Source organism: Pogonomyrmex barbatus, unplaced genomic scaffold (assembly GCF_055798465.1).
Source record: "Pogonomyrmex barbatus isolate J1 unplaced genomic scaffold, ASM5579846v1 scaffold20, whole genome shotgun sequence".
NCBI lineage: Eukaryota > Metazoa > Arthropoda > Insecta > Hymenoptera > Formicidae > Pogonomyrmex > Pogonomyrmex barbatus.
Window position 1 is genome coordinate 2510983 of NW_028297117.1, and position 72089 is coordinate 2583071.

Sequence of the window (72089 nt, forward strand, 5' to 3'; positions counted from 1 at the left end):
TAACATTTTATTTGGCCCGTATATACAAGTTCAATGGATGTATTAAATTTGATCAGCGATGAAATTGGCATCAGTCAAATTTTGTACAAAAGATCTTTTCTTGTGTGACTTATATTAAATATGATGAATACTAATATGAAAAAATGTGATATCACTATAAATTATAAAAAATAAAATATTATCTAGAATAACTTTGTAACAATAAAAATAATAAAAATAATAAAAAAAAGCATAAATACAGAATTTATTTACCTTATATATTATTATGTTAGGTTATTTTTTTAGAAACAGCACTAATTTTATCCAGAATTTAATAGCGAAATAAATGATTTTTTTAAAAATAGCAGAAAAATTTATGATAGATGTATCATGTTATCGATAATCGATTAATACTAAGTAATAGATATTATTTGGATATATCATTTACATAACTTATATAACTATAGTTAATCAATTGAGCCCTAGAACATACATTGGTTGAACACAAGAATCATTTACGAAGTAAATTATTTTTGCAAAAGATAATAATAAGCATATAAGAAATACCGTACTAATTTAATAATAATTTAGTAATTTATACTATTCCATTATTTATTTTATCTTTAGCAAAAATAAATTAAAAATATACAGATTATATAAGACAATACTGTAGACTATAACTTTTCTCAAGATCAATCGTCTTATGTCACAAAAAGACAATCACGAAATGAGAAAAAAAGATAATAGGTGTGATTTTATCAACACATATCAGTAATTAAAATTACAAATCTTAGACAGCATTATCATAAGCGTCATAAGTTACTAATTTGAAGTCACTAGCGATGAGAAAGAGAAAAAAAGAGAGAGAAATTAAGTATTGTACAAATAGATTTGAATCTATTTGCATAATTTTTTAAAATTTTTTATTACTTCGAAAAATAAAAATAGTACTTTCAAATAGATTTGAACCTGAAAAAAAACTTACGACATTGTCACATACTATTTTGAAATGTATCACAATTAGCAATGAGATTAAGTATTTTACCTTAACTTAACGTATCTTAACTGGGTTTGAATTTATTTGCATAATTTTGAATTCTCTATGAATATTTCGAAAAACGAGAGTGTACACTTCCAAGTAGACTCAAAAAAGTATATTTGAATCAAATTTCAAAGTATATTTGTATTCAAATTTTTTATGAATACTTTAATAGAAACTTTTCCTTCGAATAAAAATGTTATGTTATAATTAAATGTTGTGTTATATATTTAATAACTACAAAAATAATTAGATTATCAAAACATACTTACAAATAATCGCGGAAAAAATTAAATATAACAGAAATTTAATATAAAAATACAGAATAAAAGCTTTATACAATCTTTAAATTAACAATTTTTTAAAGTTCTTAAAATTCCAGTGCTACTTGTAAAAGATCCGATTCTTTAAGATAGAAACTATTTCTATTAAAGTATATTTTGAATTTTACAGATACTCATTCTAAAATTCAAACATAACTACACAGGATCAATTATTTCGCAAGCGCAATATATGAAATGTTACTTCTTATGAATTCTGAAAGATGAAACTCGATGAAATTCGATTTTTTAAGTATATATTGAATTTGATCATCTTTAATCGTAACGTAATTAAATACTTAAACGTAATTAAATGCTTAACGATAAAATCATGAATGCTTATTAATTTGTGAACATTGCGATAATTATTTGTCATATTTTCTTTTAATTCAGCAAGAAATCAAGAATTAATTGATCGGATTTAATCAGCACTTCATTTATTAAAAATTTTTTTTATTTTTCTCGAATACTTTTCTTGACCTTTATAGAAATTTAATACTTTCACTGGAAGATAATGATTACCTATTTATTTTAAATATTAAAATTATTGTTGTTCAATATTAAAAATAAATAATTTCAATTGGCTAATATTAAACTGAATTTCTATAAAGGAAAAGAATGGTTTTCAAAAAATTATGATTATTTTTGTATTAATTATGAATATAAAAACATAACGTCATTAATATTTCAACAAAAGTATTTCGAAAAGTTTAAAACAGTTGTGACAGTCATATTCATTATTCTGTAACTTTAAACGATAATATCATTTCGTTGTCATTACAGATAAATGTAGGAAAACTACGTAACAACAATATAACGATAACGATACTATTGTTAAGCAATAGAAAATAGATTCTCAAAAGTATCTACAAAATTTTATGAATTCGGATAATAATAGAAGCAAAGCACTTAAAGAGTGAGTATTTAAATCATCAAAACATATAAAATTAATATTTAAATTTCATTTTAATGGATAAAATAATTTAAAAAATCTAAACAATTATTGTGCAAAATCTGTCGTATCAGATGCTATCTGCTATAACAGATAGTGTCAGCAAAAATACATCAAATATCAAACAAGTGTCATAACGTACTAAAAAAATATCGCAAAAATTGAATAAAAACTCATCGTTACAAAGAGAACAGAATTCGAGCATTTTGTATTGACACAATATGCCAACAGAAAATACTCCAAAATTAATCATGATATGCTGTCAAGATATGTTGAAAAAATCTAACATATTTCTCATATTGCGACAGCAGAAATGCGGCAAGAACGCAGCATGATCTATCACATCAAATAGCAATAAAAATCGGACACAATGCATGGTTTTTGCTGCGTTTTTTGTCTACCACTGTCTGATAAAGCTGCTCGTGATCTACATTTACCGCAATTTTGTCACTATATTGACGGTACATTGTGCTCGATTTTTGCTCTGTAGTATCTGATATGACAGATTTTGCACAATAATTGTTACATATTTGCTGCTACAATAAGATAGGAAGCGTTGCTCAATGTTTGTAGAATTTTCAATGTCATTCTCTTATCGTCATATTTTGACGAGCTATGCCGTAAGAAACAGTAACTTGAAATCTATTGCGAAGTCATGATCAAATCTGCTGGCATACTAATATTTAAATAATTTTACAAGATAAAAATGATTTTTATGTTTGAGACATTTGTGAATTATTATCTTCTTACTTATTTAATATATTATTTAATATATTACATATTATTAAATATGATAATTAAAATAAAAGGTAAAAAGTAAATTACGTAATATATATATATATATATAATATATATAAAAGGATTTTTATATAAGTTTCTTCTAGAATTCTAGAATTCAAATAAACACGTAAGAAGAAATATTTCCTATGAAAAAAATATTTTCAATTTATTTAGCCAAAAAATTCAGTGAAAAGATTTATATCAATATAAATAATTAAGTAAAAATATACATTTAATTTTTATTCATATCTAAGTTAAAATTTGGTACAATGCAAAATCTAAAAGATTTAATCAAGTAAAGAAATTCCGCATAAAGGTAAAACTTTAAATTTTCAAAAAAAGTTTTTATCCTTATGTCAATTGTTATTCTTTGTCATCATTTTTATTCTGGATCTTGTTTCAAATTACCAACATTTCTCACAAGCATAAATAGTTATAAAAAATGTTGTTATAGACGATTAACAAGAACAACGATTAACAAGAATCAATTTCTGCCCAATAATTGGATTAGCTTGTTCTAACTTGGAAGTTTAACAAGATTTGCAATTAACGGTATTTACATCAATTTGAAAACAGGCAATCTAATCAAAATTATAACAACCTTAAAGTCTGAAATGAGATAATAGTAATAATCATTCGAGATGTTATGATCACGTTGCAACATCCTATAAGATATAATTATTCATTCCAAAAAAGAACTTGATTTCGCACAAGCCTTATAATGATTGTTTTTTATGGAAAACAAGACTGAGAGAGAAAACATACAATTTTAAGGAAAGCGCGATTATCCGTTCAATACAAAGTTGAAGAAAGGAAGAGTTTAATTGAGAAGAAAAACATTTTATTTTAATTTTTTAATTTTTTTTTCTTACAAACAGATAAAGAGACATTTTATACATAGAAAATATTAAGATAATCGCATTTTTCGGATGTAGATTTTGTGAAACGCATAATGCGATAAAGAAGTGCTCTCTCATTCCATAAATAGTTTATAAAAAATAGGTTTCAATTTATACGAAATAAATTTATATATTATGTTTGATATATATATATATAAATCCCAGCAAGACTAAGGTAATGATACAAATTCTGAAAAGACAGATATTTATTAATAAAAGAAAATGGTACATTATTTATTTTTATATGAAAATTGTAAAAAAGAAGTTAAAAAGTTAAAAAATATAAAATATACATTGTCTTTTAATGTATATAAAACATTTTTGTTTTAATTTTACGATCATTTTTAGATTTCTCTATAATGGAAATATGTAATGCAAATATGTACGCAAATATTAATATTTTGATTGCGAGGCCATAGAGAAGGCACTATCTTAAGACTAACTTTCTTAAAAAATAATCTTCAGTAAAAATAAGTATAGTATATACATTAACAACGACGTGCGCATATACATGTACATGATCGCGAAATGTATTACAATTACATGAGGGATTGCATATAAACTAATTAAATTACTAAATTATAATAATTACAACCCCGACATTAGTAATAATTAATGCGGCGTTCATTCTTTTATATAATATCCCCTACAATCTATGTACAATTTCGCGTTCACTATTACGATGGATTAAAATCAGCAGATAGATTAAACAATACATACTTTCTACGCGGTATGTACACTGTAAAAATAACAATCGGCAGCATTCACGTACAATATAACTATTTGAATTTCACATAACTTATCATTATCATATGGTCGCGATAAATATATTATTTGTATTGTGATCCATAACTTTCACAAACAAATATTCTGTTCTTTTTGTACATACGTATTATTCAATACAATTGCAAGAAATATTAAAATACGCATGTAATTTTAAAAAAATATTCCCATATTTTATTAATGATTTATTAACACCTGAATGATAATAAAACAAATCAATAATATTACATAATATTAAATAATACTACAATATTTATAATATACACGCTCGTTTTCGAACATTTATAAACACGCTCATGTAATAATGTATAAATCTCACTGTTATTCTTTCCTTGTTTTTTCTATATATAAAGCAAAAACAAAGAATCTTTTCTTACATTAAAATTTGTATAGATTTGAAAGCTGCATTTGGAATGTGAATAAAAAATTATTATGCACCTACAAAAATATATCGTTGAATATATGTATATTATATAAATAACATTTCAACGAAACTTAGTTTTCAACTTATTTTCTTGACTGACTCAACTTTCTCATACTTTGCACTTTGTTCAATCTTCATTTCATTTAAAAATAGTGCGTCGCATATCACAGATTAAAGCGACTACTATGATATGTATATGTAAAAAATTGTACGCAACTTGACATTCAAAGTGCATCAGAAGATTAAGCCAAATGTTGATGTTTAAATAATGTTTAATCTGCAAAGGCATAAATTATTAACAAGAACGAAGTATTGGAGACATTAAATAACTTGGAATGGACAATTACTAAAGGTATTTTCCATTTAAATGTTGCAACACTCTTAGAATCATTCCATTTTTATTGTTCACTGTTAAATAAGAATAAATAATATTTATAAGCGTTGCGCGCACCAAGTGAAATATAATTTATTTTCCTTATTGAATTATCACATATCCTGTGCGATTAATTAATTTGATACTTCTGAACTTCACGAGTTTTTTACATTATGCATCAGATCAATAGACAGATACAAATCATCATTTGCGTATACAAGCATTCTTCTGAAATCTGTCATTTCTGCAAAAATTTCGCAAATAATGCATCCGTGAACTCATATGTGCATTTTATCTTTAGAGGAATGTAAAATATTCGACTACTTTATACTGAGCATTTTGTACATTATTATTAATACGAAAATAAATTTCGTGCAAATAAATTTGATTTTCGGTTCCGAGGGAAGCCTCTACCGATTCTCATATTATGCATCCTCGGATTGGAATTAATCGTCTTGGAAATGATGTTATTTTAAAATTCTTGTTTCATGTTTCTGAAAAACACATTAAATTCGATAGTACTGATATAATTGTATAGAGCTATCCTATTACCCGAGACAAAATTATTAAATATTACCATGTGTTATATAATTATATATAAATATATGCGGAAGCATATAAAATTTGATCATAAATGAATTTTGATTATAAATGAATTTTAGCAAAGTCAAATACGACATTTCGTGATTTTCAGATATTGATTATTTAAAATAAAATGAGACATCCATATATGTATTATATATAAAGTAATTGTGTATAAATATATACAAAGTATAAATCACATTTAATTATATAAGATCGAACTATTTTGAAATACGGTCATACATGAAAAATTAAATTTGATATATATTATATATATTACTATTTTCCTCGCATACTTTAATTTGTTTCCTTGATCAATAATCATTATGCAGCCATTTCTTACACACATGCATATCTTACATTGCAGAAAAATTTTAATTTATTATCTCCTAATTCTTGCTCTTTCTTTTCTCTCATTCTACAAATTAACTATTTGCAATATATATTTCCATTTTCGTTTCTCATTTCAGATATTATGTCATTTATTATCATATATATATATATGTTGTTTTTTAGTTTACATTTACATTAATCTTCATTATGTTCATTATTATTTACCTTATCTATATATCCAATCTTTCGTACAGAATTTATTTTTCTACGCGTGTATTTCTTCCATTAATATTTTTATCTTGTTTCAAATTTTATTTTCATGTGTGTGGACATTTTCAACTTTAAAATCTCATAAAGATTTAAATTTAGATTTGAAAATAGTATCTTTCGTATTACTGACTATTGATATACAATTTTATGTAACTATCTCTTTACATACAATATTACAACTATTGCATTGTAAGTTATTATCATTACTTAAAATCAGGTACAGTAAAAATATACTCTTCCGACATATCTGAAATAGAATCTTTTCCAAGACGAATAATTCATTGCAATTCTCTAAAATTTCCTATATTTCCATCTTCACTCCTAAAATTGTCCCTGTCATTCACGTCATTCATGGTCCTTTGTCCTTTGTCATTCGGGAATAAAATGATTATGCTTCTTCCATGGTATATTCTCTCCACGTTGTGACGTTCTTCATTTCTCGGTCTTCCGAATCGATGGCAGAGGATAACTGCTTATCGCTTTGTTGGTGCTGTATTTTATTGTAGCCACTGATAATCTGGCCATTTTCCAAAGGTTCATTAAGAGTGTGCTTCACCGTAACAGTAGCGTCGATGCGCTTGAAGTAGAAGTGCTGGCATGGTACCACCACGACAAACACGCCGAATAGAAGCCCGAGGACATCGCCGACGAGAACGTCCCACCAATGATGTCGGTTGTCGCTCACTCTAGTCGTTGAACAGATCACGGCCCATACGCTTATTAAACATTGTAGCCATGGTTTCAGAAACATTGTCCGATTTGGAAGACGGTTTTGCAGGTACCACTGTGTAAAACGTGACAAAAGGCAACATGTTTTTACAAAACGAGACAGAATTCCCGTATAAAATTTGTATGACAAGTCCTAAACATATCCATTCCATAAACATTTTTTTTTATTCAACGCCAAAAGATCATTCCGTATATTTTGATCAATGTTTTGCTTCCTTGTTTTTTCAATTTATATATTTTTCTCCAAGAACTTATTTCGTAACTCTCTCATATTCATTCATCTATAGCGTATCCAAGCGTTTCAAATTTTGCGGAAAATCTCAATTTTCAATTTTTTCTAAAAATGTCAAAAGAATCCTAGATAGGATGTTACGAATTATCGCATAACATAAAATAAATAATATAAAATAAATAAATATACCATTAGCACTAAATTCTGATAAGATATGAACAATTCAGATATTTCAATTGAAATTATCAGAATTCATTTTAAACTGTCAAGATTTCTGATTAACTTAAACAAAAATTTGATATCTTCAATCAAAATTTTTGAATCATTTTTATATTTTAGAATAGCTAATCAAACGATTTTTTCCATGTAATTTATTTAACTTATTTTAAAAGTTTATATATATATATATATATATATATATATATATATATAAAATAAATCAGTTTTTATAACTGATATACACTCGTTGTATTTAAAATAAAATAGATATATGTTCAAAGTTTGACAAAAAACAAAAAAGAAAATTTTTTTTAATAATAAAAATATAATAAATAACAGACCAATAATAAAAAACAGACTTAATATGTATAGTAATCAGAACAAATATATTAATATGACAAAATATTTTATAATGTACCTATGGAAAAATTACAACTTTTTAGTTGTATTCCGATTTTTGAATATTGATATCTCGAAGTTGATTGATTAAAAATTGATCATCTTAATCTCGCAAGTCCCGTAAAAATTAATATATCAATACATAGTATATTTTTTTCAAATTTTTCTGTTTAGAATTTTCTAATCACTTAAATATTACTGACTATCGATACAAGGAAATACTCGCTGATGCCGTAGTTCTTTATATTAATTACTTTAGAACTAAATTAACAAGATATTCCGATTATTTTTCGATTTTTTTGTTTAAGAATTTTGTTTAAGAATGTTATAAAGAAAAATTTTATAAATTCTTACCACCAAAAAGATGCTAGTGTAGACAGATAAGGCTGAATGACCAGAGGGAAAGGATTTGCTGGAATCGTTGATGAACCATTTGGAAAACTCTGTATTTGTGCACGTATAAAAACTGATATATCTACAAAGAAAATCGGGAAGAGTCTATATTATTATTTCTTCTATGATTTTTTAATAAATAAATTTCGGGAAACTTTTGGATATCATCTCATATAATCGGCTGCTTCCTAACGGACAAGTACATCTCCTTCAACATCTCCTTCGCGATTGATAATTACATCTCCTCTAATAGCTATAAGCTATCTTCTTTTAGAATAAACAAAAATTTATCTGATAACAAATGATAATGAAACAGATTGTATTTTAATTCCTTAAATCCTATGATAAAACGTAATTATTCATGTTTTATCTATTCTCTTCATTACAGAGAACTTATGTTGCAATTAATGTGTTTCACATGTAGATGCTCGATGCGTATTTTCTTGTTTCTTTACCAGAGCCTACATCGCATTCATAGGCCCACGAATACTACTGTACGCCTCCACGGAGCTGCCTATATACGCCAACGATGTAAAGATCGACCCAATTGCTTAGGTGCCAAGCTAGCTGGGACAAAGGAAGAGGCGGCTTAGAAAAAAATCGGTGCTTACTCATCGGTGCAGTTGGCCACCTCGCGCGGTTTGCACGTGTCGAGAAAGTGCGGCCGCGGCTCACCGATCAGGAGTTTCGTGAGTTCGCAGACAAATGTGAGCGTGGAGAGCCCTGCAAAATAGTGTCCGTACCAAAGCCAGATTCTACCCCGGGTACGACATGACGCTTTCTCGTAACTGTTAGCGTTATGGCAGACATATTCCGTGATATACATCTGAAATAAAAAAAAAATTTTACATACATACATTACTCTTGACTCTTGAGTTATTTGTTACAAGTTTAGTCGTAAAGGAAAAGATTATGCACTTTTTTTCTCCGTATTCAAGCAAAGCAAAAAATCATTACGACATAAAAATGACGACATTAAAATGACTAATCAACATCATTTTAGATCATAGCGGAAAATTCATTAAATTATAATTTTAAAATTTAAAAATATTTTAAATGTTAAGCAACTTTGAACTTAAATTATTCTTGATATCAAATCGTCTATTAGAATAAATTTGATAATATCCAGCGAGCAATGAACCATCAAATCGATGTCAACTTGATATCGATTTGATATTTATTTTTCGAGAAATATCGAATAACGATTGTTAGTTATATGAAAATATTTTCTCCAATAAAAGTGAAATTATATTAATTAAATGATAAAAATATGACTTAAAATTAATAAAATATCATTAATTAATACGTTGCTTATTGCTTATATGTTATATAAACTGGCATGAAAATTTCGCAAAGTGTCGCAGTGGATTAAGTCACTTAATTTTTACATTTGTCGATAGTATTTTGTTGTCAACAATCAGGATTGGATAAAGTAAACATTTTTTTTAAATTAAATTAAATTAAGGTTAATTAGCTAATAGTTTATAATATTAATTCAGTTACATTAAAAGTTGCGTAAACAAACACTAATTTATTGTTAAAAATTATAAGAATATTTTAAAAATTATTTTAAAAATTAAAAATTAATTTTTATATTATTTAATATTAACCTTGAGTTTTGCATGACTTTTTATTCTATAATCTTAAATATGTTAAGATTAAATTTTTTTACATATTCTGTTGTTTACGAATAATATATAGATTGCTATATGTACAGAGATGTACAGAAGATACGTATCCAATTTTTTTTTCAATTTTTTTTTCAATTTCCGAATTATGATCTTTCCAGATTTTTGCAATTAGTCGATTTTCAAACTAGTCGAAAGAAATATATGCAAGATATTTACATGATATTATATGGCTATTATATGCTTCATGTAAGATGCTCATTGCATAAAAAATATTTTAAACTGAAGTATTTTGATGCTCTTTATTCAGTGTTGTTATTTCACCACTTCTGTCAAAGATGAAACTTATGATTTTCATTTTCTTTATCATGTAAACCAAAGCGTCTATACACAATCGATAAAATCGACATGTTATAACTTTAGAAAAAGATAATACTTATATATATAATTTTATCAATTGTATGTAAATGTTTCCGATATGGTTTACATGATAAGGAATATGCATAAAATCATAACTTTAATTTCTGACAGTAGTGATAAAATAAAACATTGAATAAAGAATACATTTAGCTTAAAATACTTTTCATAATAGATGGTAATATAATAGATGTTTTATATAAAGCGAATAATGCCTTAATTTCCGGACAATTCCGGATTAGCGTAAGATGAAAAGTAATAAATGATAATACAAGAAACAAATGTACTTACCATTACAAGAGGTAGACTGATGGAAAAAACTATGAGTAGGACCACAGAAATCGTGTCACCCGTAAATTTGAAAGAAATCTTCGGATCATTGCAAAAAAAACCGAGCCGATGGAATGGTACAACATCAAATTCCAAGATCGCCAGGAGAACAGCCACTAAGATGAAATAAATAATAATCTTGATCAATATTCTACTCTATTAAAACTTCAAAGAAATGCAAAAAAGAACTCGATTTTTTTAAATCAGATGATGCAAATCCTTAATATTAAAATCATAAACATCTACGGATTTTATATTGTTGGATTTAATTTTCGCCTCAGATCAAAGAATTGGTATGAAAAGAATTTTAAACTATAAACTGCGTTATTTTAACCCGAAATGGGCAATTAGACCATACGAAGTTAGTTTTTCATTTATCTATTTATTATTTGCCTAGCCTTAACATAATCTCCCTGTCTTTGTTACAATACATTTTTATATTATTTTTGCGTTATTTATGTATACGCAATTTATTATCTAAAAATATCATTTCAGGTTGTTTATATACGCTTATCTGCTTTTTGATTATATCGCGATATATCGCCATACACACATACACACACACACATTAAAATGTGATTATGTTCTATTTTTTTTTAACTTTGTATGTTCTGAGAATTTTTTGCAATTCTTTATTATATTGATGTTGAGGAAGTAAAATTCAAAATGTTCATCTTAAAGTATTATATGATATGAATATTATATAATTTATTTATCATTATTTGTTTTCTTATTTGTTTAAATTGGCCGCTAGTTCCTACATTTTGCTAAGAAAAAAAAAATATGGAGAAAAAAATTTACGATATTTTTCCTGTTATGTTTTTTTTTTTTGCTTCTATTGTTGTCTCACTGGACATTCTGTTCTGGACACTTCTGAAACTCTCACTCTAGATAAAAGCATTCGGTATTATATATACAATGATTACATTGAATTTTTTTGATAAGTAATCACGCTCCTTCATAAATCAATTTTAGTTAGAGATGAGTAATCACAGAATAAATCGTTCGAAATCTGACAAAAACCAGCTCATATGACAAACAAGATTCTGGAGTGCATCGAAGCGTGCAGCAGTCAAGGAATGAAATTGAACTTTAATCACGCCGTCTATTAGATTTTCCGTCGAATTTCACACAAACGAGAACGATCGTTTTGCAACGTTACACTCGCAACGTTCATCTTTCCGAGTTACTGTGCGAGATTCAAGATCAAATAATCCCGCGTGCGCGGCGTAACAAACACTTATCTCCCACATACACATACAATTCTATATTATTCTATATTTTTTTCTAGTACGCACAGGCAGTAAAATGATTGCGAGTAGACCACACAGTTAGCAAACGCGACATCATCTTCGTTTCCCGTCGGCTCCGCTGCCCCTTCTCTTTTCTCTCGGTCACCATAGAAAAGATTTTCCTCGCAACGATGCAACGTCGAACAATGACGAACAATCGTACATCCCGCGGAAAAAAGAAGCGTCCGTCGTTTCGACGTTCAATCGCTCACCATCATGCGAGCGCTCTGACTCAGAACGTCTGAGCGCATTCGCACGTCACATTATCATCGCGCGATTTCGTGCGCGTGCGCAGCCGTGACATATGCGCAATTACATAACACGTGCCGCGAAAAATTCTTTGATCTCTCGAAGCCACAGATTTCTGCATGATATTAGGCTATTAATATCTGTACAAAATAGCTCGACAGTGATGCGAGGTGCAAAGGATGATGGAGATAGCAATTGTATTTCTTTTGTAGGCAAATTGTACCGGATACAATTTCTATTCTTGAACAACGTACACGTACTAAGATGACTCTTTATGCTGACGCTCGACATTCACTTTCAACGTGAAAATAGATCACATGATCAAAAGTGACCATTCAAATTTCACTATTCTGCATCAATTTTGATTATGTGGCTTATTTTGACGCTAAAAATGAACGTCAAATGTCAACGTGAAAAAGCATCTTTATTGATACCAAAAACAACATTAAAATATATTATATAAATATTGTAAAAAATATTTTATGTTTGCATCATGCTTATGACATGTTGACAGTATAATCCTCCTCGTGATGCAACATTTTGAACACTCTATGTGAAATGGCTACACGAAAAATAGCGGGCACGATTATGCATCATTTGTAGTTATACATATTAGTAATATATTATTATACAAAAATCTGCTCGGAGCAGAGGACAAAAAAAAGCACAACTTTTGTTCAATTTAATTATTAATTTAAAAGAAAGAGAAAAAGAAAACCGAAAAATTATTTAAATAATTTTATAGTAAATATAAAAATATGTCATCGCGCGCACGCACACACACACACACACACACACACACACACACACACACACACACACACACACACACACACACACACACACACACACACACACACACACACACACACACACACACACACACACACATATGTACATACATATTTGTAGTTTTCAAGTCATTATTATATATTATTATAAGATATTAATTTGTTGTTCACATTTGTCATAATTCTAGAATCTGTATATATAATAAGATGTAAAGTATATCGGAAGTCTTTTGTAGAAGTTTCAAAAAATAAATTTTAAATTAAAAATAATCAAATAATATAAAATATATAGTATTTGCAAATAGGAAATTTATTGGTAAATAAGAATTAACGCTAGATTACTCATTCATTTTAACGCAGATTTCCTCATCACATGTTCCAACAACAAAGGGATTCCCATTATGGTTACTTCGGAAAGAAACCTTCTCAACGATGATTAATCAAATGACAACTCAACGATGTTGTGACATCCATAGATAAGGTATTATAAGGAAACTACTATATACAGATTTTCTTTTTTTTCGTGAAAAGATTCATATTATGTAGTATAAGAACATTACAGCAGACCTGGCAAAATGGAGGATAATTAGAGGTGCAAAAGTGTTGCGAAACAGATATGCGAAGGTATTATTAAATTTGGGTAATAATCAAGACGCAAAAAACGCTATACTTTCATATTTTAAGGAATAGATTAGAGTTCTCCTAAAATTCTACAATTTCAAAATTAATAATAAATTATTTAAATTAAATTATTAAATTCATACATACTTATAGACGTTATGCAACCTCACAAATTATATCGATATGCATGAAGAGATACATAACGTTATAGAGATAAATTTAAAAAATTCATGATAGAATGAATATTATAAAAACAAGAATTTCACATTCCATATATAAATACATTTTTAATTAAATTTACTCTTTTATCACTATATTTATTTGTCATACATACGTGTAGAAGAAAACACAAAGTGAATTACATTTTTCGTAATAAAATTATTACTTTTTTATTTTTTATTTTTTCTTTAACAGAATTATGAGAAAGAAATTCTCATAGCAGTTCAGAAAGCAATGATTCCCTCTATAAGCTTGAAATGTTGTTCATGTGGAAAATTTCATAGGTTTTTTAGGTTGCATAACATCTATAAATATGTATGAATTTAATAAGTTTAAATAATTTATTATTAATTTTGAAACTGTAGAATTTTAGGAGAACTCTAATCTATTCCTTAAAATATGAAATTATAGCGTTTTTTGCGTCTTGATTATTATCCAAATCTAGTAATACCTTCGCATATCTGTTTCGCAACATTTTTGCACCTCTAATTATCCTTCATTTTGCCAGATCTGCTGTAATGTTTTTATACTACACAATATGAATCTTTTGGCTTCGTCAAGCACGAGCGCGCTCGCCACGTGTCGCCTAAAAAAGCGTAGCCTTTTTGTCATTAGATAAAACGCGCATGTCAACGCATAATTTAATTATGCAAGGAGCAAAAAGATGAATTGTTTCGCACGCTGAGTACTTTGTAATAATTGTGTAATAATTGTGATTTCCGCTTATATCGGAGTAAGTGATATGAATAGTTATAACGGTCCAGAGTGATTTATATAAAACATATTTCTCGCCTCGTATATTACCGATACAAACCACATTAAATGTGCAATTTCTAGTAATAAATACAACCATGATATTGCACGATATTGTCACATCATTTATTATCTTGAGAATAACCAACCACTATTTTATACAAGCAATATCGATTATTAATCCCATTTTTTAAAAAGTGTTTTGTTAAATCATTTTTCGTATTCGATTGACTCGTGAATATCACCGCAAAGATTATGTATTTTATGTATTAAGAGAATTAAAATATATGTATTGAGAAAAGTAATAACATAAGTAATTTTTTTTATTCAGGTTACAAAAAGTCTTTTAATAACTTAATTTTGGAGAATAATATATAATCGAATATAATAGAATAAAATATTTTATTATTACAATTAATAATATAATTTTTCAAATTTACTAATAAGAGAGATTCATAAAAAATGAAAAATAAACTGTGCACATAAACTCCATACAACATTGATGATAAATATTTAAAATTCTCAGTGTTAATTTAAATAGATATAAATAACAGACAAATCTTCTCCACAAACTTCATGTTTTCTTATTTATAGATTTGACGCATCTCACCAAATATTCAGCATCATTATGAATAATTAAAATTCTGAGAAAGATACTTCGAAGTTCAAATAAATTACATTAAATGCAAGTGTTTCTCATTACGTTAAATCGAAAAACGTAACTTATCAATTATTAAATTACAAAAGTTATGTTTAAATAATCTAAATAAATTCTCTTAAAAATATACATATAAACATATACATAAAATATATATGTATAACATATATATAATCAACAGCGAAAAACCGGCGGAATAGCCGGTTTCTCGCTGTTGTTTGTTAACATGTACTCAGCTTGTATCAATGTATTGTATATACATAACCATTTGTTTATTATTTTTTCACATGGAAATAAAATCTATTAAATTGCTAGTAACAAATAAAAAAAATTACCATTAAATAAAAAATAGAACTTGATTGATAACCAAATACTCCTGTTTTTTTTTTTTTTTCCCAATATGTCTATGGCTTCATGATAGCCTTGAGTTTTCGTCCACGACTATCGTTATCGTATATAACGAGATGAACGAGATGAGCAAATTACGGAGATTAAGTGCCCTTTGTCACACTTTTGTGGACATATGAAGAATGTCTCGTCTCATCGCGACGGAAAGAAAAACGAGTAGACAAGTAGAGAATTGCAATGTATATGATGTGATTCATTCCTAATGCATTTCAACTTGAAAGTCAGGAAATTATAAGATGACATAGTTGAAAATATTCTTTCAAAAAGTTCGTAATACTTTTATATTTAAAAATACAAAAATATTAAAATTTTCTATTAATTTTGTTATTTAATAATATATTATTACTTTTTGCTATTTTAATAATTGTCTTAATAGTTACGCCAGTTTACAAAAGAATTTTTCTTACCTTATCTTACAATTAGAATGAAATTGTTTTTTGAATGTTGAAATCGAATATAATCTCTAAATTCATATATTCTGTCAAAATTTCAAAAATAAGTTTATAAAAGAAAATAAAAAAACAATTGTATATAAAAAAAGCATATAACATTTATTTATAATATTTATCCTTTATTTTTATTGCTTTATTTTGTAATAATATTTTTTAATTATTTATTTAATCGATGAAATTATTTTTTTCGATTAATATTAAAAAAGAATAATCCTGGTAGGTTGAGTGCGTCGCGCATAAAATAATGTATATCATCATGGAAAAAACAATTTTTTTGCCGAATTCTATCTAAAAAAATATTTTATCAAATATATATCTGAAAACAATGCTTATCGCGTGATAAAAAAATGGACCAGACAATATTTTAACTTGCACGTGATACGGCATCGGTCGATTCAGCGATGTGTACATTTACGTTCCTAGGACGATCCCTAAACTCAAATTAGCCTTGGGTTCTTCTTAATCCAAGCTTGACTAACCGTCTGTGTGTCACACTCACTGCATACGTGCAAGTCAGAAAGAAACCAAGCGATGAGTGGCACACATCTGTACGCTATGAACGTTGCGGGGGAGAATATAACACCCACTAGTGACATACACGGCTGCACCATAATCATTTAAAAGATTAAAGCCTCGTTCAGTACTTCAGTAAGATACATATTTTTTTTCTTCTTTTATTTGTTTCCTGTAATGTAACTAAAATCTATGTAAAATTTATTCGCGCGATTATGTAAGACGGTACCAAAATGCAAGACTAAAAATATCATCACCACTTCGATCACCATTCTCGAAAATAATTTTAATTAGGAGTTAAATATTAATTTGTTTAACTTTTACTTGTTTATAAAATCGACTTAAATAAGAACATTGAATAAATTTTAAAATTATTTATTTCTATATTTAAAATTATTTATATCTACATGGAAAAAAACAATTTTTGCTGAATTTTATCTAAAAATTTTGTCAAATATATATCTGAAAACATAATAATTTTGATAAATTAAAATAATTACAAAACACTCAAAATGGTTATGATATGTGTATATATATATATATATATATATATATATATATATATATATATATATAATATTGTTACGTCCGCGGCGGTCACTGACGGCCTCACTTAACGCGCACTCACTCGCGTTCCGCTAGGAAGCCGCGCTCGGCAATAAACAACATCGTTTAATAAAATATGTACATAGGCTTTATTCAAACCAAACAACAACAACAATCTGGCGGACACGTCTGTACGCCACGAATCACCGCGCCGTCCTTCTTGTAAACAATCCAACCGTTGCCCCGGAGAGCGCTTCGCTTCTACTCCAAACGGCGGTCCGACTCCATTCGGCCGCAGAAGACTCGCGTGGACATAACACTGTATAAAATTTCTGCAGTACTATCATCATGCGTAAGCATCCTATATAATAATTTTGATAATCCAACAATATTATTTTAAAATCTATTTGATCAAATTTTTAGATAATTCAACAAAACTATTCCTTCCATATATGAGTATTCAGAGGTACAAGTAAAAACAAAGTTTGTTGAAATTCATTATTGATCATGGTGACATTTCTTTTAAGAGAATTTAATTATATATAATATAAGAGGTAAATTTATTAAAATTTTATCATTACATAAGAAGTAAAATATAAATATGTTTTACGTCTTATATAATGATAAAATAAATTTCAATAAACTTATACAAGAAATATCTAAGTTTGATTATGATTTATTTAGAAAGGATACTAATTTGATCGCATTATTTTGAATTTTTTCCACGTATACATATGTATAATAATGACTGCCATTAAAATAACATTTACACGCTTGTATCGTCGTATATATATATATATATATATATATATATATATATATATATATATATTGTCATTGCTTAAAATGAGATCGTGCAGCTTATTGCCATCATTACGCGACAGATGCACCGGAGTATTTAAAGCGACACGCTCGTAAAAAAAATTCTAATTAAACACCCGCCTGTAATATATTGCATTACACAAAGAGGCACACCCGTAAAAATTCTAGTCGAACAGTCATCCGTAATATCGCATTGCACAGTTCGTGGTTTCCCTGTCAGGCTTCATTACACGCATGGTTTCACCCTCGGCGAATGTGCTTCCATGCAAAAGACTGCACTCGTACCGTATAAGCGGCAGAAAAAAAAAGAAAAAAAAAAAAGATGCAAGTAACTCGGTCGAATCCGATTCTCTCGTTTCTATTCCGCGTCTGTGATTTGCTTGATACATCGACAAACGATTGATTAGACGTAACTGAGAATCGAAAGTTAATCTTGAAGCTCTATTTCCCTTTTTCTTTCTTGTCATAAAATTACACTTTAGTTAAATATCTTGTTATTCTAATAAAACAACTCGTGAAACATAATAAATAACGAAATAAATCTGAGGATTTACTTTTTACAGCATTATAGATATTAATGAATGTTATCTAAAAAATAAATTCTTGAATGTATAGAATAGGAAAATAAATCAAAGTAATAATATTATTTACGTTTTATTTAACTTTTCACTTATAAATATATGATCTTCCAATATTTTTGCTATAGAAGAGAATTATCTCATAATTTGGCAAATGAGAATTAATCAGCGAAAACACTAGCAATTAAATTAACTGTAATAGCGCACCAGTTTCCACGAAATTTCGCGCTTTTAACTGTTCAGGAAGAATGCGCGGTATATACTTCCGACTATTCACGGTTGCTTGCTAATGCAATAATGCTAGTCGCGTCAGTTAACAAACTAACACTTCCTCCCATCGAGCGTAAAGACATGCACATTCGCCAGCTACGAATATTTATGGGACTAATAAAACCACGCCGCGCTCAATTAGCGAAATGGGCTTTAAATATAAGATTCGGCAAATTGGCTATTATCATAGGCCGAAGTCGGCAGTGACTTGCATTGAGGAAACACTTATTGATGCATTAAGTAACCCTAAAATTCAATTTGAGATTTCACTCGTGTCGAAGAAAGATGTCTATGTCTCACAAAGAATGATACGAGATAATAAGTCTTTTTTAAAAAATAATCTATTGACTTAAAGCAAAACTAAGCAAAACTTCATAAAGTTTGACAGTTAACATAAAGGAAAGTTGACACAAGGAAAGTTATCAAATCATATCACTTGAAAATATTTGATATTATATTTCTTATACGAATTAATTGTATTAAAATTATTAAAAATAGTAATTTAAGTCCTACGTAATTATTTTGATGGTCCAACAAAATTATTTTCAGATCTGTATCTGGTCAAAATTTTATGTTTTAATAAAACTATTCTTTTCATGTAACACTAAAAAAAATTTCGTATTCTCTCTTTTCTGTTCATCTCTTCAAATTCTTATCTTTTACCTGAGTTACAAATTCTTTTTGAAACTCGTATTAAGAAGTCTCGAATGCTTTAAGGAAAAATCGGGAAATCGATCTAATATCGAAATAAAAATGTAATATTTGCTTGTATAATCTTTGCAAAGTTTTATATAGCATTCAGGCAATATAAATATAAAAATTTGGGACTTACTTAATAAGGCCAAGCCCAGATCCACCATATATATCCAGCGTATAGCTTTCCTACAGACGTCCATGATTTTTTCGGATATAGTACGGGACGCCGTTATGTCGTTAGTATTTACCGCAGTTTCTTCTGCCAAAGTTGTGGTGCTGCACTTCGTTAACTCCTCCGTGGATTTCTGAAAAGAAAAGAATTTGTCAAATAATTATTGTCAAATACATATCAGCTAGAGTACATAAAAACATACGACGTGAATCGCAGTCTAACATGCAGATTAAATAAACTAACATAAAGATTTAATAATTCTTCCGAAAGCAAATATCATATTTTTATATTATACAAAGTACTATCCAAAAAGTTTCTGAAGTTTCTTATTTATTTATTAATAATCATACTCTTATCAAATAAATTAATTTACTCCATCTCTTTCAAAGTAATCATTTGCGTTGATGCAGCGTCGATTCCAGCGTGATTTTAGTGTTCAGAAACACTGCTGAAAGTTATTTTCCGTCAGTTTTTTCACCACGTTCAGCAATACTTTTGGAATCTTCTGCACTGTGTTAAATCGTTACCTTTGAGTTTCCTTTTGAGGAAGAAAAAACTATGGATTTCTTTGGAAAAAGAGATTTAATGCGAAATGATTTCTATACAAAACTTCTGAAACTTTAAAAAATGCAAAAAATATTCAATTTTTTAAAACTGAACTATCAAGATAACTATCAAGATAAACCTTTAAAGTGTACGCAACATATCAGAAAGTACAGTACGTGTCGCGTGCCAAGATTTTAAAATAAGTCTTATGCTACTAATAAAAAAACTAATAACTAATAAATAACTAATAAATACTAATAAAAATAAAAGACGACACAACTGAAAAACAATGATAACAAATATTTGTTACTAGTTGATAAATAAAGCGATAGATATAAATTTAAGTTATATTTATTCATTCTAAATATACTTTCTTCATACATATCATTTCTTCATACATATCAAACAATTTCTACACATCATACAATTTCTTCATACATATCTTCATTCATACAATTTCTTCATACATATCAAAATATATTTATCACAGATTATATAATACAGATTATATAATACAGATTATATAATACTTCGAAATATACTTTTTCCGTAATATGTGATAATCTTGAATAAATTGATAAAATTGATTGATTAAAATTAAGCGTTTGGCTTAATTACTGATTTAATACGTTTTTCATCGAATAAATCGTCGACCGTGCTTATACAATTTCAGCCAAATGCAAAAGATAGGATGAAATTTCTAATAACGCGTGTCTAATAGATTAAGTAATGCGATACTTGAGTGTTGTTACATGCTGATACTCGTGATATACGGTCGCATAGGTTTTCCACCGCAAGCCGCAGTAGCGCGAGATGCAAACAAGAGATTTTTTAACGCAGCAGTGCGTTTTTCGTAAACTGATCTCCTGACGGATCGCCTGTCAACGCGAAAAACTTAATCGAATTACGCTTTGTCGAAAAACAAGATAGATTATTCCGCATTAATTGTAGTTATTTAATATTACCATTGGATAAAAGCGGCGCGATAATTTTTTTTTATCGCAAATCACATATTAAATAATCCGTTCATTCCACTTAGGACAAGAATATTGTTTTGGTTGCTAATAATAGCGGTAGCAGATGTGTAATCGAGAATTTTATCACGCTCAACACTGCTTGAACAGGAACCAACCTCTTAACGGTCTCTAACCGCCCTTGGCATACTTGCCGCCCCCAAACATTAAGCTTTGTTATGCCTAAATGTTCTAATGCAATATCGAAACGATAACTTTACCATAACGTAAAAAAAAAATCTCATGAAAATAGTTTTTTAAAGACATAAATTTAAAACTTCATATACAAAATGTTAGAAAAATATAAAACTCTTGAAAGGAGAACATTTGCTTTCAAAATGAGGGAAATGAGATTTGTATTGTTCACAATCGCCCATTTACATGAAATAACAAAATTGCTTCTAGCAATAAACAGATATACCGAATCTTTAAATGCCAGTTAAAATTATCTCGAAATATTTAATACGTTTAGGAGATTAAAATTATTATAGATATGTGTAGACTGAGCACTAACTTACACCTTCTAGATCCCGAGAAATAGAAAAATAATTGCGTAAATAAAATATTTTCTCATTTGTGCGTGAGAACAGAATTATTATACAAACACGTGAATCATTATTGTTCTCAAAGAACTGAAATATTATTCTTGAATTATTTCTGCTACTACATACCAAGAACTTACTTCGACTACTGTTTGGATCTACGAATTTTCTTTACAATTTATCCCGCTTATGCAATTCTAAATTACTTCAACTCAATATATTTGTTTTACGCAATTTTATTTTTTCTTACGCTATTAATTCTTGGCATTAAGTACAGTCAAGAGTCTTAAAATTTTATTTTAATTTATATTTTCTATAATTCTTAATTTGACCAGCCAATTCGCTTGCTAAAATTATATTACTTACTGTTTCTATCTGTCACTGTTTTAACGGCAAAACAGAGTCTAATCAAGTTGAAGTTTGCCTTTGTGGTTGTTTCTAATATAGGAAGTTTCTAATATAGGAAGAATAGGATTTATTTTAAAAAATTCTTTAATATATTAAAGAATTTTTTAAAATAAATATAACTTTGGGTAGCTATGATGCGTTCTTTTAGGATGGAAAAAGAAATATACACGGAAATATACATATGCTTTGCCTAGTTTTATTTAAAAATTGTACAAATTGTCTCACTTAAAATATAGAATATCTCTTGTAAAATTTGCACCAAATCTCCAAATCTCCATATTTCATGGTATCTTTCTTGAATCTTTCTAAACTTTAAACTTGAATTCTAAATTGTGTTACTTAAATAAAATTTTTGTATTAAACTAAGATCAATTTTGAAATTGATCCAAATATTTGAACTATTTTATTCCTCAAATCTTAATCTTATTAAGAAAAGTAGATCGTTTTCTCATTTATATGTTATTTCGATTCTATTCAATATTATCGAAACATATAATAGCAATGTATACGAAGTATCTAAAAATTTGATAAAATGTAGATCGGAAAATAATTTTATGAGGTTTTCAAAGTAATTATGTAAGACGCTTATGATATACGGTAAAAATTGTTAATATTCTAGCAATTGTAAAAATTGTAAAAATTGTTAATATTCTAGCAATCACAATTTCAATATCCTAATATTATAATATAATTATTTTGATGGTCCAATAAAATTATTTTACGGACGTGATCAAATTTTTAAATATTTTATCAAAACCATTTTTTCTAGGTATCGATACAAATTCTAAATTCACTATAAATACGAGACATAATTTTTTCGTTTATTTTAAATGGAAATAATAATAATAATAATAATAAAGCGTGTTCCCAACGGAAAATCCGGCAATTAATCGGACAGTGTCGTAAATTGCAGTACATCGATTAACGACACTTGCGCTCTAAAACACGGTAATATATCCGCGTTTCGCGGAAGGGGACGAGGTATGCGACCAACTCGGTCATCTATTATGAAATAATTAGGGGAAAAACGCGGGGCCCCGATTGGACAACATCCAGGGATTTCATATAACGCGAGGGAGTAAAGATGCGTACGCGTTCCCGCTTCTTTCTACGCATCATTTTTATCTTGCATTCAATTTGAGACGCATATCCTTATTCCTCATTTCTCGTTATAAAATTTAATCTTTTTATCATTTTATATTTGCATAACCTCAATTTCGCGTGCATTATTTATCTATTACTTATCCATGTATTGTCATGTGCGCGTTTACTTAAAGATAAGATATTATATCATTAAAAAAGGAAAAAAATAAGATGGTTTTGTAACTTTGCATATAATGACTTATTTTGAAATTTTTTCTTCTCTAACAACTTTGCTCTTGTACTTTCCATTTGCTCAAATTTTAATAAATATAATTAGAGAATTATAAAAAAATCTAAGAATGAATAGATTATAAAAAAATTAATGATTTTAGCAATCGTTAAAAACCTGTTTATTTCATAAAGATAATAAATTATCGTAAATATTAACATATTTTGAAACAGTAAAATAATAGAATTTAAATTTAGAAATTAACCATAAATTAATTTCATAGATTAAATTTAAATATTAAAATCTCATAAATGGACATTTTTGGTTTAATGTTTTACAAAAAAATTTAGAATTTAGAATTTACACACAAATTTAGAATTTTATTTGTGAATTTAAGATTTTATATTTATATGAATAATAAAATTTCATAAATTTCTTTGTATATATTGACGTCAGTAAATTTAAGATATAATTGAACTTGTCTTAGATGCGATATTACTTCACAATAGCGCAATTAATTTGATAGTTCAACGAATGACGGTTCCCACAATCTAATTCATTCGTATACAAATTGGCAAAATTTTAATTATTTTTTTTAATGTATCATATATAGAATAAGTCATAAGTGTATTCTAAAATTTCATAAACGTATTCTGGATCAAAAGAAAGAATAAATGTAAAACATTAAACCAAAAATATCCATTATTGAAATAATAAATAGAAATAGATTCAAACTAATGACTGAGATCAGATTAAATTCTTGACCTAAATTCACTTTTATCTATTGGATTTCCACTTCGTTTATGAAATATCAATTAAAGAACTTATAGAATCTCTGTGCAAAATGCTTGCAGAGAATAGTTTTGCTGATAAATTTAAAAAATAAAACTCAAGATAGAGACTTAAAAATAATTTTGTTGGACCATCAAAATTATTATGTAAAACTTAAACATAAAAATAATACTGCAAAAAATTTTAATTTTCTAGTAACTTGAAATTTGAACGTCGTGATACTCAAGAAGAACGAATGTGCCAATCATGTATATGTCAAATATGTGTGGAAAATGATAGAAAACACTTTGATATCTTGTAGACAAAAAAAATATCAACTTGGAATTTTCAAATAAAGTTATTTGATACTACTATTTTGCATATCAACTGAATTCATTATTTCGATAACGAAGCATTTTTAGCCTGTTCATAGAAATATTCGCTTTTCCTTTTCATAAAAATACATATTCATGTCATAATTTTTAAACATCTTACGACTCACTCTATACAAATAACTTGACAAATTATTATTAAAAAATGATATATTATCTGTAACAAGTTATATAACTATATAGAAAAATGTTTTATCGAAAAATATTGTAAAATAAGTTTTTAAAAAAGTTATCTAAGATACGATAGATACTTGTTTTCTGTCTACTGATAAACAGAATTATCTATTATTTAATGTGTAAGTACATGTTATCAATTCTATTCGATGCATCAAATAGTGCATGTTATGAAAATTCTCAAAAGAAATTTATATTCGGCAGTACTTACAAATTTTGTTACTGAATAAACTATTACGGCTACTTTTTTTCAAAGTATATTTTTAAAATACATGCAATATATTTTCTTGTTATTGAAAATATCCGTTTTGTTAGATAAAATATATTTACAGTCGATTTGTCAATTCAGTGTTCGATGACTGACAAAAAATTGTGAAACTGACAACAACATGAAATGAAGAAGAAAAATATATGACAATATGACAGAAAGATATATGACAATCGCGTGCATCAGACAGATAGGATTTTTAGGAATTATAACTGACAAACACAATTAAAAACCTCCAAATGTATTAATCAATTAGTTATGTATAAAGTTAAATTATGTACATAAATATAATACATGGATTCTGCGTGCACGCAATATACAATATTAAATTTATATATTTATAATTGTGTGAACGTAACATTTATTTCTTTATAATTTTTACCTATCGCATCGTCTTTTCTTTTAACTTTTTAACACAATAAACTATAAATAAGATTAAAGCAAAAGATAAATTAAAAATATATTATAAAAATATGTTATAAAAGAATAACAAACATGAAAAAAATTCATAATCTTTTTATATTTGATTTTTTTCAAAATATATCACTTTCGAGAAAAAATTTTGCGACAATCTGTCGATACAGAAATATTTGCCCTCAAATAGATCGCAAAGCCGCGAAAATTTTTGCAGGTAGACTGCAAGTAGAAAGAAAGAGAGAGACAGAATGTGTGTGTGTGTGTGTGTGTGTGTGTGTGTGTATCATATTGCTGTTGCATATGTCCTATGTGAAATCCATTGTCCAGTTTAGACTGAAATTTTACCTGTGAATCTGCTGAAAACTGTACTTAAAATCCCAAAATTTAAGAGCTATCGCAAAATAGCATCGTCGACTGGATTAACTAACTCGTTCACCAAAGAATTTTCTAATTGCTTCTCACGTGGCTACGTATAAGTATAGAGTTCGCGAATTTACGCACGAGAACGAGGCTGATCAGAACCGGTCAGGCTCATCACCGAAACTAGTTATCTTAGAAAGAAAAAAAATAAAAAGAGCATGAATTTTACCAAAAAAAAAAGCAGGCTTACACGCGTCAATGAAATCGATCGCGATCTCGATCCCGGAGGTCACGAATCCAACGAGGGAGTTTTCTGGAAGATCCAACGAGACCGACGGTCGAGTTGCAACTGCTCGTCCGCCAACGAGCCGTACCTCACATCTCCAATCAACTACTTCCTCGCAAGCTCAAATTAAATGTTCTCTCTACCCACCCTGTTTCCCCACTATCACCACCACCACCACCACCATCACCACCACCATCGTCAACACCACCAACGTCGTCATAGAACGGATTCCATTCTCTGTTCACAGTTTATAGTTACAGTGTATTGTGTAAGTAAAAATCCTCTCTATTGAGCCTTTCGCATCCTCCAACCCCCTCTTGGATCACCAGACCCTAGGGTGAACGAGGTCGATTCGGTTAACTCCGAAAATGCGCTAGGTCGCGTGCAGATGTGCTCTCTGCTCTCACACCACCTTTTCAGGGTCTTTCTTTATATTGCTGTCCAAGGGAAAAATTAATTCCTGATTTACAGATTTATCGAGTTTCCGATCCAAGTTAATCTTGACGCGTGTGAGTCAGCTTGTGTTAGTTCAGATTTAATAATAAAAAGAGATTTAATAATAAAAAAATAATATTTAATAATAAAAAGAATGCAAATTATATAAAATATTAAATCTAGTTTACGTAATTTGTCCAGATAGAAATGTGCGATTTTACAATATATCATTAGCACTATGATTCTTTTTCCTGAGTCACAATGTTGGCCTTTTAATCACAAAATGTCTACGATTAACAATCACAGATGCAACTTATATAGAAATAGTAAAACAAAAATTATCATTTTACCTCACATGATTTAAATTCTTCATATATATACATTTGATTCTAACATAGCTTATGTTAAATACTTACAATTAGTTTTAACACTGAGTAAAAACATTATCTTATCAAGATATAATTAATCTTATTTAATCTGTTTGAAAGTTTTTCTTCATTCGTAAAAGTTTAAAATTATAGAGTGGACTATATAATATTATAAGCAATTTTTTTTAAATCTATTATAAATAGATTAATGAAATTTATTCTGAGTCTTTTAGAATTTATTAAGATGTTCGGCATATGCACGTATTTATCTATAGTTTATATCACATATACTGTAACAAAATGTGCACATACATCTTTATAGAATCCAATTAAAATTTTATATTAAACTATTAGATAATATTTTTTAATATTATATTAAACTATTAGATAATATTTTTTTATTATCTGATATTTGTATTTATATAAATATTTTTAATACAGAAAATATACGCGTATCTATTTTTAACATAAAATGTAATATAAAAACAGATGGATATGTGTCAAAACACAGAAAACACAGTTTCGACATTTAAAGCAATCTCAGATATTAAAAGACATTAATTCTTTGTTTGTCCGAATTAACAATTGTAATATTACAAATCATTTAATTTATATTCAATATTCTCTTATAACATCGTTATATATTAATCTTTTATTTCGAAATAGGATATCAAAATAGATATATTATAATATAATCTATATATTAATCATATATTGCAATCATGCAATCATAGTCAATTTAATAATGGAGTTTGATGGCTCTTTACAAAGTAAGCTGTTTGAATTTATTCTGTCGTTAATTACACATTCAGATAATATTCTTTTAATTTCTCTAGTAACGAAACAAATTATGTCGATGCTATATGTCAAATAATATGAAAAAATTAGAATACAATTTAATTTCTTTTCACTTAATATTTTTTTACAACAGAGCAACAAAAATATAGATTTAACAAACCAACTTTTTTCGTAGACTTCTCTACTTTGTGCGTATGCATAAGCACCTTTTGCTCACATTTTATTCAACATTTATTGTATATAATCATATACAAAAAACAAGCCAAATTTTAAATATATGATCAAGATTTTTGTTCTTATCATTTTATAATATTATTTTACATTATTATTTTATACTGATTAATAGTGATGTAAAACATTAATATGTAAAAAATTCGGACAATAATTCTGGAGTATTCGTATCTCATTTATTAGAAATCTCTAATAATTTTATACTGTAAATTATTTGTCAACTCAGAATTAATCTTTATTTGAATGCAGATATTAAACGAGTTTGTTATTAGTTGCAGCTTTTCAATTTTTTAAATGTAACAGGTATATGAAAATATTTGAACGATAATATGTTCATAATTTGCACAATACACAATAATCTATGCGAATGACATGAATTATGTATTTATACATATGTATAAAATATGTAAACTTAATCAAAATCAAACAGTACACATATAAATAAATACATATATATATATACTTGTATATATATACTGTATATATATATATACTGTATATATATATATATATACTTGTATATATATATATATATATATATATATCTGTATATATATATATATATATATATATATCTGTATATACAGATTTGTATATATACAAGTATATATATACAAGTATATATATATGTATTTATTTATATGTGTATTGTTTGATTTTGATTAAGTTTATATATTTTATACATATGTATAAATACATAATTCATGTCATTCGCATAGATTATTGTGTATTGTGCAAATTATGAACATATTATCGTTCAAATATGTATTTATTGAAATGATAGATATATCGCAGATTATGAAAGCATACAACAGTAAAATTGTGCACTGAAATCAAAATGTAAATTTTGCTTGATAAGATGCCAGTCATTACATTTGATACGATCTAATTCATCTTTCTAATTAATGTCAAAATGAGTCATCAAAAATCAGCGAAGAGTAAAGAAAACAGATATATATATATATATATATATATATATATATATATATATATATCTGTATACACAGATTTGTATATATACAAGTATAAATCATACGCAATGTATTTATTGAAATGATAGATATATCGCAGATGAAAGCATACAACAGTAAAATTGTGCACTGAAATCAAAATGTAAATTTTGCTTGATAAGATGCCAGTCATTACATTTGATACGATCTAATTCATCTTTCTAATTAACGTCAAAATGAGTCATCAAAAATCAGCGAAGAGTAAAGAAAACAAAACATATAATAAAATAATAGGAATCATTTGTTGAAACAGCAAATGTTCACTAAAATTTGTTCAAAAAATTAAAGAAAAGAATTTTATTTTTAAAATTTTAGCAAAGACACTTCGTGTCAATAATGTGCAAAAAAAATAGCGAAATAGAGATCGATTGATTTTAAAAAAGAAGATTGAAAAATTCATTTGTTTATGAATTACGTTTATTCTTAATTGTAGATTACCAATAATTAACTTTCTCCAATTAACCGTTAGTCTAAGAAGTAATAAAATCGAAAATTGATAATTATAATATTCTGCGGTGAAAACAGATAAAATAAATAATCTTGAAATACTAATTCAAGTAATTTAAAAATACGTAATACATGAAAGAAGAATCTAAAATGCGTAATCGTTTGTTAAAAATAAATAATTTTTTCTACAAAAGATAAATTAAGATGAGTCAATAGCCATTAATTCCGAGAAATCTGTAATCTGAAATCGGTAATCTGAATTTAAAAATCGAAAATTTTTGATATTATTAAGTCTTATATTATCTCTACCGAAAATTAAAAGATATCAATTTCTTAAAGTTCTCTGCTGTCGTCTATTTATAGTATATTGTAAATTCAAGAAAAAAATATAAAAGGTTTTAAAACATATTTTACAATATCGAAAATATTTAATATTTATTTAGAATACTTTCTACTATAGAATCTTTGCGAATTTATTTACTTTTATTTAATTACGTATTTTTTAAGATTCTTTTTCAACGTTTTTCAATTTTTTTTCTTAGATTTTTCTTGAAATTTGTCCTTATTCTAGCAATTCCATGAATCTGATTTCTTCTCAGATTTAATATTTTAATCATAGTCATCACTTCTTTGGATTTTAAAAACTAATTTCTTTCGAATGAATCGCGGATGTTTCAGCAAGTAGAAACATTTTTGGCAAATCCTTCATTTTAATTTTTTTTTTTTCAAAACTGAATGACAGTAATGATGATTTTGATGTTTTCTGATTTAGAGAAAGAATTTTTAGCGATAGATTTTATTTTCATTATAGAATATGTTAACAAGATATTAAAATATGTGGATAAACAAAGCAAATTATAGTACACAACGTTCCCACTTGTTTTTCTTTTTGCGGGAAATTGATCTCTAAAACACTAATTTAACAATTAATTTTAAACAGTATATTTTCAATAGGAAACTTTGCGTAATCGTAACCACACGAAACAGGATACGAAAATTGGAACGGAAATTGCGGGAAATTCTAAAATCAACTCGCGTGTATGTTGCAGCGTCTATTGCATATTCATAAGGCATAGCCTGAACATGCAATCTCAATCGTGCATGTCCAAGAAAAATAAGGAAAGAAAAGGAAGAGAAAGGAAAATTTCTCGACGTGACTTTTGATCGTTTCACATGTATAGTTGTTTTCTTCGACAGCGCGCAAACATATGTTGCGAAATTCGTATAGAAAAATCAAATATTTCTGACCTGCATTTTCCTTGCAAATTTCTAGAGATCTCCCGATGTCCCGATTGCGATCAGCGAATATTTGATCCGACGATGTATCCGTCTCGCGAATGCCTATTTCGAATGGAGCGTTCCCGGCCGACGGCAGATCCTTTTTCACAAATTGATTCACCGAATTCCAGATGAAGCTGGATGCGTGGATATGCATAAGTCACGCGATAGCGCCGATCCAACATCCAACTACACCCATAATTCGCGACAGCTCGCTGACGCACACTGACAGACTCGAAGTGACCGCGTCACCGTTTACTGTTGTCGGCGCCGTCGTGATTCAACCATCGCTTGTGAAAGAGTGCCGGTGTGCAGAGGGGAGGCTCCCCACCCTCTCCCATTAAACAGTTGCGGCATTTCTTATTCGAAATCGGTATTGAAGATTTCTGTTTTCACCGGAAGAATGTTACACTTTAGAACGTTCAGAATGTCTCTTTAATTAATAAAGTTTTTTTTTTTATTAAAGATAACATTTTTATAACATTCAAAAATTAAAAATCGAGAATAAAAGGTATAAAAAATTATATCTAAAAAATTAGAAAAAGGGAAAAAATGGATATAGAGAAATCAAATTTTTAAAATCATTTCTAGTAGCTTCTAAATTGTATATTTCAACTGTAAAGCTTTATTTGTAAAAAGGTGTGATGTTAAGATTAAGATGTTAAAGATTTTAGAATAGTGCCATAAACAAAAAAATATCTTATTTGAAAAATTCATTAAAAAGAAGGGCCAATTTTTTTCTAAATTACGCTTAAAAATAGTTTCTCTATTTTTTTTTCTTCACAAGTATTAATATATCAATTATAATTTAAGTATGAAAAGTGGATAATCAGAATCATACAAATGAAGAATGTAACAGATTTGCTCTGAGATCCCGTAAAAAATTAACTATTTTTTTTATGTGCATATTGAATTATAATTGAATTGATTATTTTTTAATTGTAATGATAAAAGATTCTCTTTAAACTTCTTTAATGTTAAATTTATATAAAGCATCTTTCTTTTTACTTTGCACTAGGACCTCAAAAATCTTTTACACGGTCTTACAGATGATATTAGAATTGTGCATACGTCTTTTTTTATTTATTATTTTATATTTTTTGTGAAGTATAAACAAACTTATCTAATTTTATAAAAAAACATATATATATATATATATATATATATATATAGGAAAAAAAGAGAAAGAAATAGAAAGAAAAAAAATATATTACATTGAATCGGAAAAAATATAGTTAAAGATTTTTTTAAGTATTTTTCAGTGTATTTTCTGTTTTAAAATAAAATAAATGTATATACAAAAAACAAGGAAACTTAATGAATAAAAGAAAGTTAAAAAGTTATAAATTAAAAAAAATGAAATAAGTGTATGTCAATTAAAGAAAGAACAAACTCAGAAGTGCAACAAACGTCGTTAAAACGAACGAACTTACAATTCCTCGCCGTGTTGATCCACGCGGACGAGTGAGACAAACAATGGGATTTTAGCGGAACGCAAAGTGAAGTAGGGAATGGTCCACGATCTTGCTGTTGTGCCGGAAGCGTGCTCGCGAGCCGATGAACAGCTGCCGATACCGACAGTGATAATTGACGTGTCGTCGGTGTAATCGCCGTCAGGGGGGCCGATCCCTGCGGATTGACGAGCACAATACCGTCACCATTGCTTGACAGAACTGGAAGTGGACGAGACAGAACCGAGGAAGATGGCCGATATGACGGAGTCGCAGCCGCTGTTCGACACCAACGAGACGAAATTGGATGATCTGGAGGACGACGATGAGGATATCTTCGCGTCCGCGGTGCAGGTACAGTCTTGCTAGTGACCGAAAGTTCACGAGAAGACGAAAAAAAAAAGAAAAAAAAAATTGTGATCTCGACGAGCTCGCTCGAGAACAATGCCGCGGTGCTACAAGAGCGACCTGTTTGTTCGCAGTTCCACATTAATCATAAAAAACGCATTTCTTCGGCATCTGCACATCTCCGGGAATTAATCTCGTCGAAATTACGTCAGTTTCTACACTTACGATCGAAGCGTATTTTCTCTACCGTGAAAGATAAATTCTGCTGACGTGTGTCTCAATTCGATCGTTATCATAATGGCATGCTGAAAGATATAATAAGAATTGAAATTCCTGAGCTTGCGATAAATCGACAATATTTGTGTGTTCGTAGGAACAGAGCCAATTGGAGGATATTTCGCCTTACAATGGAATATCTAAAGTTCAGGCAGAACTGCCGAAACTATCCTTGCGTGATGCACCAGAGGAGAATTCATTCTCTTCTATGTCCAGTCCAGCTCCAGGTCCCTTAAGTCCTCCGCTAGGACCAATGAATACAGATATCGGAGATCTTCATGATGTTCCTATCAATGACAACGCAGACACTCTGTCTACAAATATCATTCACTCTCGATCTCTAGAAGAGGTATGTATCAGATCAGATTACAGCTTTAGTAAATATTTACAATTTTATTAAATATTATTATTAAATATTATATATTATTTATATATAGGTCCCAACAGATACATCTGAAGTTTTCTTGAAGATTACTGTCACTTCACCTCAAAAAATAGGTGATGGAATGGGAGCCTACGTTGCATACAAAGTTGAAACGAGAACGAATATGCTTATCTTTAAGAAAAGGAACTTTAGCGTAATTAGGCGGTTTAGTGATTTTCTAGGTCTTCACGATAAATTGACAGAGAAATATCTTAGAAATGGCAGGATAATTCCACCAGCTCCAGAAAAAAGTGTCATTGGTAAGAATATAAAATTTATTTTTTTTATACTCTATAATTACAGAGGAAAATAACTACGGAAATTATCAACAGGAACTACAAAGATAAAAATGTCCGGGGATAAGAGTCAAGAACAAAATTCGAGTTCCACTGAATTTATTGAACGACGCAGAGCAGCTCTTGAGAGGTATTTGAATAGAACTGCTGCACATCCAGTTTTGAGCATTGATCCTGATTTCAGAGAATTTTTAGAAGCTGGTAATTAATAGTTCTTTAATAAGTTAGCATGAAAGCTTTGGCAAAAAAAGTTCTTCTAGTAAATATATCTATTATCTCTCCTAGATATAGAATTGCCTAAGGCCACTAATACATCTGCATTGAGTGGTAAAGGAGTAATGCGGCTTTTCAACAAAGTTGGGGAAACTGTTAATAAGATAACATATAAAATGGACGAGAGTGATATGGTGAGATTTCTTCAATGTAAACACATATTTCTTGCATGTATTTCCTATGAAGTATCGTGAAACACAATTTTTTGTTGCTTGCAATAGGAAGGTAAGGTACGTTTATTTGAAATCATTGAAATGTCGACTCGTACGTTATCAAATAATTTAATATTGCTGATCATTGCGAATTATTACCATCATGTTATCACGAAATATATCACGCAGTATATCATGTTATCATAATATATCACAAAAAAATGCTTTTGTGTTAAATATGATTTGATATGATATGATTAAATGTATTTGAAAAGAAATAAGATGAATGAAAATCTATTCTTTACAGTGGTTCGAAGAAAAAACATCGCAAATAGATTCTCTTGATATTCAGTTACGCGCGTTGCATTCCGCGGTCGATTGTTTAACAAATCAAAGAAGGGAATTAGCAAATTACACTGGTGCTACGGCGAAATCGATTGCCGTTCTTGGCCATGGCGAACCTGGAGCATCTCTTGGAAGAGCATTAGCACAACTGGCCGAAACACTGGAAAAAGTGGAAGTAATCAGGAAAACACAAAGTAACAGTGATCTTTATCAATTTGGGGAAATGTTAAGGGATTACGTTGCGCTCATTGGTGCAATTAAAGTTTGTATTTGCAATTTATAGTTACAAATTATATTCTTTATTGCTTTTACATTATTTATGTATGTAACATTATTTTACAGGATGTTTTTCATGAAAGAGTGAAAGTTTTTCAAAACTGGCAGCATGCTCAATTGATGTTGAACAAGAAACGCGAGCAAAAAGCGCGACTCGAGCAATCGGGTCGCACGGACAAAACAAGTCAAGCAGCTACCGAGGTCATAGAATGGGAGGCGAAGGTAGACAGAGGTCAAGAAGAATTCGATAATATTTCGAAAATGATAAAGGAAGAGATCGAACGTTTCGAATTAGTTAGAGTACAAGATTTCAAGAAACAGTTAATTGAATATCTGGAATCAATGCTGCAACACCAAAATCAACTCATCAAGTATTGGGAGAGCTTTTTGCCAGAAGCACGAGCAGTGGCGTAAACATTCCATATGTTAAAGAAAACCGATAGTACGATAATAAGGCCGATATCTACCGTGTAACGTGAAAGAAATAACTTCTGTGACGTTCGTCAAAGTAAGTTTCAGTATCAATGATTCGTTCAGTAGCATTGTTCGTATTAAAAGAATTGTCAGCTTTGTTGTATATTCGAAGAAAAGTAAAAAAGAAATAAACATGCATTTGGGCATATTGCTAATTCATTAAAAATTTTTTATGTATGATGAAAGGAAAGAATATCCTAAGACGGACGTGACTAGAAGTGTCTCAGATTTTTATTACATTTCAATTATTGTCAATATATAGTATATTAATTCTTTATGATTACTTTATATTCATATTATATAAATATATATAAATATATATATATATATATATACAATTATGCGTAACTATACGTATAAAACTACAATTTGTTAAAGAATGTTATTAAATAATAAAGATCAATTGTGGTTATATAAATGTTCATATTCTACATTCTTAGCAGGATAAGGTAATAAAAGGAAAACTTAAATCTACTCTTCGTATTTGCTACAATACAGTAGGTGTATATTTTCGAGCTTTAAAAAAGGAAGGAGGGAAACAATAATTATGAACATTTCTTCTTATGCTACATCATATTTTTTGCTTAAAATGAAATAAGTATATAATTTGTATGTACTTATTTGTAACTGATTTCGCACTATTTAATTTCTATCTCTTATATCTATTTTGTATTGTAAATTAATTTTAATTTTGATATAACTAATTTTTTTCTAGTTCCTAGAACTAAAAAAAATAAAAAGTAAGTTAAATTAAAAAACTCATTTCTTTTAACGAACTTCTTGTATCGTTCATCTTACGCCTTTTCTCTCCAATGTAAAAAGAAAAAGAAATAAATGATGCAAGAAGTATAGCTAAAAACAGGTCTCATATCTGTTCTTCGTTGTACTGAACTGCATTAAAATTTATTTTTTTCGTTTCCACCAGTTTCAAACCAAAGAGAAGCCTGAGAGCAGACATATCCGCGATTTAGCTGTAACTTTATTTTGAAGCGCCTCTATGTTCATAAAAACATAAATATGAAACTAAACGTAACCAATGTCTAAGATCCTGTAGGTAATGTCCACGATTACGTGGTTCTCATTCGTGCTATGTCCATGATTTTATTCCGTGCTATATGCAGGAGTGACAGTTAATGAGAGACAAAGAGAGACGATCAATCTCTATCCTTGTCCTTGTCTCACAAAATCGTGGACATTTATGTAAAACGTAACGATTACAGCATTTAATGTTGAGTTATCAAAAGACGTTGCAGAGCCTGTGGCATTAGTTAGATATTATATTCGTAATATTGTTGAATATTTCGTTTGACACACGTTTGTAGATATCGCAGCCTTCAAAACTGTTTACGTGCCGTGGATGTATGACAGGCAGTGCGCGCGTGTTTACGAGCGCTCCACGTGTTATCATTCTTTATTCCGCATTTCCTTCATTGTTAAATGATACCAAACGTTGCCGTATCATATGAATATAATAGTATAAAATATAATAATAAATGCTCATCAACGATTAACTATTCATAAACGTATCGAAACAATATCTTTTTAATAAGTATATGCACATATGTCGCGCGACTTATTTCTTTGAAATTTATGACTTCTTGTAAATGATGATCCCTCCCGATGGGTACGGCCTTGACGTGGCGGAGGGGCTGAGTATTCCGAGGGTGAGTATTTCGTACCCCAAAGACGAAGAAGGCTAACGGTACCCATTGCACCATTATTAATAATTCAACAATATTACAAATAATATCTAACTTACACGAAATAGTTTTTAATGATCGAACATTAAATAATGTATAGATATTTCATTAGAGAGTATCATTAAATAACATTAAATAACGTGTGTATATATTTCATTAAAGAGTATCGTTTCGCAATGCGTTTCGCAGTATCGTTTCGTTATGCTTGTGAATCGACGACTATTGCGTGTGTTGTGAATATATTATTAATAACATTAATATTACCGTTGAATAATATTAATGTTATTAATACTATACGCAATTGTCGTCGTTTTTTAATCAACATTCCACCGCTGATTTAAATGAGTGAATGAACTGCCAGATTAATGATTAACAAGCATATCGAAACGATACTCTCTAATGAAATATATATATATATATATATACATGTTATTTAATGTTCGATTACTAAAAGATGTAATTTCATGTAAGTTAGATATTATTTGTAATATTGTAATATTGTAATATTGTAATATTGTAATATTGTAATATTGTAATATTGTAATATTTGTAATATTGAAATATTTCGTCATAATCACTGACTTGAGAAATGTTTACGCGGCGCGTAGCGCTCCATTGTGTACGTACGGCGAGTCGTGTTTATAAGTCATTGACCGTGTTATCATTCATTCACCGGCATTCGTACGGACAAATCGCGGTGCGCGTCGCTCCGCATTTCTTCGCTTTCTTTGCATTTCTTTAAACTAAACGTTATTATATCTTACAAAATAAAATATCTTGTGTAATAATAAATGCTTATTAACTGATATGATTCGTAAGCGTACCAAATTGAGAACTCTAAAACAAGATTATATATTATATATATATATATATATATATATATATATATATATATATATATTTCGCGACTTATTCTGTTGAAATTCATAACTTTTTGTAAATAATACCCCTCTAATGGGTACGGCCTTGACGTGGCAGAGGGGCTCAGTATTCCGAGGGGTTATTTAAGCAGTATTATTAATCGGCGAAATGATTTGCCGATTAACTTAACTTGTGCTGCTTGGATATGTACCCCAAAGACGAAGAAGCTAACTAATACCTGTTGCACTATTATTAGTAACATTAATATTAACGTTAAGTAATATCACTGTTATTAATAATATACTAACACAGCATAGCCACGAGTCGTGAAATGGCTCTTATGTGGCAAACTTAATTAATGCATTTGCGCATTAATCGTCGGTTTTTAACCGACATTCCGCCGCCGATTTAATTATGAATGAACGAACTGTAGCCAGTTCGTCGCGTCGCGCGTTTGCTTCGGGAGTGCCGTAACAGTGATCGGACTAAAAGACTTTTCCTCGCTCTGCGAGGGCTCGTTTGAGAAATATCATAGTTCGAGTCGGTCGAGTCGCACTGTCAAGGGGTGCAGGGAGCGCGGGATCTCATTGAGGCGTAGTCGGCTACGTCTTCACGCCACGTGCGCCGCGGCACTGGTGATGCCGGCTGTGAATGTTACACGCACTCGCTACCGCTTGATGTGTTGTGTTTCGCACAGTTGCAACCTGCATTAAACGGCTAATTGAGAACACGCTCTGTCTTCGACAAGTGGTTCGGTCCCAATCGAGTAAGACTTCAATCGGCTGATGACTTGTTTTCGTCGCTTATTCTCTTGATTTCTTATTTTCGATACAGCATTGCCACGAGTCGTGAAAGGGCTCCTATGTGGCGCGTGCGTTTCGCGCACTGATATACGCGATTATATAAGCGCGTATTAGTCTGGCGCGCGCGGACTATTTCTCATTTTCGACACAGCATTGCCACGAGTCGTGAAAGGGCTCCTATGTGGCGCGTGCGATTATTTAATCGCCAACGGCCTTTATTTTCCCTTCCTTAATACCTTACCCTTTCCCTTCCTAAATAAATCGCGTTTAATCTGACTCGATCAGAGCTTAGTTTCGGGCGGTTATCGCGTGTGCCGAGAGGCTGGATCCCAGTTGTCTGATTGTCTAGATTGTTAGGCATCGGCGGTGGGTATCTTCTCTCTCGTCACATCTACCAGCCTTCTCGATAGCCCGGGTGACTTTTGATGTCACGTGTATGGTATCCGCCCTGGTGATTCGACCTGAACCGTTGGCTATGCGATGGTTGAGTCAATTTTAAACGTAATTTCTAAGAAACAAGAGACGTCGGATTCAAGTCAGTCGATTCGTCTTCTTCCGCTTCGGTCCTAGCCTTTGCTTGAAGAGTTACCGTGTGTCCCGAAAAGCTCACCGACTCGGGTGCTAGCTGGACCGACGGAATTTGATATTTTCACGGGCAGCAAAAATTAGTCCGCGCGCGATTATAATAATTCGCGAGTGTTTTTCGCGAGTGTCCTGTGCTGCGAGGATATCCGACGACCCGACACCTTGAGAGGAGGAGGAGGCTTAGGAGAGGCATCGGGCACCGGCGGAGCAACCTTGCGGTAAGCATATATTTTTTGTCAAGATGAAATTATTTCTTTTCTCATTAATTTGGATCACTGAATTTCGATAATTTAAAATTTATAGTTTGGAAAAGAAAAATAATTTAAAGTTTAATATCAATTTACTTCTATAAAGATCTTTTTTGAAAATTATTTATTAATTATTAATTATTTAACAAATATCTAATTGAAAAACAAGTAGATTCGGTATATGTAAAAATTTTTAAAGCATCTATTGTTTCGAGCGCTGCTATAATTTAAATATTCTCTTTGTATGTTACAGAATCATCGTAGCTACATTGCAGATTAACTCCGCTGTTGCGCATCGAGTCGGTGAGTAATAAATTTTTTATACTGGGGTAACAAATCTGTGAAACTTATATTAAACTATTTTTATATATTTATTATTAAAGTATTGCAGTTGGATATATTTTCATAGATTTTTTGCCCTAAAATGAATAGATTAAACAGTTTAGGATTATATATTTAATCTTGGTATCTATCTTGGACACTATTTAATGATTTATTGTAATGCACTTGTAAAGCAAACACAGATAGAGTTCTTTATATCAATTTCATTACTTTATATTACTTTTCATATTTCATTTGCGAGATGTATTAATTGCTGAAAATTATCAAACGATTTCGCAAGTAAGTATAATTAAAATACGTAAAATAATTTTTTTAAAGAAATTAAATATTTATATAACATATAAAATAATATAAATATTTTAAAAATAATAGTTTAATTAAATATTTTTGGAAATATATTAATATATAAAATTTATTAAGTTTATTAAATTTTTCGAAATAAATAATTAACAATTGAAATGACACAAAATCGTGTAAAAGAAGTTCAATTATTCAAGTATTCTTTAAAAATATTAAATTTTTATTTTAAATATTTTTATAGTATATTTTTCTCAATATAAATGAAGAAAGATAAATGGAAATATAAAATATAAATATAACTATGACTCTCTAAGTTGGATTACTATGGCTTAAAGACCATAGTAATCTGCGAGGCCCGATCGCCACTGTCTGAATTGACTGGGCATTGGGTCCAGGACTATCCTAGACTGAGCATACTAGACCAACAGCCCAGTCGGGGCAGGGATTAATTGGAGGTCACGGTCCTCCGACCTATTCTGAGCCCACATTCTAGGCGTACGAGACCTTCGGGAAATCTCTATTGCGTCTATACTGCAAGTTGCCCAATGGAGGCTTAAAGTAGTCTGAGAGTAGGCATGTACTCTCGCCTTCCGGAGGAAACGTGCCCTTGCAGAGAAGGTTTGTCAGGTGGCCTGGCTTTACGAAGTCCAGTGCGCCGGGCTGACGTTGTTGTTTGGACCCGTGAGTCCTAGCGGCCTGGAAACCGCGTCGTGCTGGTGCCTATTGATATTTGGGCATGTGTCGTGAGGGTTGGAATGAAAAGAGAGTCATAGTTTATATTTATATGAAATAAGAATATCAATGAACATATTATTATGTGTATTTTTTAATTTATTACCCATCTTTCCTCTTCCCATATTTTAATACCAAGATTAAATATTTAAATCGATGCATAAAAGATATATATATATATGAAATATATGTATGAAATTCAGAATTTTTTTAGTAATATATATTATAAACATAAATGAATGTTTGCAAATATTAACAAATGATATAATAAACGTGCCGATTTGATCCTAATCATGTTTAATCTATCCATCTATATAATTAATAACTTGGCTTTACGTAAGTTAAAGCAAAATTTAATATGACGTGAGATTCAGTAAATGTTTTCTCGCGGAATATAAATTGATAATTATAAATCATTAATTTACTTTTGTTTAAAATACATTATTTTTTATTTGTATTGAAATCTTTAAAAGCTTATTTTTAATTTAAATTCTTAAAATTAATTCTTAAAATTAATTTAATACATGTATTGTTAATATATATATTTTTCATTTACATTATTTATTAAATTTATTATTACTAATATTACATTTGATAAATTATGTAGATACAATATCTAGTTTAGAATTGTTTATCAACAATTTACATAATATTGGCATGCTGATTATGCGAGAAATTTATTATCTCGCTTGAATCTCACGTCATTCATTTTTTATAATTTTTTTATGTTGTTCTCACCTGATTCATTGAGAAAATGATTTCTTTAGATTTAATAGTTCTATTTGTTTGACTTGAATTTGTTTAACTTAAACAACATAATTTCATATTAAAATTCAGTTTGTCGAATTAAGAGTTTTGTTGTTTCGTTAAAATATACTACGTTGTTTAATAGAAAAAAATATTATTTAGTTCAAAAATAAATTTTATTTCCATTATTTAAAGGAAATAAAATTTATTTTTGAACTAAATAATATTTTGTTTGGCTAAATTAAATATTGTTTTAAAAGAAGAGATTCTTTAATATTGTTAAAGCATAAACAAAGAGCGTTATTGTTTTTCAAACAATTTATTAAATAAATATTTTAAATAAATATTTTATTTTAAATAAAGCTATTTATTATTTGAAAAATCGAACAATCGAATTTGTTGAATTAATAATTGATTTGTTTGGACTATTTCAAAAAATAAATTTCTTTGAATCTAATCTAAAATTTATTAAATCAAAAGAAATCATTCTCTCTGTGTGGTGAGATTTAAATAAACGTTTCGATCGTACGCGAATAATACGAACGAATTATATGGGCCTTAGATTTTTCCTTTTTATTGAATATATTTTTCTTTGAATATATTAATTATATAGATCACAATCGTTTTTATATTTTTCTATTTTTATTATTGCAATATTTTTATTATTGAATTAAAAAAATTTTTTTTGTCATATGTAATCGAGTTTCTTTATTTTGAATCGATCATCGTACTATAAAAAAATGTGATATTATTATATTAGTTTCAAAAATTTCATATTTTATTAATGTTGAATGGCGATCCCCCCACACGATTGTATGACCGTCGAACGCGATCAAAGAATCTGCCGGCATAATTAGCCGATAATTGAAGGACCTCCTATATCCTTTTTTATTTCTGGCTATATGTGGCCAAATCGATGATGGAGCAACGTGGCCAGGAGCAACGAAAGGTAGGTCCAATCTGGCCTGAAGAACCGCAAAAGTTAATATATATATTATCTATATGTATTTTATTTATTTTGGTTATAATATATATATTATAACCAAAATAAATAAAAATGAGTAAGTAATTAATAAGATTTTTATACGTGCGATTGCACGTAATTAGGGGGGAATGATAAATGTTCTCTATGTCTGTACTATAGATAGTACTACAGTACTATTTATAGCTCTATGTATTTAAATTCGGGTGGGAAAGAATTAAAACAAATAAAGAAATATTACAGTTTAAAAATTAATAATTCTATGATGAATTTATTTAATTTTATTTAAATAAATTCATCATAGAATTATTTATTATTACATTTTTTTATATAATTATATTATATATTCGTTCGTATTAATGTTTAGATGTAATTATAAAAAATTAATAAACGTTAATTAAAAATTATACGGGTAGGAATATAAAATCTTCAATCGAGTGTAGGGATATTAAAAATTCGGGTAGGTAGGATAATAGTTTAAGAATTTATTTAATTTAGTAATTTAAAAATTTGTTAATGTTCAAACTATTAATTGTAAAAAGAATAAAATATAATAAATAACATTCGGTTGGTATTTTAAATGCTTAATAATTTTCTTTTCTGAATTTAACTTCGTGACATGTGTATATATATATATATATATATAAATCTATCTATTATATTCTGTTCTTTAAATATATTCTCGGTTTATTGTATTGATTTCTTTAATTGCAAATAATGCATTAAAAATGTATAACTTTGTAACTTTGTATTGTATTGTTTGATACTAAAATTGTTAATTGTATATAATTAATAAATATTAAAATAAATTAAAACATGCGTGTAAAAAAGGAGGACTGCCAATTAAAACTGGTGGGGGTGGTGGAGGGCCTTCACAAATTCAAATTTTATTCGATAAAATATTCCGACTAAACAATAACAATTTTTGTTACCGAACAATACAAATTGTATTATTGTATTATATTATGATATATTATGTTGTATTATATTATTGTATCGTGTATGATGTTTCTTTCGTATTAAACTTTTGTATTTTTATTATATTTTTATTGAATATTGTTGAATTATATTTTATATTGTAATAATTTTTTTTTATATTGTATAAAAAATAATAAATATAAGAAAATTTAAAATAGGCATATAAAGAAAAGAGGACTGCCAAGAAGTGAAATTGGCAGGAGTGGTGGAGGGCCTCTATAAATTGATCAGTTTTTAAAAACGCAAGAGAAATTATAGCATAGAAGTTTGCTATAACTAACGAGATTTGTTGAGAATTGTGATAAATGATCAATACGACACATTTCCGATTTTGTGAGACAAGAACGAATAGAGATTGATGTCCCTCTTTATCTAACCAACTGTCACCCCTGCATATAGCACGGAACAAAACCACAAAATCGTGGACATAGCACGAATGAGAACTACGCAATCGGACATTACCTACGAATCATGGACATTGGTTACGTAGTTCAATGTCCATAGAGGGAGCAGCAAGCGACACAATTGACAATGCAACACAGTGCCGCTATACGTGCTTTCCTGTTACGACACAACACAACACAACACATTTTGACACAGCTACGAAGCAGAGCTGTGTTCTGCATCATGGCTGCCAATTTTTAAACTTTTAGGTTTGTAGCACTGAATAGTAAAAAAGAATTCTGTCTTTTTCTGTTTTGAAATTAATCATTTATTTAAGGTTTGTTTAAGTGTCGGTCCACAATAGGTGATTTAAGCTTTAAGAAATTGACCAATTAGTGTCGGTCCACAATAAGTATTTAATCTTTAAGTCGTAAGAAATTGACCAATCATAGTCGATTATTCTTTTCATATTCGACTATGATTGGTCAATTTCTTACGACTTAAAGATTAAATACTTATTGTGGATCGACACTAAGCATTCTGTAGGCCCATTCTCTAACGACAATTCGGTGTCGTTATACTGTCATTGCGCAGATATTTTATATGATAAAAAATGTGCGCAACGACAATATAATGATACCGAATTGTCCTTAAGAATTACAGAATAGGCCAGCTGAACTGAGAAGAAGAAGAAAAGATTATTTCTTCGATTATTGCTGTAACGCTGCAAATATTTTAAAGATTATGCTCGAGAATAAAGCAATCAAAACCTTCAACAAACTTCAGCTAGCGTCAACTGATGACTATATCTAGAATTAAAAGACATTCCATCAAGCACCCAGTATTATTTAAAGCCAGCGGCACACGATGCTTTTTTTCTTGCTAGTTTGCTAGCTGGATTCGCGTACTTGTTGAACTCTTGTTTTCGATTGGTATATTTTTTTAGATCCAAAAGAATATACCAATCAGAGACAAAAACTCAACGAGCACGCAAATTTAGTTAGCAAATCAGCAGAAAAAAAAGCATCGTGTGACGCTGGCCTTTAGTGTGACTAGTGTCTATCTGTACCTTCTTGCTGGAAAGTTCCCAGAGACGCTTCAAAATAAAGTTACAGGTAAATCGTGGACATGTCCGCTTTCGGGTTTCGTTCTGTTCAAACATATATCTATCTCATTTTAAATATATCGAGTGTATGTATATACTAGTGCAGCTAAAGAACAGGATTGAGAGAGATAATGTTGATGATATATCTTTGTATCACGCAGATCGCACAAAAATTCTGATTTATCGATAAAGAAGCAAATGTAATATTTTACGCAATGCCATCCGACAACAATAAGGACGATCAACCCTTGGAATATGAAGATGATCCGCGAACTTCTTGCCAGTACGGTGCTAAATGCTATCAGAAAAATCCGCAGCACCATAGTAAATACAAACACCCGCCAAAAAGAGAAACGGTATAATCAACTAATGAGAACATGATAGATTACATGCTGAACTGACATACTAAATGTCATTTATTATATTAATATGCTAGATTAGCTTGTTAATTAACTTGCAAAATCTAATATCTGTGTTTTGTTAATCTTGATAGAATTGTAAATTTTCAATTCTTATACAGAATGTATACAGAAAAAAACGAATAAATTCAAAATTTTATCGATTAAATTAATTGCCAATTAAGTTAATTGAAATTGTTTAACACATGGCTGTTACTATTTATTCTTTTAATTTTGTAGATAGATGAAAAAACTGAGATGTTAACTACTGGAGTTAAGAGAAAAAATCCCATAAAAGATCATAAGAATGAGAGGTCGAAAAGTCCACAGAGTAAATTGCAGAAAACATTCGAACCTGAAAAGAAATTGCATAATCTTTCTCCGAGTCCAGAAAGAACTGGAATCGTTATAAATAAGAATGAAAATGATAATAAACATTCTAATGAGAAGATATTAAATAAAGAAATATTGACTGAACATGATTCAGTTAATTCAGCTGAATACAATGCAACTGAGAATATATCAGTATCCAACATGACTGCCCAAAATATTATTATGGATCTGTTTCTGGTCAAAATGCCAAAAGATTTTTTCCAGTTCTATGAGTTTTGTAAAAATATATCGAAAGATAATCCTCTTTTGGCTTGTAAATCTGTTCGCTTGAAACTTGTGGGTCCTTACGATGTATTGGATGGCAAAATAACTTCTATAGATGGAGATAAAGAAAAATACTTAACACATTGGAGATATTATTATGACGTTCCGGAATTTCAGGTATGATGAATTAATATCTACAAATAGTATTGTTGAATATATTCTTAAAAAGATATAAATTTAATATAAAAATTACATAGACTATTATGAAATGCGATGATAAAGAAGGATTACATTTTGGTTATTGGCGAGATGACACCATGGAAAAACCAGTGTTTATAGCAAAGAATCGAGCGAATGTGAATGGCATATTTGAACCTGTCGCAGAAAATATATTCGGTGCTGTTGAGTAAGTAAAAAATTTATGAAAATTTTAAATAGCGCTAATATTGGTCTGTCTCTACAGACCAATTTTTTTTTATATTATATTTTTTTATATTATTTATTTATTATTTGCATTAAATTACAGTGCTTATTTGCAAAATAAAACGAAGTCGGCTAATCCTTTCGAGAAAACCAGCATAATACGTTTACATTCGCAACTGAAAAACTTTGCCAAAAAATATAATATAACTTTGGAAAAAAATACCGTAAATATGCGAGCGAGAGAAAGACGAGTTGTAGCACGAACTTTTCACAAAGTAGGCATTGTAGTTCCTTATGATAAGAAAACTCAATTGGGTTACAGAGAATTGGCAGCAACAGACAGTAAGTACGATTAAATGGATCATATATTCAATATATTTAATTAAGTTTAAGTTTTTTTATTGTATTTAAATATATTTACTGTTTATATAATATATTGTAATTGATTATTTTTTTATATTTATAAAAAAAAAACAAAATTGCTGAATGTATTGTGAATATTTTCACGAAATAATTGTATTAAGTAATATATATATATATATATATATATATATATATATATATATATATATTATTTAATACATATATATATATATATATATACATATGTAAGTAATATGTGATACATATATTAAAAATATACATTTCAATTATTTTCTAATTTAATTTTAATTTTGAGTTTGTTAGAATTATATATATATATATATATATATATATGTGCTGCATTTTGATATTCATTGCTAAGATTGAAAATCTAATATATATATATATGATACAATCATATATACTGATAGTGAATATCAGAACATAATCGTGAACTCAAAACGCATATAATTAAATACAATTCATTGGTATATTAGATGATTTGCAAAAGATATTGAAGCAAATAGAGGAGGCAGGTACTCCAGAAGAGAGAAAAATGCCAATTACGAAACTTGATGAAATTATAAGGCTGGCAACGATAGCTGCGGACGAATGCGATTTTGGTACTTGCTTAGAGCTAGGACACGACCTGTTCTCGAATGGAAGCATCTATGTACAAACTAGAGCTCTGCAAATGCTATCTATCGCTTATACTCATTTAAAAAGACCACAGCTATTAAAAATATTTAAAGCACATTTGAAAAACAGAAGAAAAGACTGTGAATTAAATGTAATTTAAAAAAAAATTAATTTTTCTATATAAAATCAGAGTGAAATTTTAATCACTCATGTTGACCATGTTTTTTTTTTTGCAATTTATTTGATGCTTTGTGACAAAATGATTGATGTTTGTATCGTATGTGTAAATTATAATTACATTTAAAATTATTCAATATTTTGGAAGAAATTTTTTTAGAATAATATTTGTAAAATAAACAATAATAATCATAATAAAATGGATAATAAAATGAATGTAAATGTAATATTTTTCAATGATACAATAAAAGTGAAAAATTTGAAAAAAAAAATGATAAATACAAATTTAACAATTATTGTAGAATGATATTAAAGAGAAAACGTTGATTAATAAAAATATATTACGTGTATTGTTGTGTCCATGAAGTTTCTCCGTACGTTACCCTATCCCTATAAATCATTAACTTTAGATTAATTATCAATAGATTGACTTAATTGAATCAAAAGAAAAATCGTTTCCTACAAGCAGTCATCAAGAGTTTTAACAAGAGAATTGATTCGGAACTGTCGGTAAATTAGCATGATTAAAATGTCCGATCTTTGAAGCTTTGAACGTATTTATTTTTTTTTTATTTTTTAATAAAATTCTAATTCTTAATTTCTTAAGGCTTTCTTATTCCACATGTTTTGTGTGGGAGTGCGAACCTACCGCTAGAATGTCTTCTCTCTTCTCTTCTCTTCCAACAGTATGAAAGATCCATGCTTCTTGTGAAATTACTTTAAAATTTATAATGTTACATCCATCAATATTTAATTGATGATTTTTCCGTGCGTATGTTAAAATGCAATAATGCAAATTTATTTAGGATTTTTAAATTATTGCGTACAAATTAACATATGAACTTATGTCATATATATTTTTTTTTGCGGAATGAAGAGGTAACAATTTTTTTGAAAATGCAAAAATATCAATAATGATATCTAATAAAATTATATACAAAAATATCAATGATGATATTTAATAAAATTATGAAAATATAATCTTACCAGCCATGCTTATCACCTTTTACAAACGTATAATTCGTATCAACATGGCGAGCCACATGTGCCTGCAATGAGAGATGTGAAAAGCGTAACATGGTATTAATAATTACGAATACCATCAGAGTCGAGACTTCTGATATATACATCTACCGTCAAAATAGAAATTTCTGACACTATGAACAACGATGTACAATGGTGAATAATGATGAACAAAAATGAACATTACGAAATGAAAGTCAGTATCATTATTTACAACTAAATTTATATTTAGTTAAATTATAATAATTAAAATTACTTACAGAATCAGTTATATTAAAGAACTACTTAATTACATTCAAGAATTGTCAACTGAAAAATCTAATTTCTTCACTATTTTAATTAGAAATATTTATTATTAATTATATTATATTTATTATTAATATTTATAGTAATATTTCTTAATTATTCAATTATTCTATAAAAGTTTTATATTTTACATAAATAAATTATAATTTAAAAAAAATTATATCCGACTTATTTATTTATCATAAACTTTAAAACTTTTCTTTTTATTTTGTAAATCCTCAAAATAATTAACATATATTATCAAAAGTAATTTCTTGAAAGTTTTTATACCAATTAATTATGTATATCTAATATAAAATTATTTTATAACATTCTGTGTATTTTTATAGTTACAATTGCAAGAAAATTTATCTGTGCTTAGATGCCACAGTCATTCAGTAGTACATTGATTTCCGATACGAACATATCACCATGGAGAGAAGACCATGAGTATTATGTATTCAACTCCTGTAAGAGCTAGTCATTTTCAATGATCATCTCGCTGCTGTGCGGCTACAATTTGCATAATTAAATTATCTTATACAAATCTTATGCGATTTTAACGTATTCTGTAATGATTGAAAATGGCCAAGTCCTTGTAAGAGTTCGAAATATCATGTAATATCCACAATTTGCTCGCCTATATTTCATCTACGGCCGAAGTCAAAGCACTTCTGAAGATTCGATGAGATTGGGCCTTTGAATATGAATTAATCTTGCAATTATAATAGTAAAAATACATACAGATTTGTATAAAATAGTGTTATGTTAAATATGTTAATAAATGTTTAAATAACTGAAATGAGAAATTCTGTTTGGAAATTAATTTGGGAATATATTCTATAATTTTTCATAGAAATTTGCAAATCGTTTTTCTTTCTTTCATAAATTTTTCTAGGAATACAATTTATTATAAAAAAAAATATATATCCTTACAAGCCTCATAATAAAATTATTTTAAACAATACGATGTTACATGCCGAATAAATTTTAAATAACAAGAGAGGGCGAATGACAATTATTTGACGAACTCGATTAGAAATCTAATAATTTTCCTTTTTATTGAATATATAAATATTTTATATATAAATTCGGAATCAATTGCAATACAAACTACATGACATTACTTTTAACAGATTTACGATGCAGTAATTATAGCTAAATTTTTCTCTTTTCGAGAAATCGATGTAAATGTTACGTCCAGAGAACAGGACTAAATTTTATTTATTTCGAAATAAAGGAGTTAAGAAAGACGCAGCAAGCGTCCTTATAATATTTTTATCCGTAATGACAATTATGTTCAGGATGTCATTTGCATATCTTTTTCCCAGAGTTCATAGTGCTTCAGATTGTAAGACAATTGATGAGCAATCGATTATGCTGCCGAAGCTGCCTTCAGTTGTGAACGACCTTGTGTACCTGCACAAATAAGTAATCCATCATGTGCTGCCCATGTATGTTGCTGTGACACCCTGTATATATATGAAAGATATTGAAGTTGTTAAAATATATAATCTTTGTGCAGATAAAAAAACGAGGAAGTTAATGAACAACATGAAAAAGTGGGAACAATTAAATCTTTTATATGGCCTTTTGACGTGGATTCATGGTTTTATATTTGATGATTTGAAAATGTGTGAACATGAATATGGAAAAGAAACGGATAAAATAAATATAAAATATACTTTAATGAAATTTTCTTAAAAAAAGAAGTTTTCCACGTCTTAATAGAAGGATTTAATATAGTAATTATATAGTTTTTTTCAAATATTTTCATACATTTTATAGATATATTCTAGACATTATAATACTTCCATATTTCCATGTTTGATTATTAATTTATAGTGTATTGCCTCCTTCTTTATTATTTTTATGTGGAAAAGTAATAATTATGTTACAAACACACACACACACACACACACACACACACACACACACACACACACACACACGACATATTTATTTTAATATTTCATTATAAGAATGAGTTTGTTATAAAACTGAATATTTTCAAAAAATACTTTATTTTATTTATATTTTATATAAAAATCCATATAATAAAAATAATTGTATATCAGCATATAAAATTATATATTATAGCACTAATACAAAATTATGAAATTATTTTATGTTTATAAAATTATTAATTATTTTTTTTTATATTTCACATATGTGAAATTATTCAATATGTATAATAATTCAAAATTTTTTTATAACTAAAATTAATAAACTATTAAATTTTTTATTTTTTAATTTAAAAATATTTATGATTAAAAATTCTCTCGATTGAGAGAGGTGTTGAGTAGAAACACGTTTCCTTTCATAAAAAATGTTAAAAATCATTTCGTTTATATGTCATTTATATATATATATATATATAGTTATACGTCATTTCGTGTATATATTAACTTTCGTATAACTTATATCTATTCATCTCATATTTCAAAGAGTAAATATATAAATATATAAAAATATGTTCTTTCTAAAAGGCAATCTGAAATTTACTTGGGATAATTAATGACCATATCAATGTGTTCATATCAAAAGCTGAAGAATTGAATTATCAATGTTCTTTTTAAATTTCGATAACTTTTTCTTATTATAAAGCCTTATTATAAACACATAAATATATCCATCCTTAATATAGCACATCTTTGATATGAGGGATGTTCCTGATTTCGGCGCCGAGAAAGGCGGTTCGAAATTCCCGCCACGCGCCCTCGGTCAATGGCTCGTGCATGAATTGAATACTCGCGAGACGAACCCAAGCGTCCGTGGCGTCCGAAACGACCGACCGCCGCTCCTACGGCGCGCGGCTCAGGGCGCATGCCCCGGGGGGTTTATTATCTTCTTTCTGTTCAAGTGCCATTTCGTTGCATGCAGTGCAGTCTATAAAACAGAATGCGTTCTCCGCGGGTCTCGAGTTTCCTATCACTTATCGTCATTCGTAGCGTATAAACATAACAGCACGCGGTCATTAGCTCTCGATTCATATTGTTTACGTATTCGTCTGGCACATGGGAGGGCGGCCGGAGCGCGGCTGAAATCGCGTCGGCCCCTCGCTTCGCGGAAGACGACGGGCACGTATCGGCGTTTCGTGGCGTTCCCTCGAGGCGTCGTGATTAGAGATATCGGGACTGGGACTTGCCACGGACTTGCGACAGCGCAAAAATGTCATCGAGCTACGCGGACGGGTTATCGCCGTACGAAAACAAAGGAGTGCTGGGACTGGAGGAGGTAAAGAAAAAGAAAAAAAAAAAAAAAGAAGAAAAGAGGGAAAAGGAAGTGAAATACTTGGCGGGACGGGATCGCCTTTTTTTTCTCGCGTCTTCTCCTCTTGACATTACGACGCGGTAAACGTGATGGCGTTTTATCCCCGATCGCATTCCTCTCGGAGTCGACGACGCGGACGACGGTTGCGCTTTACTTTTTTTTCTTTTTTCTCCCCTTTGTTTTGTTTTTCTCTTTTTTTTTTCTTTTTTTCTTCATTACTTTTCTGCTTACAGAGATACGATAGCGTCGAGACTCTACGTCTGAAATGTGGCCTCCTGGCTGACTGGATACAAGGAGCGCGTCACGTCGTGGTCCACACTGGCGCCGGTATCAGTACTGCAGCGGGTATCCCCGATTTTCGGTGACTATCGCCTAGATGTTTTTCAAGATTATACGAACTTCTCTGTTCACAACCTGAGCTCACCCCTCCTTCTGTCACCCCTCCTTTCTTATCTGCTTTCGAAACTGAAGACTGCAATTTGACATATATCAAAAAAGAAGACACAGGAGAAATTTTGAAGCATGGATTAAGTATGAGACAGAAATATGTCGAGTAATAATTTTAAATTTTTTTGCATTTTTATAAAAGAAAGTTGTTTACTATGTCAGTATCTGAATGCATTTTTAATAAAATTTTAATAAACATGCTTTTATGTCTCAATTCTGATAATAACATATCATTTATATTATTCTGATAATTACATATCATTTATATCGAAAGATATTTAAAAAATTAAAAAAAAAATTAAATTTAAATATTCTAGCAAAATTTTTATATAGCCATTTGTAAACTGAACAAACAGAATTTTTATATTTTAAATATAGGAATACATTTTTGTATTAGTCATATTTTGTTTGAATAATATCCTTTGCATTAGGGGTACAAATGGTGTGTGGACATTGGAACAAAAAGGTTTGAAACCATCAATGAACATTTCTTTTGATGAAGCAATTCCTACAAAGACGCACATGGCATTGAAAAAATTAATAGAGACCAGTAAGTGTTAGCAGATAATAAAAAAAAATAGCAAAATTCTTTTACATATCTACTATTTTTTTTATTTTTTATATCTTTTTTTTTTTAGAAAAAGTGAAGTTCATTATCAGTCAGAATATAGATGGATTGCATTTACGATCAGGAATACAGAGGCAATACCTTGCTGAATTACATGGAAACATGTTTACAGAACAGTGTGATAAATGTGGCAGGTTTGTACACATACATAAAATAGAGATAAATATATAATGAGAAAAAAGAAATATATATAAAAATGAAAAAAGAATATATATCTATATTTTATATATATATATATATATATATAATATATAAAAATATGGAATTAAGTCTAAATAAATTGAAATATATATATATATTTTTGCACACACACACACAGACACACACACTACATATATTTATATAAAGTGTGTGTGTGTGTGGGGGGGGGGTAAAAAAATAAATATATATATATATATATATTTTTATTAAATATATATATATATATATATATTTATTTATTTCAATTTATTTAGACTTAATTCCATATTTATACTTAATTTCACTAAAATAATTTAATCAAATGGATAAAGATGAATATAAGAAAATGGATTAATTATAGTGACATAACCGTTTTATTACCATAAAAACATTGAAGATGTTGAAAATTGAAATTATTTTTCAGACAATTTATACGTAATTTTGCAACCAAAAGTGTGGGAAAAAAGTCCCTAGATACAGTATGCAGATCAGAACAAATCGGTGGTCGTCCATGCCGCGGTCGAATGCATGATACCATTCTTGATTGGGAGCATAATTTGCCAGACAGTGATTTGACGCTATCTGACCTTCATTCCAGGTAAGTCATAAGTTATTTTAATGTGATGTATCAACATTCATAGTAGTTTACATTACAACAAAATATTCAAAACTATTATGCATGTAAACTTAAACGAAAATTACGAATATAATAGCATACATGATTTTAGTATGGCTTGCGGAATGTCTCAGGTTCTATAATAGAGATCTTTGTGAATACTCATTTAAAATAGAATGTTGTATGTTGATATAATATTTATACCGATGTTTTTTTAGTGTCGCCGATTTAAGCATATGCTTGGGAACAACGTTACAAATTATTCCAAGCGGTAATCTACCTTTGTACACAAAGAAATACGGAGGTCGTCTTGTTATATGCAATCTGCAACCAACGAAACACGTAAGATTATTAAATGATATAAATTTGTAAAGATGTATAATATTTTTCGGTTTTATCATCGAAATAATATTGTACTTGTAGGATAAGAAAGCTGACTTAATTATTAACGGTAACGTCGACGAAATAATAATCGCGGTTATGAAAAAGTTGGGATTGGAAATTCCGGAATATGAAAGTGGCATGGACCCGACACGAAATTCCGACACAACAGCTAAAGAAATGGACTGGACAATTCCAACTAGCAGAATAAAGGAGATGAATATGCTCTATAAAAAGGTGTGCAAACCGATGCGAAGGAAACGGAAAACGTTTATGTACGAGAGGGAGAGAACAGATACCAAAAGAGAAACTAAAGCCAGAAAGCAAGCATTTACAGTTAAGCAAGAAATTAAAAAGGAAGATAATATAACCACCTCAGGTGAAATGTATAAAACCGAGAATGATCGTGTTGTTGACAACTCTGTTAAGACAGAAGAGAGCGCGGAAGATATTGAAACGTGTAGATACTCAATGGAAGATGCAACAGAGCACAATATTGATCTGAATCAAACTGTGTAGCAAGTTTCAATGAAGTAATAATTTTCCATTCTAATATTTCGATTATTCTCAGTGTATGCTACAATTACTTATGAGTGCATATTGAATGATTATTCATTGTCGATATGCGATAGATTTGCTGACAGCATTCAATAGGCATCGCTGCACATTTAGCGTTAAATGTAATTCTCTATGTGTGTGTGTACTCCCTTTCCTTCTCTTTCCCACTTTTTACTTTTTGTTTTTCTACTTTGTTTATAAAGAAATGTACAAGTATAATTTTAAAAGACAGAATATTAAGATTCGATATATTTATACATTTTAAATTATAACTTACATTCAGGAAGCAATAACAAATCTGCAATGAAAGGTAACTCGATTTGTGCAATCTTTGAGTGCATCCTAATTGGATGTAAAACATTTAACATTAAATGTGCAATAAAATACAGATTCGTAATTGGTTTCCAGGATATATCACTTATGACAAAATCAGTTGAAATATTCCGGTAGTTGTATATATTCTTATTAGTATCTACAAAATTTCGTTTATGTACTACATCTGCTTTTTACAGCTAGCCTATATATTTACACATGCATATTAGACATTGCGACGATTCGACATAGAGAGATTAAAATCTCTTGATGAGCAACGTGTTCCAGATTTTTCGTGCATAATGCGATACTTTTTCCACTATAGATTACTAATAAGATTTTTCGATAAAAGAGATCTTCCTAGAAGATATTTCGCCAGTAAGAACTTCCATAAGCTTTTTTTAATTGAGAATAGCTGAATTTGAAGTAGTTGCTTGATCCGTAATAATAAGAATACACAGGTATGAGAGCTGCCTAGTATATGAATAATTTATGCCCAATGGTTAAAAATAATGTCTTCGACAGATTTTTATATTATCTATTGAAGAACTAAGGATCTTCCTATATAATCATTTCCTCTTCCATTCCTTTCGTAAATATCTTTTATTCTGCAAATTTTCAGCAATTGATGCAGAAAATATATGTATCTTATGAAGAACATATATCTCCCTCAAGATCATTTTGAACGTCATAGATATGGCTAAAGTAAAATATAAACCATTAAAAAAGGAGCGAAATAAAAAGATGACCCTTTTAATATGGCGTTACGATTGGATCATAAAGAAATGATGAATCCAATATCGTTTCTACTGGCGACATTTCCTGTAACTTTCCTAAATATTGCTTTCATAAATAGATTAGTCCAAGTCCCGTTGATTATCCTCAATCTACGTTCGCCTTACAAAAATCAACAGCGCATACGGGACCTATTTGCGCATTATACTATATAATACAAAGCACATGTTTGTATAAGTAAGCTAATAGCACTATTTGCTACAAGCTGATGTTAGATTGTCCGATAAATTCAGATGTTGAATTTTTAACAGAGTGCGCCTTTTTCCATATAGTGTTGAAGGGAATGTTGAAAGTAAAAGTTTTAACAATGTCTCGCAGTTAGTACGCTAATAAACAATTTTCGCGCGTAGATTATATAAGCTGCCACTCATAGAGTGCATTCCGATAGAATGCGTTATAGCGAATCATGTAATATTTATATGTACATAGTGATGTTTGCTTCATCGTAATACATGACTTTATTTAAATAATCATTATTATTCGTCAGATATAATATTCGAAATAAAAAGTACATCTATTGAAAAGGATCACAATGCATATAATTTTTCCCAACTTCTCCAACCAATAAAAATTTAATGTATATTTTATGGAAAAAAATATATCCAATTATAAAATTTAGTATACAAGAAAGATCAAATAATCGAATCTCATATATTTACTTATATATATATAAAATTTATATATACACAACTTGCTTATATACATAAAATAAAAAACGGGGGATTCCCTTATACTTATAACATTTATATTACGCGGGGATTTTCATATTCATACATTTATATTACGGCAGAATGTTACCATTATATAAAAATTAATACTTCCCTAGAGAGTATTTAAATTGAAAATCTCTAGATTCGAATGACTTTTATAATTATAAAATTTGTTGTGGTAACATGACAGATATGATACAATCTCATAGGGATATCCAGTAAAGTGACGATGACAAATCAAAAAATATTTATATCTAATATTTATATCTATTTCTAATACTATCGATGTTACTTGCTTATCTTTCCAAGAAATATTGATCAGTATTATTGCAATAAAAGACCGATTTTTACTAAAAGAAACAATAAAATATAATATAAAAAAACATTCTTTTTTTCTTAAATAATAATTATAATTATTATTATTATATAATAATAATTATTATTATTATAATAATTATAATTATTATAATTACAATTATTTAAAAAATTAGATATTAATTAAATATTAATTTTATTACATTGTGCCATATATATGATACATAACTTTATAATTATTATCGATTAATAATTATTATATACTTTTTTAAAAGAGATTGATTCCCTGGTTATAAACTAATAGCATTTTTCAATTGTTAATTTCGATTGATTCAAGATTAATTAAACTGATGAATACATCATATATCATTAAATTCAAATTCGATTAAAATAACAAAGAAAAAAAGTCTAAAATGTTAAATTATTAATACATTCACATTGTGAAATAATTTTTATGTAATTATGTTTTCGACATAAACAGGGAAAAATATGAATATTTAGCAGGTAGGATTAACACTTAATTTCTTTTTCTTTATCTTTTGAATTTATATATATATAAAATGTATGTGTGTGTGTGTGTGTGTGTGTGTGTGTGTGTGTGTGTGTGTGTGTGTGTGTGTGTGTGTGTGTGTGTGGTGTGTGTGTGTGTGTGTGTGTGTGTGTGTGTGTGGTGTGTGTGTGTGTGTGTGTGTGTGTGGTGTGTGTGTGTGTGTGTGTGTGTGTGTAAATTCGAGATAAATTTAATAGATATTAACGCTTATGCCTTAATATTTATTAAATTATATATATATATATATATATATATATATATATGATTTCGAATTTGCCCCCCCCACACACACCACACACACGCACACACACGCGCGCGCGCGCGCGCGCGCGCACACACACACACACACACACACACACACATCTACAAATTCGAGATAAATGCTTATGCGCTAATATTAAATTTATATCAATTAATATACCGATTATTCCCCTATGAGAAATACGTCTTCAATTTATCTTTTCGAAATATTAAATCCGAAACATCAAAATTTAAATATGATTATAATCAATTTGATTATTGTCCTGTTTTTTGTAGCTAACTAGTATACATCCATTATAAAATGAAACAGATACATATTTGAAGTTTAACAAAAGTGAGATAGAAAGTTTTAGTGCATCCCAGTGCAGGAATAGAAAATAAATCTCATAATTGCAGTGACCAGATCGTATGATCGTATGATTCATTGTCATTAATCTCTCACTGCAATCTAAGATACAAACAAAAATTATAAGTCTATCGTAAGGGGAGAGTGACGAAGTATAAACAAAACTTCCAGGAAGTCGGCATTGAGATGGTGCATATAAGAGACTTTCACATTTTAAAACGACTTTTTACATTTTCGATCGTAAAAAACTCCTCTATATTTCGTCTCGTCGTGAATTTTCTGAAAGTGACCTGTGAAAAATACGGCAGAGATACGTTCTGAAAGTCATATGTCGTCTGGAAAAGCGCGTGCATTCCTTTAGCCTGCTCTATCAACAACTTTATGGTTCTCGTTCCTAAATATTTTTTTTTTCTCAAGGATACAGCGAGTGCAGTTCGAGTCGTTTTTATTCTCTCCTCCCACCTACATACGTTGCTGGGATCCTCGTGGGATGTAGTGTTCTACGGGGATTTCCCCTCAGTCTTCAGTAACCGTGAGGCGATGATCGTACGTACGACGAGTTACGCAGCTCAGTTGAACTTAGTCTGATTCCAACTGCCTATCGGTTTATACATTCGACGTTTGCACAATCCTTCCAGGGAGCGAAATCATGGGGGATACGAAACCCAAAATTGTACCAGCTCATACTGAATGCGCCACGACAGGTCAGTACATCTAATTGTTACAGCTCTAGCATAGATCTTTATTTGAAAAAAGTTTTTAGCAAAGTTGACAGAGCAGAGATGAAAAATGAAATCCTTTCGTACGTTCGTACGTGCGTATGTATAATTTTGTCGTGCCTTATCTGCTACAAGTGCAAAAATCCGCGGAAAAATCTGAGGATATTTCAGATAATCTTTGACTACTATGCCTAGCTGAATAAGTTTACGAATTTTAAAAGAGGGAGAATTTTTTTGTAAAGCATCAACATAAGCCTCTCTCACGATGTGCAGTTGCGTCATGTTTTAGACGACATTCATAGTCAATATATATGTATTCTATGACGTCATTGTAATTGTCCATACTCGTAGCTGAAATTCGAAAAGTTTCTTCATATTTATTAGCATCGTGCAATTCTTCATCGCAAAAGTATCGATTTAATTACCTCTTGATTTATTTGATTTAATATCAAATAATGTTTAAATAATGGAACAATTAAATAAAACAAATTGATCGCTCACGTTTTGATTTGAAAATTTATTAATATAATGCAGACATTTCCTTATGAGAGTGCAACACTCGGTTTTTTCAGTCGTCAAACTGTTAGCAATGCAGTATCAGCAATTGTTTATAAATGCATGATAAACGTTGAATCTTTCATTCATTGAATACGTTTCGTCGAAATGGGATAGGAGATAATTCTAAAAATAACATTCATATGCAATAAGGAAAGCGAGAATTATTGTTTAGATAGTCATGAATTGCGTCTCATTGTTTATTTCTATCAATGTAGATTAGCTTTAATCTCTGCTTTTATTTCCTTTTTATCCTTTTCTAATTCTCAGAACTAATTTTAGATTCTCAGAATCTAAAAAAAAAAAGATAAAAGATGTATTAAATCGAAATTAAAGTTAATCTGCATTGATACAAATGGACATCAGTATCGCAGAAGATCAACATTAATTTTAAGATAATATTTTTAATAATGATATCTAATTTCGCGTATTCGAATATTTTCATAATTGATAAATCTATAAGTAATAATATCACGATTGTTATAGTGCTGTGGTAATTTTACTGTGAATTCAGCGGCTGTCGAGTAACATCAATCGCTATTGAAATGACAACACTCTCAGTCGGTGACGTATCAAAAACGCACCGCTTTACGCGCCTTAATTTCCTTTATTTGCTTCCATACACAGCTAGCATAGATAGCACTGTTTTTGCAGTTAAACTAATCAATCAACACTGTTTTATTTCGTCCTTGTAAATAAACGGAATTTTTGCAACAAATTACAGGCATATACATATACTCATTTTTATAATTATTTCGAATTCTGCAGCAAATTATTAATAATTGTAATTTATACGTTTTAATTGTGTAACATTAAAATTAACATATTAATTTTAATAATGCTTTTAAGGCTTCCACGGTTACTATTTTCAAAAAAGTTAATATTTTTACGGGTATTATCCGTGTCATTATGCATTGTTGAATGCCAATGTTTCGTGAATATTGCAGTTCACTTTATTAAAGCAAGGAGCAGTCTGGTCAGTAATTAATTTTAATTTTTCTACATCTGCCATTATTTGTTTTTAATTTCGAAAATGAAAAATTTCCAGAATAGATTTTCATTTAGAAGCTGATCTATAAGGGAATAATATATGGCTTCTATACAATTGTATGATCTATATTTACGTCATGCTTTTTAATCAAAATTATATAGATAGATAGATATAGATAGATATAGATAGATTAATAATAAAGATTGGCTGAATTGTTTCAATTTCTCCTCTTTCATCTGTTTAATTTCTAATATAATCTAATAATAAATATATGATCAAATATTGGACAATTTTTGAATCTCTTGAATAAAATGAATTGTGATAATAAATACATATTCCATTTGTACAGCTTAACATCTCTATCTAATCGGTAAGAATCATATGTCGTTTTATGACCGGCTCGCATTTTTTCTTTGTGGTATCAGATTTACTCTTTTCATATAGTTCGTTACTCCTACAGATGGATATGTTTGTATTAATCATATATTCATTATACTCATCATATTTAAATCTACTAAACTGTTTACTAATATAATCTATCAATGTTTATTATTTAATTCTTAAATATTTAACAATAATTAAAAAATTTTATTTTTAAGTCAATTACGTCTTTTTATTTGATTATATTTTTGCTTCTTTTTTTCTGTAATCAAATATTGCAAAATTTTTATTTATTAAAAAATATATCTTGATAAAGAAAACTTTCAATTTTTTTACAATTTTATTAAAATAATACAATAAACAATTGTTATATAATATTTAGATTCAATTTATAAAGACTTCAATTACAAAAAGTTTGAGAAAGATGTGTTCTGATATCTATTTTTGAGAAATTGTAATAAAATCGCAGAAAATGTAATTTTTAGAGCAATACGTTTAAAGTCATGTAAGTTTTCAACATAACAAAATATATTTACTCAACTCAAAATTATTCTGAATCTTAGAAATCTGATGATGTCGAAAAATTTTTCATTAACAGACATTATTATATATTAAATATATCTATTATCGATATAGAAATCAAATTTTATCTAGATAAATTCTCGGACTGCTTTCTGCGAAGCGTATTTAATTTAATGTTTTACATATAGCGATGTTTCCTTCACCGGATTCGATATTTACATTGTTTAATACATTTAATTATATTATTCATCATCTTTCATTTTATTCTCTTTAAATACATAGTTGTCTACACGAATTGTATTTACAGTTTTCTTTGAGACTACTGTACTTGGTTCAGATATACTTATAAAAGTTGCGAAGAAAAATCAGGTTCAGGTATACTTATAAAAGTTGCGAAGAAAAATCACTCATAAAAAAAATTACTATTCAACAATCGCTAAAAATCTAAAATATCTGCAGTCAATGATCGCGTTTGCGATACACTGCCAATCCTGAAAATCTATAGTAACATACGTAACATGAACTATAGATTTTTAATACTGTGGTAGTGTGTATCGACTAATGTACTACGTATAGATGTAGTAAATTTTATCTTTACGGGAAGCACGAAGAAAAATACAAAAATTTTACCGTGCATCTCTTTCTTTTTTTTAACTATCTTATTAATTGCAATTTTTAATATTTTTTTAATCCAACAGCAAATTACCCTATTGGAAATCATTAAAATCTAAAAGTCAATCTTTTCGTTATTTAAAGATTACTTTTTCTTTAAATAATCTGTAAACTTATCTAAAATTTTGCTTTACGAAATTATCTTCAATTTTTCTGTAACACATTTGTAAAACAGATTTTATTTACTTTATTCACAAATCGTAGTTTCTTCATTATTTATAAACCATTGTTGTATAGATACTTATTGTTATTTTAATTTTATGTTGATAAAACTAATAGTACTAATTTTGCAGATAACCAGTATGCAGCTTCGTACTTAAAAACTGGTTCTATGCGCGGTGTCATGTACCAGATGAGAATGTTGACTTGGGCCTCGTGGAGACTGACGTGTCAGAAGGATGCAAATATCCGCAATTGGTGGTTGGCCGCAGAGGTGCGCGACGCGCGCGGATTTCATGATCTCGTCTTGAAATACTCCACTAACAGCGCACCAAAGGAAGACGGAAGCACCTCTGATGGAGAAAAATATATGTATCGTTTTATGCAAATCAAGCACAAAACGTCTTTGCAGAAAAACGCTACTATCACTGATTATCATTTGGTATCCAAGCATAAGCTACATCGACAGAGCAGTCTGTTCTATCTGTTCAGGGCTTACTTGAATTTGCTAGGCAATTATGAAAAAATCACACCCGAACAAATCGTGGATTTGATGATCTTCACGAACATGAATATTAAGCCGTTTAAGTTTCTAGTGCCAGTGGAGAATGACCCACTTTTTGGCTTCAAAGGAAAGGGCAAGCGTTATCGTCTCGACATAAACGCATTACGGAAGGAGCCGGGAATAATGATAGCTATGTACAACATTAATCAGGACGAAAAAATCATAGTTGGCTTCCTGAAGAAATTGGTATTTGTCGTATGCCAGCCTTCCGAACCAGAATTAGAAGAATTGATTGTCGAGGATATGGGCCAGACTTTCAACAATCCGGAAATTTTCTACGATAATCTATATAAGAATATAATCAATTGGTTCCTTGTTTACAAGGATGGCAGGGCTCCATATCTTACTGAAAACCACGTAATGGAATATTTGAAAAAGACGCAGGATACATTGTGGGAGGCAAAGAAATCGGAAATGCTTGTCGATCCAGTTTCAAAATTGTCGGAAAAATTAATATCTTTACATCTATCAAATGTCACTATTCTTTAAAACTTTTATCTTTATAAAGAAATATTTTAAAAAAATTTTATTTTTGTTTTTAAATTTAAAGTTAGTGAATTTTATTTTTTTGAGATAAGGTGCTTTTTACTTCTCTTTATTTTTACTTCTCTTAAGAAAGCGGATTAAATAAATTTTTTAAAGTCTTTTTGTGCATTGCACTTTGCATGATATATGAGTGTGATTCAAGTTTTAAGTTTTATACTAGGATTATTTAGTATAATGATACATAAAACTTATGTAATATTTATTTCTTTTTGTGTAATATCAGATCTAAAGTTTTAGAAAAAAAAGCAATACAAGAAATTTGATCGATTCATTAATTTATTCGAATTTTAAAGTAAATCTTTTATGAAGTACACGTATACATTACCAATATATGTACAGTAAAATAGTAAATCAGTAATAAATCTCCATTAAATGTTTATTGTTATCTGTTCAATTACATATTGATTTACTATTTCAGTTTATGGCCGAATAACTATCGTTTATCATATCGTATGAAAAATAAAAGAAAAAAAGTGTTCGAGTATTAAAATATTTTAAGAACTATAAAATATATTAGTACATAAGATCATAAATATGTTAATTTTTTTTTAAATATATTTTTTAGCAATTTAATATAAATCTTTTAAAATTTAAATGACTATATCAAATTATAAAAAATTTATTTCGAATATTTCTATGCCAAATTTAAAAAAGATTTTTTTTATAGATTAAGAAGTTTAATGAGAGAATTATTAAGTGTGAAATAATGAAGCAAAGGGAAATAAAAGATGAACATATATTGAATCCATTGCATATCATTTATTATTTCTGATTTAAATTAGAGAACTTATTCATGTACAGGTGCACTACAATGATTATTTGATATCTTAATCTTCGCGAAAGTCGGGAGAGAAAATGGTCACTGAAAAGATTCAAAACGGACTCGTTCGCTTCGATAAGTCTAACTCCTTCGTTCGCCTACACATACATATGCGCAAGTACATAAGCCTTAATTAATTAATGTGTCCATACGTGGTGCGTCTATCGCAGGATATTGTAGATTCAGCCCGTTTGCTAAAAAAAAAAAAAAAAAAAAAAAAACCAAGTCTTGTCTTTACAGAATGCAACGTGCATCACAGAGTGCAACGTTCGTAAAAAGATTTTTTTTTTTTTTTTTTTTTAGGATAGGGGCTAGCATCATGCGACAGAAGCATCGCCAAAAAATATCCCAGAATAAGATCGGGAACGATGTCGCTGGACGTTATTCTCAATCTCGATCTCGATCTTGGCTAAAACGTATTACAGCCATGTATAGTCGTCTCCGTTATAAAATAATAAATATCGTATATTTCTACGCATATCTGGAGATAGGAGGAGGGAGGGAGAGATCGGATTGAGAAAAGAATGTGATGTAAGTAGAGACAGTACGAGACTGCGTAAAAGCCACATACGAGATGGGGTGAAGGACGGGGTAACGGAATAGGAAATACAAATTGTTTCCCTTTGGCCTAAGTTTCTGCCATCTAACCTTCATCTCACGCTCTAATCTAATCTAATCTAAATATCTATCCTACGTCAATAGTCAAGTTAATCATTTGGTATAATTGCATCCGCGAAAGATAAACGAACTATCTATATACACTAAAATCCGTAACGCGACGAGACATAACAATCTAATTGATTGGTAGTGATGAACTTCTTCGCAATATTGCCCCGCGCATTTTCACGTATATCGTTTACACGTGTCACGTGTGAAGATTGCATCTCGTCTCGTTCCCATCGAGAGGAATCGAAAAGGAAAAACGACCGATGCAATTGATTATACACGGACACGATTACTTGTAATTCACGATCCTTGAACGAGCGAATTTCCTTTCCTACTGATACGCACAAGAATACACTCGGGAATACCCTCCGGGATTTCCCACGATTTTGCAAAATCGTAATCTGAAACATTTGGAATATCCACATCCGAGACACGACATTCGCTGAGCGTGTTCGTCAAAACGCGACGCGCAACGACGGTTATGCAATGACTATTAGCTACTAGTTACAGTCACACCCTATATAGTTTCTCACTCTTGTAGAAATACATGACTAACAATAAATAAGATCCTAGTGCATATGGCTAACTTAGAATAATTCATTGCGTAAAATGAATTCATCTTTGGATTTAAATGCAGAACATCCGTCTTCCGCATCGCGGAAGGAAGAATATTCGTAGATTCGGCGCTCTCTCTCTCTCTCTCTCTCTCTCTCTCTCTCTCTCTCAGGAACCTGGATTTCTTCATTTCTTTGCCGTCTTTTTCCTTTTTCTTTACTTTAATATCCCGCAACAATTGCGCTCTGAGATTGTTGAGGATTTGCAATCGCGTGTTGCGAGCTACGTCTAATACTGCGTGAACGGAATACAAACAACATATATGTTATTATCTCTTGACTCCCCTAATGCACATTTCATTGACATTACTAATAATAAGATATTTAATAATTATCTTTAACGCGCTCGCGAAATCATGATGCATCCGCGAATAATATATAATCACATCAAAATCTTAATTATACTGAAATTGTTACAATCTCCAGAGATATATATGTACACATGTAATGCAAAGGCATATGGGGGGATTACGAAGTATGTGTTTCTCATAACGAAGACTTGAGGCGTTACGAAGGAATTTGTCAGAAGCGTAAATGATTTGGATGCGTTGCGATAAGAGAGGAAGATGCACCATGTTATGTTTTAAACGACTGTTAAACTGAATAGAATATGCAGCGCGAGTACTTTCCAATGAGGAAATACTCCATAAAGGAAATGTCATAATAGCAAATAATATACTTTGCTGTGGTTCATGATGAATAGTTATATAAAAAAAAAATAGGTGTATCGGAAATGAATCGAAAGGAATTTATTGAAAAACTGAACTCACAATTTTCAGAGATTGATTTTAAAAAACGGATACTTGTTCCTTTATACTCTTATGGAATTGGAGTTGTTATTACAGTTTAGTTGTCATATCTGATTAAGATTGCAAAAAGTAAAACATGATTAAGCAATACTAATTTAAGATAATAAAAAATAAATCGCGTGAGATAAATTCCTATCAATCCATTCATTTCACCATTTCGCGTATGTAGATACATTTGACACCACTTCTTGGTGTTCTCGATATGAATCATAAAATTCCACACGGTAGGCAACGTACAATGATATCCTGGATACTGCTCTCGTCTGATTACATGAGAAGAACTCCGAAAATACTACGGTGTTTTTATACGAACACGTGCGATAAATTGATATAGAATATAAGGCACGATCGTGAACCTTAGACGGAGAATCGAAGAATCCGATAATTAATTTAAAGGTATATCTTCTGTACTCGCGAATCATCGGAGAAAATGGTGTGCGATCAAACGACGACACCTCCGACCATCTGACCATTTTACAAATAACACACTACCGCAAGCAAACATCACAATTTTTTTTTTGTCTATTTTTAGTCTGCCGATATTAAAAGTAATTGGATTAATATTAATAGTTTTAACTAAATCTCCCATATTTAACATCGCAAAAAAAACATTAGTCCTAATTTGATTTACGTTTATTCGCGCGATTCATGTGATCTGATCGCATCCCGCTTGTCTCCGTCTCTCTCTCTCCTACGCAATCGACGGCCTAATCACTCGCTGTCCTTGACACCCAACAACTTCGCCGCATCATCGGCCGTGCCTAGAAGTACCTTATCGAGGAAACCTTTCTCGCGTATTCCCAGTAGATTGGAGATCAAGTCGTTGTCACCGCTCTCGCTGGGTATCTCCGCGGGGGGAGGCGGGGAAGGCAGGACGGCGGATGCGGCGCCCTGGGGACCATCGTTCGCCATTCTACCGGTGAGCGTGGCCATGTTATCGTAGTGATTGTATCGCATCAGGGCACAGGGTGCCGCGTCCGCCGTCGCAACCGCCGCGACGGTCGGCAGGGAGATTCTATCCTGGGTGCGGGGTCTACTGGTGTTGGTGGAGATCGGCGAGTGCTGCTGACTTCTGGGGGTTATCGTCGGCGGTTGTGCGGGCGAGTTCTCCTCGTCGCCGCTATTGCCTATGTACATGGCGGACTCCACCGATTCGTGCTTCTTACGGTGGCGCAGCATGCTGTGCTTCAACGTGAACTTCCTGGTACAGATATCGCACTCGAAGGGCCTCTCGCCTGTATGGGTCCTCATGTGACGCCGAAGATCTTCCGCGGACCAAAAGCGTCTCATGCAAAAAGCGCACACAACCTTGGAAGAAAAGATAAAGAGATGTTACTCTCTCGTTGCATTACAATTAGGTGTACACTAACTAAATGATAATGAAAGTGACCAACGACACACAAATTCGATACTTTTTTTTTTCCATTCTTGTCGATACATGTGATTTTTTTTTTTTAGAGACTTGTTTAGAATTAGTTCTCTTATACCTTATTACCTTTCTGTTGCTGTAGTCGGGAAAACGGCCTTTCTTTTCTTCACCGTCGCTAGGATGCTGCTGCGACGCTAACATTTGATCTTCTGTCGCATCTACATTCATAGACGCCATTTCGAGGGCGCCCTTGGCCTTTAGCATCTCGTACGAGCGCTTGTGATTTATCTTGATGTGATCCAAGCAGTCCTGGCGTTCCGAGAAACCGCTGTCGCACAGATAACACTTGAAGGGTACGTCACCGGGACTCGGCGATAATCTTGGTGACTTGCGCGATCTGGTGGTGTCGTTTATCGAAGGAGATGCGTTGCAACTCGGCTTCGTGGCCGCGACGGTGGATGACGAGTTCTCCAAATTGTCGGACATGCTCGACGAATGGCTTTCGTAATCGCTCTGATCGTTCTGCGCGGCACACCGCGGTGGACTGTTCTGCTGATCGCTGGACTCTGATCTAGACGTGATCTTGCGGTGCTTGCTCGATCGGTGTTTCTTCAGATTGCCCAACGTGGCGAATGTCGAGCTCGGGCATTGATGGCATTTAAACGGCCTCTCGGGCACGTTCCTCATGGAAAACGTATTGCTGCCGTTGCTACTGCTGCTGCTGGCGACCACCTGGACGTCTGGCGAGGACGAGTTCCTGGCACGGCGCATCTTGTTCGCCTTTGCCTTGTGTTTCCTTAACAGATGGCGATCGCAGTTGGACTTGGTGGTAAAGTGATGCGAGCAGTGCATGCACTGATATGGCTTCTGGCCCGTGTGGGTGAGGATGTGTCGTCTCAGTGACGAGCTCCACGGGAACTGGCGTTCGCAGTATGGGCATGTGACACGATTCGGCGCCATCGAGTACGCGGACTTCTTTTTCTTCTTCTTCTTTTTGTTCGGCGAGGAATCGTTCCCGGAATTCAAGGAATTCATGGAGTCGGACTTCTCGCTACCGGAATTGTTGCCGCTGGTCGAGGCAACGGGACCCTCCTCATCACTCAAGTATTGCGGCTGAAATTGCTGATATTGCTGGGACGCGTTGTCCAAGAGTTTCGAGACACTCGCGAGATCGGGCGTTCCGTCTTCTAGTTTGCTCTGCTCTCGCTCGGTAGATTCAGTTTTGATCGTTTCTTCAGCGTGTACTGACTTACTTTCAGCAACTGTCGATTCTTCCGGATTATCGCCGTTACTTCGTGCAGCTTGTTCGCCGTGTATCTCCTTCGAGGCCTCCTCCGCGGACTCGACTGCTTCCGTTTTCACGACGACATCCTTGACACCCTCGCTATTCTCCAGCTGATCTCGCAGCAAGCTCGTGCTAGGTTCGCGTTGAGCTTGCGACTCCTGAGAATCCCGATCGGCCGACTCTTCGTCTATCACCATCTCATCGTCCGTATCATTGTCGTCCATTTTATTCGCCTTCAGTTGTTGCGCCAGGATCGCGTATTTCACTTGATCCGAGATGGAATGCGTGCCATATTCCGTCGATGTCACCGGCGTATCGACGGCGTTCGGCAGAATGCCCGAATACCGTGGTTGAGCTACCTGCGAGGTCGACGGGCCAGGAGTCTGCACCATAGTCGGATGGCTCGCAGGTGGTCTGCCTCTGGTCGAATGTCCACCGCGGGGTCTTTGGCTCCAATACTGCGGATGCTGCTGCTTGATGTGCCGTTCCATATTGCTTCTCAGCGTGAACCTCGCCGTGCAGTGCTCGCAAGTGAAAGGCCTCTCGGTCCGATATCTGCGCTGCTTCTGCTTGGGGATCAGCACTCCATTCTTGAGCACCATTTTCACGGGATCGTTCGACGAGATATTATCCGTTTTCTCGCGGCTCGTCGTGGTCTGATTAGCGCTCATCTGCGCGCTCATCAGATTCGCGTAGGCATTCTGTTCGCTCGATGTTTGCGTGGTGTCCCGCGTTTGCGAATACGCCGCGTAACTGGTGCTGGGTAACGACGGGTCCACCGAAAGGGTGCTGCCGCCGGTCAGTTGCAGACCTCTGACCAGCTCCTTCTGCAACCTGCCCTTCGTCGCCAAGTCCTGACCGAACATGTGAGGGCTTAGGAAGTATGGTGGTATCATACTGGCGCCCGTTAACGTGGCACCAAAATTGCGATACAAGGTATTCGCATAGAGAGTCTCTAACGACGTCGTCGGTGAGTTCTCGCGTGCTCTGTTCAGCAGAGCTTGGGTCAACAGTAACGCTGGATTCGTGGCGTACAATTCCTGGCTGCTCTTAAATCGCTTCTCCTCCGGCAAGCCAGAATCGTCATTGTCCCTCTTTCGTTTCCTGCTCAGATCCAACACATCCATGGACAGATCCAACGGACCGTCCTCCCCCGAGCTTAATCCGGAGCTCGTCGAGAGCTTCGACAGGTTCATCGGACTAGCTTGAATTCTTTGGTGTGTATCCGTTTTGGTATCATTGACTAGAGACACGCTGCCGTCCGACGATCCCAACTCAATGTCGTCGTCAATCTTGGAATAATTAGATTTCATGATCAGATCGTGAGATAGGTTTGCTTCGTCGGCACTTTTCTTTATGAGATTAAGAGCTTGTATCTTCGTCGGTCTGGGGAACATGTCTGTTTTCTCGTAGCGATTTATCAGTATCTCGGCGCGGACATTCGATGGTCCAGGATCCATCGTCACAGGATAATGTATCTGTTGTTGTTGGGAAGACTCCTCGCGTTCATTCGGATAAACGAGCGTCTTCCGCACATCTTCCCTGACGATCCTGGGCGAACTCCTCTCGATATTGTCGTTGGTCGAATCCTCGTTTGGATGATAGATCAGCGCGTTCTTGACGTCCTCCTTACTGATCATCCCGTGACGATTTTTCACGTGCCTCTCGCAATTCGCTTTGGTGGTGAACGCATAATTGCAGAGGGAGCACTCGAACGGCCGATCGCCGTTGTGCGATCTCAAATGTTTCATCAAAGCTCCCTTGTCGGTGCTGGTGTACGGGCACATATTGCACGGATACGGCATACCCGGTTCCACGTTCATGTGTGCGCGATTGTGCCCCTTCAGCGCTCGTAGATTGGGAAATACGGATCTGCATAACCTACACGGAAATTCACCCTTCAGTTTCATCTTCCGGAATTCCGCGGTAAAGGCGTCCTGTGCTTCCTCCTCGTTGTACTCGGACGAGCAAGTGCCCGAGGAGCCTGAAGAACCAATGTTCGGATTGAACTTGATGTTATTCTCGGGGGTGCTGGCATCCGACCGAGGAAAGGTTTGTAACCCGTTTAAACTGACGGACAGGATACTCGGGATATCCGCTAAATCTTTGGTCTCTTTCGCTAGGTCTCTGGTCTCGCTCGGTTCGAGCGGCTCCTTCGTCTCATGCGTTGAGGACTTGTTCTGCAGATCTAACACGGCGAAGAACATCTCGCGCTTCGTCTTGGGATCCTCGGACTGCGGAGTCGGATCGTCTAGCTCCGCTTCGAGATTGTTATTCGTACTGATATCGTTATTGTTATTGTTGTCGTTGCTGTTTCTCTTGTTCTTGTAGGGGCCCTTGCATTCCTTCTCGTGGGCCAGCTGGGCTTGCCTGCACGGAAACGCGTGCAGACACTTCATGCACTGGAACCTGTTGACCTCACCGGAGGCTGGCCGGTGCAGCTCACGTTCGCACATCGCCCGAGCGATTGTCGGAAACTTGATGGATGAGAAGTCGATGAACGTTAAATCTTTGAAACCGTCCACGGTGTTGCGCAGGCTACGGCTGTTGTTGCCCTCCGAGTTCTTTTTGTAGTGTTTCATCGTACGATGGAGGTTCAGCACACGATAATTTTTGAATGACTCGTTGCACGTCTCACATGTGACCAGGGAGCCCGGATGCACGCGTTCCATATGCGACTGGAGAAGCGCGCTACTCGCAAAATCCTGACTGCAAACCGGACAATCGAAGGCTTTCTGCTCCTCTTCCGGCCGGTACTTGATCGGCATTCTGTTGTTCAAGAGAATCTTATGTCTCCTTTGATCTTCTACGTCGCTGACGTCCTCCTCCGGGCACTTCCGTTTATTCGCGCGGTTGTTGCTGGGCGATGGTTGTTCCTGA

General features: G+C 30.9%; 6 protein-coding genes and 1 long non-coding RNA gene across 15 annotated transcripts in view; 5 read left to right on the plus strand and 2 right to left on the minus strand.

Annotated features, from left to right (window-relative positions):
• Nucleotides 1–3909: 3909 nt before the first annotated feature.
• On the minus strand, nt 3910–32752 carry LOC105432241 (phospholipid phosphatase 1). Of its 5 annotated transcripts, XM_089077683.1 has the most exons (7): nt 32611–32752; nt 31148–31563; nt 20086–20254; nt 11043–11197; nt 9318–9532; nt 8668–8788; nt 3910–7518 (listed from the first exon to the last, which is right to left on the minus strand). In XM_089077683.1, the coding sequence occupies exons 2-7, from the start codon at nt 31151–31153 to the stop codon at nt 7123–7125; spliced, it is 1062 nt and encodes a 353-aa protein (XP_088933809.1). In that variant the 5' UTR covers nt 31154–31563; nt 32611–32752; the 3' UTR covers nt 3910–7122. The 5 variants fall into 5 exon arrangements, with proteins under 5 accessions (XP_088933809.1, XP_088933812.1, XP_088933813.1 ...); XM_089077686.1 differs by lacking the exons at nt 31148–31563; nt 32611–32752 and adding an exon at nt 26575–26725; XM_089077687.1 differs by lacking the exons at nt 31148–31563; nt 32611–32752 and adding an exon at nt 26554–26711.
• An 89-nt stretch (nt 32753–32841) lies between these two features.
• On the plus strand, nt 32842–35608 carry Snx1 (sorting nexin 1). The gene is made up of 7 exons (XM_089077682.1): nt 32842–32982; nt 33350–33601; nt 33690–33936; nt 34009–34173; nt 34258–34379; nt 34705–35004; nt 35085–35608. The coding sequence occupies exons 1-7, from the start codon at nt 32881–32883 to the stop codon at nt 35430–35432; spliced, it is 1536 nt and encodes a 511-aa protein (XP_088933808.1). The 5' UTR covers nt 32842–32880; the 3' UTR covers nt 35433–35608.
• A 2549-nt stretch (nt 35609–38157) lies between these two features.
• Nucleotides 38158–41229, plus strand: LOC148936541 (uncharacterized). Its single transcript, XR_016139454.1, has 2 exons — nt 38158–39659; nt 39943–41229. It is a non-coding gene; the product is annotated as an uncharacterized LOC148936541 (long non-coding RNA).
• A 3805-nt stretch (nt 41230–45034) lies between these two features.
• Nucleotides 45035–48206, plus strand: Hpf1 (Histone PARylation factor 1). 4 transcript variants are annotated; one of them, XM_089077792.1, is made up of 6 exons: nt 45109–45269; nt 45421–45615; nt 45898–46431; nt 46512–46660; nt 46781–47019; nt 47538–48206. In XM_089077792.1, the coding sequence occupies exons 2-6, from the start codon at nt 45475–45477 to the stop codon at nt 47837–47839; spliced, it is 1365 nt and encodes a 454-aa protein (XP_088933918.1). In that variant the 5' UTR covers nt 45109–45269; nt 45421–45474; the 3' UTR covers nt 47840–48206. The 4 variants fall into 4 exon arrangements, with proteins under 4 accessions (XP_088933920.1, XP_088933918.1, XP_088933917.1 ...); XM_089077791.1 differs by having other exon boundaries at nt 45192–45345; XM_089077794.1 differs by lacking the exon at nt 45421–45615 and having other exon boundaries at nt 45035–45269.
• A 3806-nt stretch (nt 48207–52012) lies between these two features.
• Sirt6 (sirtuin 6) lies at nt 52013–56881 on the plus strand. Its single transcript, XM_089077788.1, has 7 exons — nt 52013–52401; nt 52671–52798; nt 53316–53434; nt 53523–53646; nt 54117–54290; nt 54527–54650; nt 54732–56881. The coding sequence occupies exons 1-7, from the start codon at nt 52336–52338 to the stop codon at nt 55206–55208; spliced, it is 1212 nt and encodes a 403-aa protein (XP_088933914.1). The 5' UTR covers nt 52013–52335; the 3' UTR covers nt 55209–56881.
• Nucleotides 56882–59034: 2153 nt separating this feature from the next.
• On the plus strand, nt 59035–64023 carry LOC105429143 (uncharacterized). The gene is made up of 2 exons (XM_011641918.2): nt 59035–59240; nt 62670–64023. The coding sequence occupies exons 1-2, from the start codon at nt 59186–59188 to the stop codon at nt 63587–63589; spliced, it is 975 nt and encodes a 324-aa protein (XP_011640220.1). The 5' UTR covers nt 59035–59185; the 3' UTR covers nt 63590–64023.
• A 362-nt stretch (nt 64024–64385) lies between these two features.
• LOC105429165 (uncharacterized) overlaps nt 64386–72089 on the minus strand; it is a 19622-nt gene continuing 11918 nt past the window's right edge. The window contains exons 3-4 of one of the 2 annotated variants that reach the window (XM_089077751.1): nt 68051–72089; nt 64386–67863 (exon numbers count right to left, since the gene is read on the minus strand). The exon at nt 68051–72089 is cut by the window's right edge and continues 422 nt beyond it. In XM_089077751.1, the coding sequence (XP_088933877.1) occupies nt 67267–67863; nt 68051–72089 (4636 nt within the window). In that variant the 3' untranslated portion in view covers nt 64386–67266. Of the gene's footprint in view, nt 67864–68042 lie in introns of both variants that reach the window. The other variant, XM_089077752.1, reaches the window with a different exon arrangement.

What these genes read in the sequence shown, in the direction of transcription:
- LOC105432241 (XM_089077683.1), bottom strand. An exon ending in TCTGGGCTTGGCCTTATTAA is followed by an intron (nt 11,198 to 20,085) that starts GTAAGTCCCAAA and finishes ATTTCATCTTAG; the next exon opens with TGGCTGTTCTCCTGGCGATC. An exon ending in TCAGTCTACCTCTTGTAATG is followed by an intron (nt 9,533 to 11,042) that starts GTAAGTACATTT and finishes TTTTTATTTCAG; the next exon opens with ATGTATATCACGGAATATGT.
- Snx1 (XM_089077682.1), top strand. Translation starts at nt 32,881, where the DNA reads ATGGCCGATATGACGGAGTCGCAGCCGCTGTTCGACACCAACGAGACG. An exon ending in TCCAGAAAAAAGTGTCATTG is followed by an intron (nt 33,937 to 34,008) that starts GTAAGAATATAA and finishes AATTATCAACAG; the next exon opens with GAACTACAAAGATAAAAATG. An exon ending in AAATGGACGAGAGTGATATG is followed by an intron (nt 34,380 to 34,704) that starts GTGAGATTTCTT and finishes TATTCTTTACAG; the next exon opens with TGGTTCGAAGAAAAAACATC.
- Hpf1 (XM_089077792.1), top strand. Translation starts at nt 45,475, where the DNA reads ATGCCATCCGACAACAATAAGGACGATCAACCCTTGGAATATGAAGAT. An exon ending in ACCCGCCAAAAAGAGAAACG is followed by an intron (nt 45,616 to 45,897) that starts GTATAATCAACT and finishes TTAATTTTGTAG; the next exon opens with ATAGATGAAAAAACTGAGAT. An exon ending in AGAATTGGCAGCAACAGACA is followed by an intron (nt 47,020 to 47,537) that starts GTAAGTACGATT and finishes TTGGTATATTAG; the next exon opens with ATGATTTGCAAAAGATATTG.
- Sirt6 (XM_089077788.1), top strand. Translation starts at nt 52,336, where the DNA reads ATGTCATCGAGCTACGCGGACGGGTTATCGCCGTACGAAAACAAAGGA. An exon ending in GAGTGCTGGGACTGGAGGAG is followed by an intron (nt 52,402 to 52,670) that starts GTAAAGAAAAAG and finishes TTCTGCTTACAG; the next exon opens with AGATACGATAGCGTCGAGAC. An exon ending in ATCTGCAACCAACGAAACAC is followed by an intron (nt 54,651 to 54,731) that starts GTAAGATTATTA and finishes TTGTACTTGTAG; the next exon opens with GATAAGAAAGCTGACTTAAT.
- LOC105429143 (XM_011641918.2), top strand. Translation starts at nt 59,186, where the DNA reads ATGGGGGATACGAAACCCAAAATTGTACCAGCTCATACTGAATGCGCC. An exon ending in TACTGAATGCGCCACGACAG is followed by an intron (nt 59,241 to 62,669) that starts GTCAGTACATCT and finishes CTAATTTTGCAG; the next exon opens with ATAACCAGTATGCAGCTTCG.